This window comes from Solanum lycopersicum, chromosome 9 (genome assembly GCF_036512215.1).
Source record: "Solanum lycopersicum chromosome 9, SLM_r2.1".
NCBI lineage: Eukaryota > Viridiplantae > Streptophyta > Magnoliopsida > Solanales > Solanaceae > Solanum > Solanum lycopersicum.
The window spans coordinates 2,206,420-2,272,779 of record NC_090808.1 but is presented as its reverse complement, the minus strand read 5'-3'; the positions used below and the strand labels follow the sequence as shown (position 1 = coordinate 2,272,779).

Genomic DNA, 66,360 nt, shown 5'->3' with positions numbered 1-66,360 from the left:
AAAATATATTATTTTTAAAAGATTTACTACACATTAATCTTTCGATAAATTAATCTATATAATTATCACTCTATCATAAGCTTTGATAATGCCTTTGTCATGTGGTATATATCCCTAGTGAGTGCTCATTGGTGAATTTTTTTTCAATTTTATTTGGTCACATATTAATTATTTATTTAATTCAGATACAATGAATTTCATTATTTGATGGACAATTTGTGAAAGTGAACCATATATAATATTAAAGATAGTGCTTCTTGATGATAATTATTAAATTGTAAGAATTATTCTATAGTCAAACACAAGCTTTAAATAGAGATTAATAATTTTATTAATTTTGCTAAATTTTATTAAAATCATGAATGATGGGATAAAAATTATATTAAGATATACAAAAAAAATTTATAAAAAAAAAGATTAATATTAAGTGGATTCAACTATTTATATATATTTAAAATATATTATTTTTTATACCATTTGACAAAATGTAAGACTTGATGTCAACAATTCATCACAAAAGAAAGCCTTTTCTATACTAAAAAATAAATAAAATTGCATATATATATATATATATATGTCAGAAAAAATTGTCCAATTCACATCCAAGAAAGCTGTAAAGTTAGAAACTTTAGGGATCCATTGTTGGAGAATAATTTGTTTTTATTTTAATTTAGGATTTAAAAATTAATTTATTATGACAATATAATTTAATAATGATAAATAATAATAATTGGTGGGAGGAGTAAATTAAAAACCTCATAATTCATATTGACTAGTGGTGGAAACTTGACATAAGAAATATTAATAATAGAAAATATCACATAAATTATTTACGAACTATTATTTTAAATTATTTGCTACTCAACGAAAACTTCAAATTTATTAAATTTTTCATTTTTTAAGAAGAGCGGATTCACTTTATCACCTGAATAAATGACATGAACAAAATTATAAAGTAAATAATTAAAATATTAAAGGATTTTCACTTGACATTTGACATTAAAAAAAAAGTTATAAAGTAAATAATTAGAATTTTAATGCAAGCAAATTTTTGTTTTATTTCAAGCGAAGATATTGATCCCTAATCGATTTGCTTGAAATTATCCGCTAATAATAATTAAATCATCATATTATCAAATCGCGCTTCTATTATTACATTTATAAATTATTATTTTTGTAGAAATTATGTACTTACGTAGTATGAAAATGTATAATACATCATTAGCTAGAGAAATTAATTTTTGTTTCGATTTTTAATTACAATTCTAGTTCAAAATCTTTAGTAAATGACTTCAAATTTTATTGACTTCTTTAAATGAATTGATAAAATATTATTTTCCAAAAAAAAAAAAAGACAGTGAGATTAAATGTATGGTGATATATTGTTGGCAATAAATGTTAAAAACCTACCAACTTATGAGCAATAAATCTCCAAGCATGTCACCTCCATATTTTTATTTTATTTTATTTACATTTTTATAAGCCTAAAGATTCTTATAAATTTGTAAAGATATATCGTAAACAAGAATCAAGTCGACATACAATTCAAATTAATTCAGTCTAAATATTTTAAAAGATATTTTATTTGATATAGTGAGTTTTATAAGATACACAAATAAATTATAAAATAAATTGCACTTAAAACTTAGTAAAAATCGATGAGTATGATTATAATTCGATTTTTTGCTCAATTCACTTTAACTCAAAGTAGTAATATCTAAGTGTGTCAATAACTTGTCTTCATTAACTTACTTTATTTCGATTTTTCTAAATTTAGCTTAAATACCCTATTTGACACTCTTAGATAACAAATAATCTGCGTAAACGTCACTCTCCTTTGACCCCGCTCTATAGCACCATACTAATTTTGTTGTTGAATTTTTGAATTGCTAAGTAGAAAAAGTTGACATTTTTTAAAACTATATATATGTGTTAGTACCTAATAGGAAAAATTACATAAATTAATATATTTTAAAAAATAATTACTGATTTTAGCGATACTTTTTGTTTATTACTATTTATAGCAATGCTTTGTTAAATTCGTAATATGTATTAAAAGTGAATCATGTATCCAATATATATGAATTATGATTGTTTTTTGAAATATATCATGTTTGTATTGTATTATAAGTGTATTAAAATGCGTGATAAATATATTATTCATCATTCAAATTTGTATTATATGTGAATAATAAATTGATCTTTATAATATATATTAAACTTGTATTATAAATGAATTAAAAATAATCAAATAAAAAAAATATTATTACTATAATCGATAAATATATTTTTATTTTAGTATATTTACGTAAGTTTTCTACCTAATATATATGTAGAATTGTACTTTGCATCACAATAGCCACTTTCTTAGACCAGATCTTGGACAATTTATTTTTTCACTGTTTTGTCGGCCGTTGAAATAAATTTCACAAAAATAGTCACATTTTACCTTTTGTTTAAAATAGTAATTAAATCGTTTCGATTTTTACAAGTGAAATTCTATGAAATCGATTAGCCATTCTAATTATTGTTATAATAATCACTAACCCTTCAAGGTTAAAAATATATTTATCAACTTGAAATATATAATTTTTCATGTGATAAGTGTATTAATCTGTATAAAAAAATTATATTTTTTTTCAAATTTAGATTATTAATTATGTTTGTCATAGAATTTTAATCATAATCGCTTCATGACTTTACATCGTAATCACTTCATGACTTTACTTGTATGGTTTTTTACACTATCAAGTTATATAAACATCTAATAAAATTTCAGTCATTAACAAAATTCATTTTTTTTAATAAAATTGTTTGGGGTGAAGTGATAGTGGGAGAAATTCAAAAACACGATCCAATGAATTTGAAAAAAAAAAATTGAATGAAGAGTCTTTTGATACCGATATATTTAACTTTTATTGTAAGTCTGATATGATAACCCGAAAAAATAAAATATTGAAAGTTCTTACTTTGGTAATATATACAATTTATTTTATTTTTTTTATCTTAAATATGCTTCAATTGTGTAATTATTGTTATTTTACACAATTAAAAATTATTTTTTGTTAACTGCAATGGAAAGTGGGCCCCATTGCCGACAGATAGAATAGGCCCAAAATAGCTTTTGGGTCATGGGAGTATGGGCCCATTTGAGTTAATACTTTTAAAACTTGGGATTCTTGTGATATAATATAAAATTATAAATAGGGACTTTGGACTATTTTTAAAAAGATGCTTTTTATATCAATGAAAAAAAAATAAAAATCTTTCAAGGCTTTCACATTCAACAACATAACAAATCTTTAATGTAAAATATTGTTCCCTATTTTGTTTTTTTCTTATGATATATTATGTATATTTAATTTTCCATCAATTGGCTACAACTTTAAGTTGGGTAGATTTTGGAAAGTATTGGATGGCCCACACTTTTTAAGTCTTGATGTTTTTGGGGGGGATTTATTTGTCCAAAAATGCAAAAGTGGACATTTTTCTTGAAATTATTTGCATTTTATTTGTAATATAAAGTAAAGTAAACACTCACTTGGATGTATTAGATGTTAGAGAATCTATTTATCTACTTTGGAGTTGCAAACTCAATTTTGGATTTCATAGAAAAAAGGGAATAATTTCACTATAATCACAAAAATATCTATGATTAACTAAATAGAGTATCATTCAATGAATTGTCTTGTGTTACTAAGTTTCAAGACGTTCACTGAATCTTTCACAATGTTTTGGTGGCAGGTATTAGTACATCAAAGCCTTAGAGAGTCGTTGGACTCCAGACAAGCCGTTATGAAGCATCATCAGCTCAGGTCAGACGATTCAAAAGGACCAGACATAAACCACCTGCTAAGAAAATGATAAATAAGACAAGCGATTAATCTAGCAAGTCAGGGAGTCAAGATGAATTTTTTCAGGGTGTGTAAACTTCCTTATATATTCTGCCACATGTGCCGGTGTGAAAGGATTTTATGGTCTCGGTCATTCTTCAATGAAATATTCCAATTTTCACAATAGAAGCGACAAACTATTATAATACTTTCGATCCTCAACAACAATATTCTTAAAGTAATGAGATCTTCTAAACCTTTAAAATGAATGAAAAATATTCAAATTAAGAAACATTGTAGTATTTTAAATCTTTAATTACTATACGCTTAAACACCTGAAAGAGATTAATAAAATCTATATTTCACCAATTTTCATTTGGAACTAGTGTTCCAAATGATCTAAAACTAGTAGTAAATTGAAGGATAAGTGGTGTGGGGGTTGGTGTTAGAAATTTGCATGCATCAATCAATTTTGGTAGGGAGTTAAAACTTAAATTAAAGATAATGGACACATATTAATGTCAATTAGGATATAAAAAATAATGTATTTCTACTCACCCCGAGCGATCTTTATTTTATGCAAAGTTTCACTTCTTTCTTCGATTCTTCTACTAGTTCAATTACGTCGAACATGCAACATCATATCATACAAAAACATCAATTTTTATGTGTCTAAAGATAATTATTAAAGTGAAATGATATTCTTGATAGCAAAGGTGTGATGGTGCCAATTTTAAACCCTTTCTAGTCACTATTTAATTTTTCTCCTATAATTTTTAAAAATTTTACAAAAATATTTTTTTTAAGAAATTACTCTTTTGGACAATATTAAATTTGATTCTAATATTTTTTTCACATAACTTTAACGACAAAACACTATATAAAGGTGGTAATCTAATATTTACAAAAAAAAAAATTACAAAAATTAAAAATCATAAATTAAGATTTTCTTATAATATTTCAGTTTGCTCAAAAAGGTTTTCAGATTTGTATAGTCTAAAGGTCTATAAGTAATTACAACAAAATCTTACTAGAGAATTATTTACTAAAAAATTATTTTAAGAAAAGGAGATAAAAGGCAAAAATTAAATCTTTATCAATTTTTTTAAAAAAAAACATATATCATTAATATGGTGGCCACCTTATTGTGACTCCTCATGAATATATTTGGAGAGATCTATATATGAGATATTGTATCATATATACATAATAAAGTAACCAAATAAGAACAAAATTTCAATTCTCTCTCAAATTGATTTGATAGTGATGTTATGTCTTTTACACTTTCATTTATTCGTATCGAGTGTTTACATCAAGCCAATACATGTTATGTGTTTTAATTTATAGTTTATTTTACTTTATTAAATCACGTAATAATTGCATTTTGCATTGATTTGATGTAAATATCTGATGCGACTAAGTTTTTTTCCCCTGAAGTCACCTCATCTTCAAGCAAAGGTGAAGAAAAAATATATGTAACTCATAATATGCATATGTTTCTCCATTTTCTTTGATTTTTTTGTGTTGAAAATTTTTCTTTTGTTGAGGTTTTTTATAATTCTTATCATATTAGAAAAATAGAGTATGATAAGATTTTATTTTCTTTTATCTATTTGGATAGGGTGACTATAATTGTCATTCAATCATTTTCTATTAAAATTTGGTCATTTAAATTTTCAAAAATATTACGTTTTGTGAATTAGGTTGGGTGGTAATAGTATTAGCTTTATTCATGTAGTATTTTCTTTGGATTTTTATTGTTTATTGTGTTTTGTTACCGCACTATTTTATTTGTTGTTGTTACAGGATAAATATACCTCCGAACTATTGTAAATGGTATGCAAATTCCTCTGTCATACTTTTGAGACATTGGTGCTCATGCCGTTCAAAATTTAAAGCGTATATACCTTTTATACTAACGGACATACACGTGTCATAACTTATCCACCGACCGACATTTATTAATTGTTGGTTTGACGGATACGATTGTGCCGCGTGTCCCTATTTAGTCTTCCGTCGTAGTGAAAGACATATATAATCTAGTTTTTCGATGATAAGGGCACCAATGTGCCAAAAGTATGACGAAGGGTATCTGCTTACCATTTACGATAATTCAAGGGTATATTTGTCTTCCCCCCTTTTTAATGCTTTGTACTGCTTTCCTTATTAGTTGTCATGTTTTATTTATTGTCGTTCTTTCTTTTCATAACTACTTTGTTTTTAATTACACTTCAATCGAGGATCCTTCAGAATCAGTTTCTTTACCTCCACGAGGAAAGAATAAGGTCTGCATACACTCACTCTACTCTCCTCAGACTCAACTTATCACAGTTCATTAGATATATTATTATTGTTATCGTAAATAATATACATTTCGTCTTTATCATATCTCAAAGGAATTTTATTATATATACCAAATTATCACATTCAACTTCAAGATATAATGATTGGATCCTTTTTGGGCCTGATACCTTTACTGTTTTTCTGAATTTAAAGCCCATCTAGCTGCAATAAACGGGGAAAAGTGCAAAAATGGCCAATTTTGGGATAATCCCTTAAATAATAGCCATATGTATTAAAATTTTAGCAAATTTAACAACTTTGAAACAACTTAAGATATTCACATATTAAGTTTGAAAAATTCAACACTTCCAACATTTTTCACTTGAAGTTTAGGCTTGAAAAGTTTGGCTTGTCAAGACGAAAGTTACAAAGGTTAAAAAAAATATCTGAAATTTATTATTATATAAAGCAAGGAAAAATTTAAATATAACATGTTCAATTGATTATATATTATATTAGGATTTGAAATATGTATCTACAATTGAACAAACAAGGATATTCTATCAAATCTTAATAAGTACTATTAAAATCAATTTTTTGGTTATTTGTGCACAAAACATATAATACTGGCTACCACTTAAATGATTGCATCCAAATAGGCTACGCGATGAAGTTTTTACCAAATAGGCCCATTTAAGGTTATACTAGAATATTGCTATTACCACTCCATCAATAAGAAAGAAGGTTTAAGTACGATCATCAAATTAATCCCGCATGAAAATTATGAAAGAACACTCGATTACTGCTAACCTTAGTTTCTATCCTAATTCGCGATCCTTAAACCTTTTATGTCATGTCCTCGATAAACTTAAAATGTGTCTTGTCATATAGTGTCTAATTACTTTCTTTGATATTTTTTTCAGTATGCTTCTACTTCTCTTAATGTCGGTCTTGAACTGAATAAACCCAATAACTAAAAAGTCATACTCTATAATCCACAGTAGAATATAAGTTCTTCAAAAGTTACACATAACATAAGCCTAATCCAGAACAAAATACTGCTTGACGTGAATATGTCTTTAGTTATTCAAAAAAGACCTATTAAGATAACATCAAATATATGATTTGACTTTTACAACCTTCAATATTAGTAATTGAGTTTTTTACGTTAAATTTTATATCAGACTTTTCTGAACTCGTATATTTAAACTTACTTCTATGTTTACAACATTATAGATATTTAACATTTTTCATGACACAAAAAAATATAAGATCATAAGTATTTCGTAAAAATAATTGATATACACATAAATTGATCTGGTTGACCATCGGAATAAAATTAGGTAGATTAATTAGTAACACACTAATCTAAACCATTCACGTAGAACTATCTCTATGGTTGTTATAAAAGTCAAATAAAGTCATCCCATGTCTAATATTCATAGTCCAAAAAATTAATAGAAGAAGAGAAGAAAAAGAAAGCAAAAATAAATAAATAAATTATTCAATATCATATAATAAAATATCAAATTATAGTGGACTACTTAGAAATGTGATCATGATTGACCACATCACGTGGAAACATGGGAAGGAAATTTAAATTGAAAAATGATAACACTTAAACACTACCAAATAAAGATAGACACCTATTTTAATTTTGGAAAAAAAGTTTGAAATATATTTGAATTTTGATCGGAATTGCTATTAACGATATCAAATTTTGAAAAGTATTTTTTATCCATATACTATTTAATAGTGTATTTTAAAGGTATCTATATGCCTACGTGTACGTAAAAAATATTGCATAATTATAAATAATAACGTATTTACGTGGACACATATATACCTTTAAGATACACTATTAAATAGTTCGGAAGGGATAAAAGATCCTAAATAAAGTTTGCTATCGTAATAGAAATTTCGGCGAAAGTCGAAATATTTTTTAGACCCTTTTCCCTTTAAATTATTGATTCTTTTTATGTATCAAGAACAAAAAAACTCAATAATTTGGGCTCTAATTATATTTTATTTCGAAAGTTTTTAAAATTATAATAATTTTGATTTTTTTAAAACTCGCGGATACATTACTCACTCGTTTGATCCATAGCAAACGATACATAAGTTATGTATACGATATATATGGAATAATTGGAATTACGAACACATTATGAATTCAAAAACCTAAGCCGGTGACTTTCCTTAGCCATTCATTACTTTGAAATAATTGAAATCATGTATCAAAAATATCATTTGCACCAAATACATTGTATACAAATAAAGTTATAATGTATCTGATAGTAATAAAGTGATGTATCCAAGTGTTTATAGAGAAGGAGAAAAAGGGAGTTTCTTCAATTAATTCAAACGCGATAGAGATTTTCAGACATTCTGTCATCTTGAATTGTATAATTACATACGTTCCGTTATTTTAAATATCTAATTGGTCCAACTAAATTTTTATCTTCCTATACCAACATTAAAACCCTAATAATCACACGTGTCATGTAAACTTATATTTTACCTAATAAATATTTTTCCTTTTTTTCATTCTAGTAAATCATTCACTTCACTAAAAACATCGTACAAAATATTTCATTTGTATTTTATAAACAGAATTAGTTATACTTAAGCAAATTGCTCGAACACCAGGATTAGATGAAAAATATAATTATTCAATACGATACATTACGAAACTAATAACCAAATAAGCAAAATTCATTTTTGTCTTTGTTTTCTTTGTCTTTTTATTAGTAAAGAAACTTCTGATTCTTTTGGTTTACTTTTCCTTTAGAAAACATATATATATATATATATATATATATATATATATATATAGTCTGTGGAGCTTATTTTTTTATACTGAAAATAAATCTTCAATCTCCAAAATCTCATTTTTGTTTGAGCCATTCAAACCCAGGTAAAATTTCTACTAAACCCATAAGTTTTCTTGATCTAAAAGTTTATTTTTTTTGTCAATCTGAATCTGGGTTTTGATATTTGATTGAAATTTGGGGATTTTGATTTCTGGGTATTGTGTTTTTTGTGTTTTTTTTTCAGCAGAAGGGTTCAAAATTTGATTTTTAACAGTGTAGATGGAGATCGATAAAGCAATTAGGGAATGTGATGATCGAAGATTGAAGACTAAGTATAATAATGCCATTTACGTTATTAGAAGAGCACTGGCTCTTTATCCGTAAGTATCAAAATTTGATCTTTCTTTGTTGTTTACTGCACATTTTGTTATTAGAATTAGAGGTAGACCGAAGAAGTATTTAGGAATTGTAATTAGATAGGACATGACACAATTTTGACTTATTGAGGATATGAACTTAGATTAAGATTATAGGGTGTGGAGGTCACGGATTAGGGTAGAAGTGTAGTAGGTTGCAGTGTGTTGTCTTGATGTCCGTTAATATGTGCAGTATTGCTCCTGTATATTCTCTGTCCTCGTTAATGTTACTATTTGGTGATTTAATGTACCTCGACTATCGTGTTTTGTTGTAGTTATGAAATATTTTTCTTTGGACTGAGGGTCTATCAGGAACCACCTCTCTTCGTCTAAAGTAGGGTAAGGTCTGCGTATACTACCAAGACCCCACTTTGTGAGACTTCACGGGGTATGTTGTTGTACGTGAGTCAGTCTAACTGATTTAGCAGCATTATTATCAGATTGTGATGCTCATGAATATAGAAATAGGAAAGTTCGCGGCAAATGTAGATTCACTTTATCAATGTGAATTATTTTGCTCTGGATGGAAATATAGCGTATAATTCACTTTCAATTTGAAGTTCACAACATCGTGATATTAGAGCATATTATTTTAGTAGAACCTTATATTATGCTGTCTGTGCAATAAATGCCTACTCAAGGTAGGGGGTAAGGATTGCGGATACTCTACCCTCCCCATATCTCATCTGTGAGATTACACTAGGTTGTTGTTGTTGTTGAGCAATAAATGCATATAATCTCACTTTATTTCAAGTAATTGAATTATTAATTAGTTTTACTTCCTTTTTTAATAACTGCGGTGTCCGAGCTAGCTTGTGCACCTGGACTATTCCACTGTGGGCTTACTCCTACTAGTATAGTAACTTTGGTCTCCCATGGTCTTTTGTTCAGCTTCATTAACTGCAAGTCCACACTCTTAGATGAATAAGCTGTACACCCTCTATCCTCGTTGTATTAACCTAGCTGAAAATCCTCAGATATCAAGGGAAGAGATTTTGGATGAGTTATTATATTTAGATTTGGTAGAAACATGTGAACTGATTTCATGATTGAAAAAAGGTATATAGAAGTTTCACATGCAATTCAAATATATATATAATAGTGTTATTTAAGACTTGATTTTTGGATAATGGTATGTTGTCTCTTTGAGAGAGTGGTCCCCTTTTTTTCCCCTTCAAAAGATAGGCTAGAAAGTGGGTTAGCAAAACAGGAAGGAGGGACTTGCGTTTTAGGGAGAGGAGTTGATTTGAGAGCTATCACTATTACTCTTCCCTTTTTAGGTGAAGTTGGCCAAGCATTTTCCAGTTTTCTCTTTTTGATATTGTTTATGTCCTTCACGTAACAGCATACAAGAGGTTGCGTTAAGCTTTAATGGAGGGAAAGATTCTACTGTAAGTTCTTTATGTGTTTCTTGGCGTTGAAGGTTTAAATAGTTTGTTTTTAATCATATTGACCAAATATATGAATTTTCATAATTCAGGTTTTGCTTCACCTGCTGAGGGCAGGTTGTTTTCTACATCAAGCTGAAGAATTTAATTCAGGAGGAGATGCAGTTGATGGTGGAAAGACATTCCCAATAAGAACAATATATTTTGAGAGTCCATCTGCTTTCCCTGAAATCAACTCATTTACTTATGAAGCTGCATCCATGTATGTGAGAAAAACTAGTTTACTTTGACTCCTTCCCCAACAAAATTTCTTAGAGAAACTGGTATAATGGTGTCCTGGTAGATGATGTAATTTCCTTTATTAACAATTTGACCTGATCACCCCTTCTCTTGCAGTTATGACATACAAATGGATATAATTAGACTTGATTTTAAATCAGGTCTAGAGGCTCTGCTAAAAGCTAATCCAATCCGAGCTATTTTTCTTGGTGTCCGAATCGGAGATCCTACTGCAGTAAATATTTAGTTAATTATTCCAACTAGTCAGTGATCCTCTAATCTAGGCCAGTATGATTTGTGGCTAACCACTGCTTATGGAACGTACCTTTCAGGTAGGTCAAGAGCAATTCTCACCTAGCTCACCTGGGTGGCCACCTTTCATGAGGGTGAACCCAATTTTGGACTGGTCATACAGGTATGACGATGCCCTCATAAACACTCCATATACATGCAAGTAAAAGTTAGTAAAATTGATGGTTGATTAAGTTGTAAAATAAATTAAGCAAGAATGTTATTCTTAATTATTAGCATAGCAAACATTATAATGGCAATGGATATTCCATACTAGATGAAAGTAAATAATCTTTAACTTCACCATATGCATATAAAAGAGGAAATAGAAGAAAAAATTAGCTGTTTTCAATGTTACTCTTTTAGGCTTTAAAACATGAATCCAAGTAGGATATTAATTAAGCATATGTCAAAATTTTCATCCGAAAAGAGATAAAGACAAAAAAACTTTAAAGATTAATGTTAATAAATATACTGTAGATATTGACATTCAAGTGAACTCCATGGTTTTTTCATGGAAACACTGTTAGAAGTATATGTAGCCCTAGAATTGGAGGATTTGAAGAGAAAATACTAGATTTTAAGTCCATTGAATGTGGGATTGAGATTAAAGCTTATTTTTTCAAGGAGTATGTTATATATATATATATATATATATATATTTATATATACACACACACACACACACATACAAAACAGCATTATAAATCCAATGGAGTTAGCAAGTAAATGTTTAAAGTAAAAAATGACTTAACTTGAACTATTTTTGTCATTAGTTGGTTGACTCTAACTATAGGAGAACAATTCATGAACTTAAGTGTTAACTAAGTTGCTCGGGTTCTTCCCTTTTGGTGCCGCATCCATGTCGACACGACATGGGTGTGGATCCGTGTTCGATTTGGTCAACTAATTTTCGGTACTTTGACCAAAATTATTGGGGAAAATCTGGACAATTTTTATAATTTCTGTAATCAATACAAAAGCCAAGGTGAAATTGAAGAAAATGGAATACCTTTTAAATAGAAATTTCTATGTCACTCTTTCATTTAACCTCCTTCCAGGATTCTCCTCAAGTTCCCCACATAATATCTCATAATGTAGGTTTTATAGCTCTAATTTTTTTAGATATTTTAATTATTTTTAGCGTATTCCTACACCTGTATCCATACACAGATCCATATCCCGAATCTTAAAAATTAGATCACGAAGGATCTGACTTATAGATCTCCATCCGTTCGGACACCCACACCCGAGTCCGAGCAAGTTAGAGCGTTACGATATCGTTTTGAGGTAATTGATGCACAAAGGAACTGTTTTTCTTATGAAATGCGTGAAGACCTCAGAAGGGCAACATGCCAAGGAGATTAGGAAGGACAAAGAGGATTAGCTTATTTTATCAAGCATATTGCTTCTTATCTAAAAGGGAGCTGAGGGTGGTCATAGATGCTAAGTTGGTTAGCCTTAGCAATACTATAAAGATACTGGACCAGTGTACATAGCTTTTGGAAGGGGTAGTTCTTGGGTTGACTTTAATTTTGATGTAAGGCCTAGAAAATCAGGAGTATAAAACATTTATACTTCGTTGCAAATAATGGCTCGAACTAAAACAACTTAAACAAATTTTGTCTTGAATTTTCTTAAATGCTTTGATTGGCAATGACGTTGCCTCGATTGTTGGTCATGGCAAAGTGTGAATAAGTAATTTCCACTATATTTAATTGATTTAATATGTCAATGCAGGTACACTGTAGATTATAGCACTTTGCTGATCAAATAGTTCTATTGCATGTTCTTTCACTATCATTTTGAAGCATTAAATGTGATTTTGTTTGCAATTATCCTGGCACCAAGAAATAATAAAGAAAAAATTAATCTTGGGAACAACTCAAAAGGTTTGAAATTCACTATAATCCAGCTAAAGATAGGGATGGCCAGACTCTTAGAGCCTGTTTGGATGGACTTATAACTTTTGGCTTATAAGCATAAGCCATAATAAGTTAGAACTCCGAACTTCTGGCATTTGGCTTATTTTTGTTATATTTTAGCTTTAAAGGTAGTGCTTCAAAGCATTTCTTATCTTACCTCTACAAAGTGCTTAAAAGCTATTTTGGCTTATAAGTACCTAAAGATAAGTTGATCCAAATAGACACTTTTATCTCATTCTGAACAAACTATTTGTCATGTGGCTATCATTTTTTCTCAATACTCACCCTTGTTGAATTGGCTACATCACTTATTTCACCTTGTTCAGGGTTTTGTATGCCTTTCCAACGGAAAATGTTCATTTAGCATCTTTTTTTTATTTGATCTGCCATGCTTCTGTGCATTTTTAATGATCTTGATCATCCATTGTACTGGTTGTTTCTCCTTTTGGGTGAATTAATATGACTAACCTGCAAAATTTGTTACGACAGAGATGTATGGGCGTTCCTATTGGTATCCAAGGTTCGGTACTGCAGTCTTTATGATCAGGGGTAATTTTCTATTAGTGTTACTTCAAAATTTATCACTTGGATTCATTATCCCGCATTACACAAAAAAGATGACATTAATGGGATTTATATATTGTTGCTTTAATTTGTGCTACTTAATACTCATAAATTGGACTTTTGAACTCCAATTCTGGAGGCAGCCTCATTGATTTGAGATCTGTTTGTATCATTGCTCTGGTAGGTATACCTCAATCGGGAGCATTCATGATACTGTTCCTAATGCACTTTTGTGCACGAGGAACTCCGACAGTAGTGAAGAGAAGTTTAAGCCTGCCTATTTACTCGCTGATGGAAGATTGGAAAGAGCTGGAAGAGCAAAGAAGAACTCTTCTGCGGCTTCCGGGAAATCATCTTCTATTAGCAATGGACTGAAAATGGACAATTTGAATTCTGGTAGCATGCTTTCTGCCTCGGTTATTACTGTGGGGGATGAAATTTTGTAAGTTATTGTTGCTTGACATTTGTATTTGATGATTCTTGTATCATGCTGACATGCTCTTTTCTAAGTGTCTCTTTCTAGTTATATGTAACTTTTGTTGGATTTATGCTATTTTATCGTTTATATGCTCTTCTAGGCTGTGTTCCATCTTTTAAATTTTCAATTGATCTATCATGATTACATATTCTATTTGCTGGTTCTTTGTGATCAGAATTGTTGAACTTGAGGGTGTTTATTACAAAAGTGAATTGTTGAACCTGAATGTACGATAGTTGTTCTTAAAACAAGATTCAAATTCCTGAATAACAATTCCCTTATCAAAAAAAGAAAACACAGTGGATCTCTTAACGAACTAAATTTCATGCTAGCAAATCAAATTCTACAAGCACATAATTCTTCTTCACCCAGCTATCTGAGCTGATATTTGAACAAATTATCCTCTACAACAGACTACAAAGGAAATTACCCCTCTAAATTGAACCCCTCAGTCCTCAGTCTATAATCCAGAAGGAATACAGCAATCTTATTGTGAAGTGTAAAGGACATGGCATCTCATATTACAAAAAATCATTTTAAATTTTCTAGTCATTTTATGGTTAAGTGGATATGATTTGCCTATAGGCATTAGTCAAGACAGTGACTTGAGGAGCAGAGCTTGGTCTTGGGTTCTACTTGATGTGTGTCATTAACAGTTTTTGACATACTTTTTTGGCAACCAGATGGCCATAAGGAGACTGTCAAATTTTTGTGCATATGTCCAAGCAGATGTTTCTTTGATTAGTAAACTATGTCAATAGAAAAAGTTTACTATGCGCTTACATGTAATGCAAAATATAGTCTTTATTTTTAGTTTGCTCTATGTTAAACTCTCCCATTTGAAGAGAGAGCTAAGATTGGAGTCAAGTGAATGTATATTGACCTGAACCAAAAATCTTATTTTGTTGCTTTCTGCATCTGCTTGCTTATCATATATCTTTCTCATGGTTCCATAGCTCAGGTTTGGCACTGTAGAGGACAAGTTGGGTTCTGTGTTGTGTAAAAAGCTCCATTCTATTGGTTGGGCAGTATCGCGAGTTACTGTCACTCAAAGTGATGTAAGTAATATGTATTTGGAAGCTTTTGTAATGTCTGCTTGAATTGCGTGAACAGTTGAAGAAAGAGTCCAAAGCTAGAAATAAAAATCTCAAAGTATCTCTTATAAGTTGCTAAGGAGAAATCGATAGCCTAATAAAATATCTCCCTTGTAATTGGAAAAGACTCAGTGGACCATTCCATAGCCAACTTTTAGCTAGAACAGTTCATTGTAATTGCTCTCTTGAAGCATCATCTTTTTCCTTTATTTCCCACCTCTGATAGTTCAACATTTGAGCAGCCTTGAACATCTGTAATTTAAATGTTATTTTAGTTCTCATTGGTTATCTCATCCTCTCAATTTCAGATAGATTCTGTAGCCGAGGAAGTAGAGAGACGGAAGTCCATAGATGATATGGTAAGCATTTGTCAATAGGATTATATTGCGGGCCAGTCTGCAAATAATTTTGTATGTCTGTACTCGTTGGTGAGAAAACATTGCCAGCTTCTTTAAGCATAAGGTTTTTCAAATTATTGTCCTACAGGTATTTATATGTGGTGGCATCGGACCACTGCATTCAGATGTTACTGTAGCAGGAGTAGCAAAAGCTTTTGGTGTTCGAATGGTACGTGATAGAGATTTACTCAGCTCTTCTCTTTGCGAGCTTTTGATTCCATGACTTGGCCTGAACAGTAGCTTCTGAATAATTCAGCTACATAACATAGAAATTGATTCCCATGTCCGTCTGACATGGCATATGTTGCAAACTTGATGGCCAAGTGTGCGATATTTCAAAAAAAAAACTTCCTTCATTAGCTTCTGTTGTGTGCCAGAGAGGAATATTTGAAGGTGAAGGTCAAATGAAGGAACAAGTCTTATAAGTTTAGAAGAAAATAATAACAGAAAGATGATTAAACATCTAATTTTAGATTACCATGGTAAAGTCACCTAGATATTTTATTGGTAAATGCATTTGATGCATAGATGTCTATGATTTTGTGTTTTTAACTTGTTATAGCTGCGTATGTGATTTTTTATTGTAGTTTTAATTATGTAAATGTCAAGCCTCAAAACCTGGTGTAGACTGGCACTTGGTGCCTCAACTTTAATACCATAACTTGATCAAACGAACCAACTGAACCTGAACATACATAACTACGCATATATGCATTTGTTATGCATATGGAAGCTGTTAATACAAAATATCAAGTCAGTAGGCCTCATAGGGCAATACTGGAGACTTAACTCAAAATACATGAACATGACTTGTACATAACGTGCAAGACCCCTTAAATCCGAAGCTTGAAAATTGCACCAAAACAAGAGCGTGGGGACCACATGAGGATATTAAAGTCAGTAGTAATTAAATGGACCAGGACAAGTGTGGAAGTATTTTGGGCAAAAGGATGAAGGCCCAAATGATTCTAGTCCTTAGAGTACTGCATCAATGACAAGAAATAATGTTTCCGCGTGCCAAGAGAGGCTACAGACTAGTACCATATCGTATGGTCATGATAAGAAGTATAGTAAGCGTGTTGGAAGTGATTTAAGGTCTGAAGAGAGCTCTAGTACAACGTCGAGTTGGAAGCTACTCTACGGACAATTATTTCATATAAGCTCCCACCAAATCTGACTTCAAACAATGACATCTCTTAGATTATCAAGTGTTATGCGGTTAATTACTTGTCAAATTATAGGTCTTTGAGTCTAGGTTCCAACACGCTAAATCGTTCACCAATCCAAAATTTGTACACAGTTTTGAATATTTTACTAAAAGGTGTTTGTTAAAGCACAAATTGTGTATTGCATAGTGCAAAGCACAATGAAGCAATTGAGTCCGTATATGTCACATGGGTTAGAACCATGTGATGTAAACATGGGGCAACTAATACATAAAGGATTCACATTAGGCAAAGAGACAAATGAAAAGCGAAAGTAAGTCTACCTAGGCAAAGGATTTTTAATACCCAAATTTTTTGAGCTCATTTTCTCATCTCTTGTTTCAACCCAAAGCTCCATAGATTCTATTCTCACTCTCCTCTCCTCCATCTTCTATACAAGTGATTCCTAAGATCAACCATGCTTATTCCTTTGTCGATTACGTGATCCTAATGTCGATTTCTCATCAGATTATAATGAGTCGAAGGATTTTGATGAAAATTCAAGTAAAGAGTTTCTAAGGTTTGATAAAAAAAGGTAAGGATCTTCTTCTAGCCATATGTATGGATTCACGCAAGTAAATTTAGTATGTTCTATGGTTAGGACTCAGGATGGTGATCGGAAGCGCTATGCATTGAGGAAAATTGTGTATTTAGGGGCTGTTTTGGTAGTTGTGGTGATTGGGAAGGTGTTGGTTGGTGCCGTAAGAGATTTGTGTGACGTTGTGATCTAGGAGAAAGGATGGGTGTGGAGAAACACCATTGTTAAAGAACCTTGGAGCTCCATCAAGTGTTCAAAAAATTGCCTAAATGGCATGAACGATGTTTGGTCGCTAACATGGGTCCCTATTATCACTACTAATGTAGATTAAAGTTGTAAAGAGGTATATTGATTGTTTTAGTACCTAAGGATTAAAATCAAGTTATGTAAGGCTAAACCCTCTCGTTATTCCCCTATGGCATGACTTCCTAGTCGAGGTTTCCGTATGTGAGTCTATGAACTTCGTTGATCATGTGTCGTTAAGGAATTCCATGATTATATTTTTTTTTGTTGCTGCCCCATTGCTATATGTTCATCATATCTCCTCACCGAGTTTGTAATTCCTCTATTTGAGATGTGTAGCATCATAAATGTCAAAAATGAGACATTATGTCATGGCCTCTTGGTCAATGTTTCCTCTTAAATACTTTGATTCGCTATAATCCGATGAGAACCAGAATCACGTTATAAGAATACTATGGTTGATCTTAGGAATCATTTACCTCAAAGCTAAAGGACAGGAGAGTGAGAATTGGAGCTATGTAGCTCTGGTTCGAATGAGAGCAATGAGAATTTGCGCTCAAAAAATTCTAATTTGGGGTATTAAAAATCCTTTGCCTAGGTGGACCCCCCTTTTCCTTTTCATTAGTTTCCTTGATCTTAGCCGAGAAGGTCAAGAAAAGTGTTATCGCCTTTGCTGCCTATGTTTACATCACATAGTTTCTAATCCATGTGGCATTTTATATTAATACACACTCAGCTGCTTTATGGTTGTACTTTGCGCTACACAAATTTATACTTCATTAGACACCTTTCAGTAAAATATTCAAAACTGTGTACAAATTTTGGATTGACGAACAGTTCGATGTGTTGGAAACTAGCTCGAAGATTCTTGATTTCTTAGTAATTCACCACATAACATGGGAGATATTCTTGTTTGAAGTTGGACCATGGGCGAGCTCATTTGAAATTTTAGTGTGTGATATAGCTTCCAACTCGTCTTTGTGACGGGGCTATCCTTAGCCCTTAATCACTCTAGTACACCTCCTATACTTATCATCACATCAATGCTATTGTACGTACTAGTTCATAGCTTGGCACACAATGTTATTTCTAATCGCCGTTGTCACATTTTAAAGTTCTAAATCATTTTGGGCGTTCATCCTTTTGCCCGATGTACTTTCCACACTCATCCTAGTCCATTAAATTATTTTTTGACTTTAAAATCCTCAGGTGGTCCCCACACTTCCAATCTCGGTTCTGTCAAGGTTTGAATAATCAGGTTTTTACAGTAAACACAACTATAATCTGTTAAAATACTCTAAATTTCACAACTGTCTAAAATTTTTAATCCTTGTATATTCTGCATGTTTAACAGATACAAAAGTTTCTGCAGCTTCTGATATGTATGAAGTATTTTTCAGACATGTTATTAGATATTCCATTTTTCATTGGTTTTTTGGTGTCAAATCTTTTTTTTAAAGGCTCCTGATGAAGAATTTGAAGAACATCTGAGGCACCTCATAGGAGAAAAATGCTCTGGTGACAAGAACGAGGTTGGAGCCTTTCCTTAAAGTAATAAATATTGTTGACAAGAATGACATAGCATCGTCATACCTGTACTAATAGAGTGAGCTTGGTGCTTCAGTCGTACCTTCTGATGCACTGGTATTAAGAAATTTCTCCTTACATTCTGTTAGGAATTGATTGTTGGAACTTCATTATTTTGGCTAAGGAACAAATAGTCGTTGTATCTAAGGAAGAAATAAAAAGAAATATATTGTTGGAACTTCATTACTTTGGTTAAAACTTTTCTTATTTGGCTTAAAATGATGAAATTCTAGCCAAGCTTTTACAAATTTTGCCGAAGAAGTACACAGTTGGAACAATAATCATTACAACATCTAAAGAAGAACTTAAAAAGGAAAAACACAGTTAGATTTCCCTTAGTTTGTCTAGAACTTTTGTTGTTCGACTATACATAATGAAGGTTCAGCCATTTCTTTTGCAGATTTGGCAACAAGACACAGTTGAAACTTGAAATAAATAGCCATTGCACTAAAGAAGAAACAAAAAAAATATTACATTTTGGGGTAAAATCTGCAATGTATATTAAAAAAGAAGAAATACACAATTAGAACAAATAAACTTTTGTATAAGATCACGTGGCAAGTAATGTTTGGAAAACACCCTACCTGGAATGTTATTTTTTGCTTTTTCGTTACTCATGTCTAAAAGAGGTTATAGCCATACTCTTTGCAATGTCAACTGCTGGGTGGGGATGAGGATTGAAGGTATTAAATTGCCAAGGCCAGGAATAATTTAATATTAACATTATTGATAGTTTTAGTGTGCACAAGTAAATGGATGCAAGTTTAGGGGATCCCAAGGTTAATGAAAGAGCTCCGTGATAGGCTGGTGAGTCCAGTTTACATGATCAGAATTTTATTTTGTTCTCTGGGACTTGGAATTGCATTTCTGTATCTTGATTGGTAGATTACCTGAATAATGTTAAGGCTTTTCGATATAGTTCTCATACAGGTATATTAGACATCTGAGGCACCTGATAACCTGAAATTATGGTTTAATATCTGGTACAAAGTGGAGATGAAATGTTTGGAGATATCACTTTTCTAAGTACTACAGGATGAAGCAGTATTTTCAGATGCATTTAATGTGATGATAGCTTGCACCTGCTAAATCCCGACTCCAAAACTTTCAAGTCCTGATATTTTTCTCCAAGGCTCTTCTGGAATTCTTGCTAAGCCAAAGATTGTTTCAATATTGTAGTTTGAAATTATGCACCATCTTGTGGCCCATGAACTGACTGTTAGGATACAAATGAAATAAGTGCAAGGAAGATAAATACTTGTTTATAAGTTTCTTGTCATTGGATGTATGATTATATTTGTGAAAATTTTTAGCTACACTACCAGAGTACCAGTCAAAGTTAAACTGTTGTTTCTTTTCCTATTCCAGATGGCTCTATTGCCTGAGGGTATTACAGAATTGTTGCATCATGAACACCTTCCTGTGCCTTTGGTATGTTATCGCTTTTCTGAAATTTTATAGTTATATTTTAAGTTCTTTCTCAACGATGCTTTCTTTATCTCAGAGAATTATAATCCTATCCAACTTATGCAGTGAATCAATTCTAATTTGTACTTACTGGAAATTATCCGACAAAAGAGGTCCAAACCGGCTGAAAGTATCAAGCTATAAGATGATTTTTTCTTCTATAAAAAGAGGATTAGTGTTACAGCAGAGCTGTCTAATTGGGTTGACATGGCTGAATTATTTTATTGGTGAAATCGTCTAGGTCTTTGTTTTACAAGTCGAAACATATTAGATGCTTGTTTACTTTTTCCCTCATAACAAAAGAACTATGTTTGAAGTGAAGGAATTCATGTAAATGTTGCAAAGAAAAAACACAGTATTGGATTCATACAAAAGCGATATGAATCCATTACTTAGCCGTGTTTTATTTACCTTAGCTCTGGCATTTGTCAGTAATATTTAGAGATTTATGTTAGTGTAAGAATAAGTGTGACATTAAGAGAACCTTTAGTTTTAGAGAATACCTAATTCATCTTAAAAGTCAAATTGTTGTGTATTTGAATGAAAAAAAGGCTCAAATAGAGCCAAATAGATGTGGATGATTCACATAGACGAAGGCTCAAATAGAGCAGAATGGATGTAGGTGATTCATATAAACTATTTTGGAATTGAGGTATAGTTTTGTTATGTTGCAACCTTTCCATTCTAGATATTTCTAGTGATGCTGCTTGATTGTAATTTTCTCTTCCTAAGCTACTTATTTTCCTTTGAAGTTGTTAGAAACTAGATGGATTTTATTAAAGAAAAAGAAAATAAGAAACCCTAATGATTTAAGAAGTGGAGAAATTGGATCACTGGTTGACAGGTAAATGAATGTTCTTATAGCACTTATAGTTTTGTTGGCTTATTCAAAGTTGTCAATGTGGTTAACAAGTACGAAAAAGCTGATCACTGATGGTGAACCTACCTTGTCTTTGCCTTGATTTCCTCCTCCTTTCTTCTTTTCTCTCTTTAATCTTTTAATTTCATGGGGCTGTTTTATATTTTGTTATATTCCTGCTGATGCCTCTTTACCTGTTGTTTAAGATACTTGTGAAGTAGAAAGTTTCTGACCATGTGCATTACCTTTGTAGATCAAGTGCCATAATGTGATAATTCTCACTGCTACGAATGCTGTAGAGCTGGATCGGCAATGGGATTGTCTGATTGAATTGGCAAAATCTAATGGCATCCTGGAACTGATGGATCCATTTGCATCAAAATGCTTTGCAACAACTCTTTCTGATGTGAGTTCTCAGGAACCCTTTCTTAGATTCTCTTTTTGCTTTTTTTTTTCCTTCCCTTACCGATGTGTGGTATTGTGAACTACAAGAGTCATTTCCTTTGATATACCATTAGTATTCTTGAATCCTTTTCAGCATGCGCTTATAAGTGCCTTCCCAGTTTCGTTTCTTCCACAGTATTCTTGTTAGGCGAAGATGTATGATGGCATCCCAGAGTGATCCAGAAACTTCTAGCCCTTCTTATGGGGACTCTTCTCGTTTTTTTGGAAAATGATGGTTTTTAATGTTTCCTGAAAACTGAGAAGTTAATAATTATTCTCGACAAATTTTAGATTTATCTCTGAGGTCCTAATTCTGAAAAGCTAATTTAAGTTTTCATGAAGAATGTACAAATATCTAGTTATCTGTTACTTTTGATAAAGTAATAAATTTTATAAATTTTTGGTCAAGAAACATGACCATGTACAAGCAGTATAGCAAGAACAAAAAACCTTCAAAAGAGATGATTTTCTACGAATGACATTGGATCTTCTATACACAATGGGACGTTATGGTGCACTAAAAAGAAATTAGAGATAAAACTACTTAACTATTGTTACCATTTTCAAGAAAAAAAACTTGCTCCTCAACCGAACAAAATTCCTCTCTACGCCTCCAAAGTGTTCCTATTTCTTCGACACAAGCTTCCATGCTCTTCGTTTTCTCCTTCTTCCATAATTCCAGCTGAACATTACCAGTCTCACAGTGCTTAGCATCGGTGAAAACATACCAAATCATCCAGTATTTCCGACCCTGTCTTAATGCTGTTGGACAATGAATGAGGAGGTGGTCCGTAGTTGAAATCTTTGCCCGAACCCATGTACTTAAACACCAATTAACATTTCCAACTTTCCCGTCCTGAGATTCTTAGCTGTCGAAATCATGCGTCTTGCTGCTAACTAAGTGTAGAAACATTCCTTTCTTGTAACCTTCGGAATATAAATCTATCAATATGGAAAGGCTACTTCGCCCCAACCTCACCTCCATACATCGTGGCTATCCTTCATTTACTTTGTTTGTGGAGTAAATTAATGAGACTTAGGAAACCTAGCACCTCCCAATATTGTAAGTTCCTTTTGAATCTCCAATCCCAAAATGCTTCTCTATCTTGTAAAGCAAGAAGTGAAGAAAGATTATTAATAAATCAGGTAAATAATCTTCAGTTCCTCACACAGTTGTATTCATTTAGTATTCTCATGCTAAATGAACTAAAGGAATTAGAAGTGACTTCTCACATCAGAAAAAGGCACCACATTGCAGTGAACTTCAGATCCTTCTCCCACATACTTTTAATGTGTGCATACAAGGATAACCTTTTTACCTCTCACATGAACCTGGATAATATCCTCTGATTTAAGATATTTCAAAAGGTTTATTTTGAAAGTTTCATAAGAACTCTCGACAACCAGGGCAGGACAAGAGCTGCAGAAATACTGAGAAAAGTTGTGGAGCTGCAAAATTGTTAGTGTCCAGGACCTGGATGACCTAATGATACATAGATATAAGAGGAATATTTTGTGTTGGGCACCAATATGATACCATCTGTCACATGTACCTATGTAGAACTAATATACCAGAATAGTTGGGCGCAGTTCATTTATTTCGTTGTTTCCTTTTCTTCATTTTGATTGAGTCATTATGATTAATCACTGTATTGGGTTTTTTCTTTTCTCTTCCTCACTTCTTTTAGTTTTAAGTTTCACTTATACTATAGTGTCAATAAAAATGGTTATTAACACTTTTCGTACTTTGACCTATTGCAGGTCGAAGTTGCTCAACCTCTGTCAAAGCTTTGTGCTCAGTTTCCTGATCTTTACATTGGTAAATTAATTGTTTTCCGTGCTGCCCATCCAACCTTATCTCTCCTTCCTGTTATAACAACGTTTCCTGTTTTCTTGGATATGAAGGAGGTTATCGCGAATCAAGAGAAGGCCCTCTTATAATTACATTTGAAGGAAAGGTAAACAACCTCTTGCCGAAGATGTCACATGGTTTTGAAGCATGTTCTTTTATCAAGTTGAATGAATTTGTTGTGTTGCTGTAGGATCTATCAAGAATAGAAGCTGCTTCTCAGTCATTATGCCAAAAATTTCACCCTGGTTCATTCTCCAAAATCGAATGACCATCCTAGTTGCCGCTGGTTGTTGTTCTTGGATTGCATATCCAAGTTATATGAGCCAAAATGGCCTTTGGACTTGCAAATGCCAAAAAGGATATTAAAGGTACACAATGAAGGAGAACGATGCTCGAGAAGAAAACGATCAAAGAAAATGGAGTAGCTTGCAACTCTTGATACAAATATTTACTGTTTCATACAGTTTTAAGACACAATTACTTGAAGCTTATATGCACCTCTGGGATCAAACAGCCTTTCTGTTATCATCTGCAATTTACTTGGTTACATTATGTTACTATGAATTGGTGCATTTCACCTTTCATTTCAACCAAACTGAATCCTGGTGTTTTGTGTATACCTTCAGTTTTCATCTTCTTCCTTACTTTTTCAGCATCAAACCATCTGTTTTCTGCAGCATAAATGTTGGAGAGAAGAATGTAACGCCCCGACTGATACGGGTCCATTTGAGTCACAATCTTGGCTATCCTTTCACCCATTTGAACCTCACCATGCATCCTACAGGCCCCTAGTAAGGCACCCCAGATACCAGCATCAGCCTTTTCAGGCATATCTTGAATAAACATCTCTGCTTCTTCAACCAAACCCGCTCGGCCGAGAAGATCAACCATACAACCATAATGCTCAGATCTTGGTGTAATGCCATGTACTTTACTCATAGCATTGAACAACCATTTGCCTTCTTTAACTAAACCAGCATAGCTACAAGCACATAAAACACCTAAATATGTTATCTCATTAGGATCTGTTCCTTCATCACACATTTGATGGAACAACACAAGAGCTTCATTTGCAAGACCATTCATCGCTAGTCCAACGATCATGTTAGTCCAAGCCAACACTGATTTTCTTCTTCGTATCGTGTAAAATACTGTAAGAGCTTTCTCAGGATCGCCACACTTGCTGTACATATCCAGTAAAGCTACCTCGACTTCTTCCTCCTTTACGTTCTGTTTCTCCATGAACGAGTGGATAGCTTCACCGATATGCAGTACACCTGCATATCCACAAACTGAAAACAACCCAACCAACGTTATACGATCAGGTCTCAATCCAAACCCCAGCATTTCTCTTAACAACTCTAAGGACTTCATATACATCTTGTTCTGAGTATAACCAAGAATCATAGTGTTCCATGAGACTAAATCTCGATCTGGCATTGCTCGAAACATAGTCTCTGCTGAACTCATATCACCTGCCTCAGAATACCCACTGAGCATGACATTCCAAGCAGTAGTATCCTTAGGCATTAGATTGAAAACAACCACAGCTCTTTGTAGTTCACCCTTTTGTATGAAACCATCAAGAAGTGAAGTCCATGAGAAAACCGTCTTCATCTTCATCATATCGAACAACTTCTCAGCTGACTCCATATCTCCAAACTTAGAATACATATCAATCAACCCATTACCAAGATTCTCACTCATATGTATCCCTCTCTTCATAACATACAAATGTATCAACTTACCTAAACCAAAATCTCCCATTTTCAAAGAAAACGAAACAAGTACGAGAAGTGTAACCGCGTTAGGCTCAACCCCGTTCAAACACATCTGGTTAACAGCATCCAAAACCTCATCAAAACAACCATTTTTAACAAAGTTATCAATAACCACATTCCATGAAACTACATCTGGTTCAGGCATTTCATCAAACAGATACATGATCTCGACAAAAAACCCAAACTTTGCATACATATGTAAAAGTGAATTTGCTATATGAAGGTCCAAAACATGCCCAAATTTTATCACAGAACAATGCAATGCTTCACCAAGAATGTAATTTTGAGTCCTACACAATGCTTTAATCACAAAAGGGTACGTATAATGATTAGGGAAAAAACCATTTTGCAACATTTTGATGTAAAAACTCATTACTTCACTCAGATTAGAGCTAGAACCATAACCTCTTATCATAGTATTGAACATGAAAGTATTGGGTGAGTCAATTTGGTTAAAAACCAAGTGGGCATATGCTAAATCTCCAGTAGGAGAAAGTGCTGTAAAATAAAGAATAGCACTCAGGGAAAGGGTGTCATTTGAAAAGCCATTTGTGATGAAATGGCCATGAAATTTCTTGAGATTTTTCATATTTGTACAATTTTGTATAAGAAAAAGGTGTGGATTGGTAGCTAGTTTTAGAAGTTTCCTAATGGTGGAGGAACACATGGCGGGGCGGCGCAAGGTTCATCCGAAATCCCTTCGATAAGTCAAAAAAATTATAATTATGTAAAAAAATGTCATTTATTTGTTATGCATGTACAATAGACTTATTTTGACGAGGAATTTAGCTACTTTAAGACTATGAAAAATAGGGAGAAAGGACATATATACTTCCGAACTATTATAAATAGTATGTAAATATCCATCGTTATATTTTTAAAATATTGGTATCTCTGCCGTCATATTTTGGGGACATTAATGTCTCGATCCTTTCGTTAGAGTGAAGGCATGGAGAGAGGGACACCAATATCTCAAAATAATGACGAAAGGTATCTGTATACCATTTACGATAGTTGAGAATATATTTGTCCTTTTTTCCTTGAAAATAGACCACTCAGTACTTACTTTTAAATATTTATATAATTATAAATTATTTTAATTAAAAATTAAATTTAAATAATTACAGAATATATATACACATAATTTTTTATTTTTTTTGGGTATTTATCTCTGTCTTACTAAAAGCAAATAAATATTAATTTCTCATCTTATCTCCAAATTGGTTCCTGTTTGTGTGGGGATTTGGTGAACTCTGGTTAGTTTTCTCTTTTCTTCCCAGAATGTTCAGGTAAATGTTTGATATACAAATGTATATGTTATATTTTTTTTTTCCTATTTACTCATGTTTTATTGGTGGATTTTTATGATTTTATACATATATGTGTTTTTTTTTGTGAAATTTTTCTTTGGAAGCAACCATTAGGAACAAAATATAGTAATAGTTAAAGAAAAAAAAGGGATATTGTTGATGCAGCAAAAGTGTTTGATAATATGCCTGAAACAATTGGACAAATTTTTTTTGTTAGAGGTGTTTTATAATATAAATATAGTATCATTCAACAACAACCCTAAAGGTACATTACTTCAAGTAGAGTGGATTATTTAACTATATTTTCCGTCTATTAGTGTTGTTATTATTACTCTTGAGTTGAGGGTGTGTCGGAAACAGTCTCTCTACCTATAGATAGAGTGAGTGTTAGATTCTGTGCATATTCTAGGTGGGACTCTACACTCGGTATGTTGTCGTTGTTGTAGTATTGTTATTGGAGTATTACTCTTTAGCTGAGTGTCGATCAGAAACAACATCTCTACCTTACTGGGAAAAGTCTGTGTATATTTTACCCTACTCAGGGTATATTGTTGTTGTTGTAGTATTGTTATTACTACTCTTGATCTAAGGGTCTATCGAAAGCAACCTCTCTACCTGCGTGGTAAGGGAAAGGTCTGCGTATATTCTACCCTGCTTAGACACCACTAGTGGGGCTACTCTGGGTATGTTGTTGTTGTTGTAGTATTGCTCTCCTAGGATTTTTTTATTCGATCTTAGTATGACCTGTTGTTTCCTAATGATCGTATTATTTGTTGTTTGTTGTTGTTATTGTTCTTTTCCTTTATTGTTTCCAGCGTGGCTTCTTGGCTACTTATTTGCTTGATTTTTGATATGCTTTACTTGAGCTAAGAGTTTTTCGAGAACAACCTTTTCACTTTCACATGGTAGGGGTAAGACTGTGTACACATCACCCTCCCTAAATCCCACTTGTGGGATTATATTGAGTATGGTGTTGTTATTCGTAGGTTGTATATCCTTTTGTTGAAGAAATATTTGTTTAAAATGTATTCAATTTGCTTCCAAGTATATAGCTTTTGCAGCATTGCTACTGTTTCTTTCTATAACAAGACGAGTAATGGATAATGATAATTTAGGGAAAAAGAAAAAGTGAAAATGGGAGAAGGGGGCGAGAAAGCAGTGAGTAGAAAACTTCCGGTGAATAAACAGGCGAACATAATGACAGCCACTGGTGATGAAAATCTCGAGGATATTTTCCACACTATCAGAACAACTAAAACTCCGGTTAGCTTGAGTTTCTACAATTTATTTTTATTTTTGAAAGAAACAAGCTTTTCTATTCATAGACAACGGTGAATTGAAGCTTTTTGCTCGTTGTGTTTTGCAGGCTGTAATCAATTATGGAGTTTCTTGGTAAGTCAGTTGTTCACTAAAATCTTCTATATTTGGTCTTTTTCTTATCTGTACTCTTAGATTTCGATGTTGGTTCTGACATCGGGTTTATCTGAACCTTTACGTTTTACGTGGAAGATAAATTAATGTGTAAAAGTCAAATAAAATTGTAACAAATAGTAGATATGAACCCATAACTTTATATATATAACGGGTTCAATGTTAAGAACCTTAAAAGTTGAACCCATAAAAGCTTAAATCCTATATCCAACTGTGATTTTTCGCATATTTCTTGTGTAGTTTATTTTGGTTGGAAGAGCTTGAGCTTTTACTTCTGCGTTCAATCCCTTTTCATCTTTTGTTACCCTAGTTTGATATAAAGTTAAAAATATACCAATCTGAATGACCCGTGGCCCGTGAGTTGCAGAACTAGGAAGATGAGTGCACATGAATTTAGGAACGGCTTTCTGTAGCTGTATTGATATGCAAGCTAAAGTTTTTCTGAAAAACAAATATCGTTGGTCAGTTTAGTCAAACTAGTGCTAGTTAACGAAAGTTACAAGTCTGAAAGGAAACTTTAAGGTTTACCACGTAAGCTTTCCAATCTACCCTTGAGGGGAAAGTCCTCAAGGATCTCGAATGGAAGTCCGACAGATTTCACATAATTTTCTAACCTCCTATATATGATTTTGAAGACTAATTTGACTGCAGTTAAGGTGTAATGTTCTTCAATTTTGTTAGGAGCTTGAAGTACTGCTTTAAATGAGTTTTTTACCACTGTGAATACCTGTTTGTCTCTGTCTACACTGTGTTTCCGAAACCTGTTTAAAAGTATTTCATCTTCTTCTATCAAGATTGTAAATTGCTAGTAGACGTGAGGCTGTGGCTCTAGTTCTTGTTGAATCTCTCCTGGTCTTCATCGTGTCTTGAGTTGAAGTTGGAAAAGGCTAGCGGTTAATTCAAAATGTCTACGTTTAACACCTGTGTTTCGTAGCTGTATATGAAATTAGTTCGTCTTCCTCTGTCAATTTGTTAGTTCCTAGCGCAAGAGACCATGGCTGTTATTCTTCTTGATGTCCTCTTTCTTTCGTTACTAGTTCTACAGTAACGATATCAATAAGATGATTGGTTTTACTGTTGTCACGAGTTGCATTTTGAATTCTGTAAGACATCAAATGATCAAGAAACTACTTGAGAAGTTTTTTGATTATCAATTTACACCATTAATTGTGTTTTCCATTTGCAGGTGCCGCGTCTGCAATCAGATACTTCCTACATTTTGGGAGCTAAGCAAAAAGTTCCCAAAACTCTCTTTCGTATACGCTGATATTGATGAATGCCCAGAGACAACACAGAACCTTCGATACACACCAACTTTTCAATTCTACAGAGATGGTGAGAGAGTTGATGAGATGTTTGGAGGAGGAGACGAGCGTTTGCATGACCGTCTGTGGCTGCATTCGTAGATGTTGAATTTGCTTTCAGTACCAAACTTTTGTATGACAGACGACATAACTTCTGTCATATTTCCAGGTTTACCATGAACATGAATTGTGTTTTGCATACAATATGTTTCTAGCATTTCTCATTATGATAAGATGATCACAATAAACAAATTTCATCAGACTATGATAAAAAGATATATAAATTGGATAAAACAAGGAGAACTTAAATTATAGCTACTCAATAACCATTACAAAATAGAAATAAGGTACTGCAGAAAAGGGTGAAGAAAGAAATAGGAAAATAACAAATGTTCAGTGACTCGGAATAGAAACGCTTGTTGTCTTCTTCCAGCACCAATGCAGCCTTGAAAACAAATATCAATATCGATATCAATGTATGATATGATGAAGCTTGTTTATTGGTCCGCGACAAGAATAATGGCCAGTAGAAACAAACTCAACTGGCCAAAAAATTGTAATGCAAGACCTCACACTCAAGCTTTTGGCTTGAGGACCTTGACAGTTTCCCAGGTGAAATCGGGGTCATCACGGCCAAAGTGACCGTAAGCTGCAGTCTTCTGGTACCTGTAGTTGCCTCCTCTCAACAAATCAAGGTTGATTGACATCATTCCAGGCCTGAAGTCAAAGTTCTCCTTGATCAGAACCAAAATGTCCTTGTCGGGAATTGTTCCTGTCTTGTATGTGTCAACAAACACGGAAAGTGGTTCAGCCACACCGATAGCATAAGAAACCTGCACAATACAGCGGCGAGCAAGTCCTGAGGCGACCACACTCTTTGCTGCCTGCCTAACAATGTAAGCACCACTCCTGTCCACCTTAGTGGGGTCCTTTCCTGAGAAGGCACCTCCACCGTGGGCACCCCAGCCTCCGTAGGTATCAATGATGATTTTCCTGCCAGTAAGACCAGCATCTCCATGTGGACCACCAATGACGAAGCGACCTGATGGGTTGAGGTGGAAGATGGTGTTCTCGTCAAGGTACTTAGCTGGGATCACAGGCTTGATCACATGCTCTTTCAAGTCCTGGGCGATCTGGTCGTTGGTGACAGTTTCGTCATGCTGGGTTGAGATGAGAACAGTGTGAACTCTAATAGGGACCATGGCACCATTGTCGTTCTTGTACTCAACAGTAACTTGGGTCTTGCCATCGGGCCTGAGCCATGGGCAGGTTTTGTTCTTCCTCACTTCAGTAAGCTTGGCACCAAGCTTGGTGGCCAAAACATGGGTGAGGGGCATGAGCTCAGGAGTTTCATCTGTGGCATACCCAAACATATGACCTTGGTCACCAGCTCCAATTTCTTCTGGTTTCTTGGTAAGATGACCGTGAACTCCTTGGGCGATGTCAGGGCTCTGTTGTTCAATGTTAACAAGGACCTTGCAGTTGTCAGCATCAAGACCAACATCTGCTGAGACGAACCCAATGCCTCTGCATGTGTCACGTACGATCTTCTCGTAGTCTACGGTGGCCTTGGTTGTGATCTCTCCAAAGACCATAACCATGTTTGTCTTTGTGCAGGTTTCACATGCAACCTTGCTTTCGGGATCCTGCTCCAGGCAAGCATCAAGAATGGCATCTGAGACCTGGTCACAGAGCTTGTCGGGGTGACCTTCGTTGACTGACTCTGAGGTAAACAAGAAAGTTTCCATGTCTGCTCTGCCCAAATTTAAGAAAACATGTTAAAACCAATCTTAAAATAGTCAATTTACCAATAAATCAAGGAAAAATAGCTAGTACTACACATGAGACAACTATTATCCAACTACAAGTCAGCTACTATCCGCATACTTTTTTTTCGATGACAGGGTAAAACCCCGCTCCTATGGTAGCTCGCTAACCATATAGAAGAGGTAACCCTCCACTAGGCAAGCCTGGTGAGACGAGCTCGACCCAAAAGCTTGCTTTCGCTAGCGAGGGGTTTCGAACTTGAGACCTCCATAACATGGAAGTACCAAGCCCAAAACCATTGGGCCACCCAGAAGGACTCCAACAAGATCATACTATACACCACCACATATTCATATCATACTCCCAATAAACTATCCCGCTTAGAGCCCGTTTGGATTGACTTAAAAACTACTTTTTAAGTCAAAAATAAAAGGTCAATATTTTTATATTTGCCACAACACTGAAATTAGCACTTAAACTACCCAAATTGATGGACACATAAACTTTTTGATCAAATGTACTTCCTCGCAATGAAAAAAAAACTAATTCGTCAATGAGATCTGACTACTAGTTTACCAATGTTAACAAATATCATAACAATCAAAGTTAATGTCCTTAGTATACAAAGAGATCTAAGCACAAACCAAATGAGTAAACACGTAACACTTGCATATGCTTTCGAAACAAATCAACGTGTATGACAATACAAAACAAGAATATTTACAGTAGAAATGCAGAGATCTACATCCTAATTCAACAAAAAAAAATGCATAAAGAGCAATCTCAGATCTAATACAAAACTAGAGCAACAAAAAAAGGAACAAAATCAAAATCTAATAGAAAAAAGGGGAAGAAACATGTTATAGGATATTGGAAAATGTTGCAAGACAACCACTAATTCACATACATTTGAGCTTTTCAAAACTAATAAACATACATAAAATCACAAAATACAAATATTCACAGTAGAAATGCTGAGATCTAAGTCCCAAACCACAAATCACAACAGATCTAATGGATCAAAACAACAACACAATCAAAAAATCTAACACAGAAAAAAGAAAACCAATAAATTCCTCCATGGATTTGAAAACATAATTTTGATAACAACACATAACAATTGCATATAAAAAATGTTGCTAGAACACTCTAATTTACACACATTTGACACTTGTTGAAATGAATTAACATTTATAAACTCACATCCCTAGAATATTCATAGTATATAGATACTGAGATCTAGATCCTATACACATAACACTAGCATATCAAAATTTGCTGCTGGAACACCAAAAATTTACACAAATTTGAAACTTTTCGACACCAATCAACTGACATAAATTTAAAAAAATCAGAAATTTCAGTCTACAAATACTGAGATCTAGCTGCTAATATACGCTCGAACAAAATTAATGACAGATCTAACATAACAAACCAAATACATAAAAAAGAACTGCAGATTACTCCATGAATTTGACATGAAAAACAACATAGAACAATTGCACAATAGAAAATGTTGCTAAAAACACTCTTTCACAGGTCATAACGAGTACATTTACAGCAAAAATGCTAAGATCTAGATGTTAAAATGCTTCAAAAACATATTCAACAGATCAAATCAAAGTGAATTCGGCCATGAATTTGAGAAACATACCTTCGAAAAATTGAAGATTTTTTTTTTCTGATGAGAAGAAATTAGAAGAGATTTGGATCTGTGTGACGAATTCGGAGATGATGTGGTCCAGTATTTATAAGCAGCGAAATTGAAGGAGAAGGCGCGTAGACTTCACTCGCTTTTTTTTTTTTTTAAATCACGTCTTTCATACACCACCAACCACCCTATGGCCCACATATACCTTCTCTGTGGGTCCCAATCTTAACACGCATTTTACCATCTCTATGGGACCCACTCACTATTTATTATTTAACGGTCAAGATCATTTCCTAAATTTTAGTGTAGTTTTATGATTTCGATGAACAAGTAAAAATAAACGGAAAAAAAAAGAAAGAATTTAGTAGTTGAAGGAAGAGAAAGGAGAAATCGAGTAAATTATAATGTGATCCGATCTTTATAATAAGATGCGGTGAAAGTTCAGATAGCTAACTAAATGAGCAACTAAAATTCTGATGTAGGTTATTGTTGGATCGGGGTCGTGATCGTTTAATATTAAAGGAATTATTTAGTAAATATATTTTTATTAGTATATATTTGTTTTATTTGATTAAAATTGAGATATATGATTTTATAATATAAGTATATGTATTTGATTTAAATCAAACTAAGACAAAGTAGTATAGTTTTTTATTTTCAAATTTAAATTTAAATTTCTTTTAAAAACTTTGCTCGACGAGTTTTAATTTTAAATCTCAAAATAAATAATTCTAAAATTATTCGTCCACATGTAGTGTAAATAAAAATAATATCATAATCGAGGTATAAATAACCCCAAAAGTTTCTTTTGTGTTTTATTTGCATAATTTTGGTATTATTATTTACTTATTTCATTTGAAAATTAAGTTTGTGGAATAAGAAAACATTTATAATAAATTATAAATCGAATTTGTTGTTTGTGTGCGTGGGGTGACATGTTCCCACTAAGCTGGTTTTGTAATATTTATATTTGTTGAAGTTGGTGAATAGTTATATATATTTTTTTGTAAAAATAAGTTGGTTGGTAAGAATTTGCATTATGGAGTTGTAAGTTGTGACTAGATGGTTAATTATTATTTTTATTTCAATTCATCTCGTTACGTAGAGTTCATTCGAAAAAGTACTTTCATAAAAAATAATTTTATTTTGTAAAATTTAAAATTGAAATATTTTATTAAAAAAACAATCTTATTTATTACACAATATCTTTTAACATTGAATTTTGTTTGTTTAATAGTGGAATTATTATTTAACATACTTAGTTGCCTTTTTAACTCACCTACAACAAGGTTTGGTAGATGTCACTTTTAACTTTTGATCATAGAAGAGAAGTTACCTACTCTTTGACTTGATTATAATTTGATTAATTTTTAAAAGTTGGTAAGTTTCGTAAGAATCAATGAAGATTATGGTAGATGAATAAAATAATTTTAATATTTTAATATAATTTTTTTTTTATTAAGAAACGTTTTTCCTTAAATAGATCTAACAAAAAATGAATTTATATAACAATATAACATTATAAAATTTCGAGTGACAATATAAGATTTAGTAAAGTAAAATATTTCATTTATAGATAATAATATATAACGATATATGAACAATTGAAATTCATAAACTTTAAATTCTGAATCGTCTCCGATCTGAACAAGAAAAAAGGCATTATTATGCGTTTGCACGTCAAGAGTAACATGGAGTGTATTGCAAATTGCAAACATATGTCAAACGATTAGTTTATAGCTGTATGTTTGACAAATTACTCAAGGATTTGATCTGTCTTTTTATTCCTTCACAAACTACTTTGACCCCTTTTGTTTTTTGGATCTTGATATTTTATTTTTTGCGGTCTTATATTATTTTTTCGATTCACTTTAATTTATTTATTATTGTAATATTAAAAAATTTCAACTATTTTACCATCAACGTCAATAACTTATTTCTAACTTCTTTCTCTTGATATCTAAGACTATAATCAGATATTCACGTTGATTAATATTTCTCAAGAAACGTTTAAACAGACAAATAAAAATGAGCAATAGAGAAGCTTTGGAATAATTTATAAAGTTATTGTCATGTGATTAGGAGATCACGAATTCAAGCATTGAAAGTAACTTCTGGTAAAATTTCCTAAAATTGATCCTGAACCTTGCGTATAACGAAGACTTTTGTATACCGAACTGTTCGTTTTTTTAGAGAGAGAAAGTATTTTAAAACGGAGAAAGTAACGTAAATATAGTGTAGATCCCTAGGGGAGATCCAGCCAACCTAGAAAAGAGAAAAAAGAAGTTAGATCTGTTAGAACCTACTCTATACACAATCAATTTTGTTGTCAAGCGTGAAGTGTACATTTATATTTGTATGTCTATTTTTCTAAGTGTCGGTCATATATATATACATAATAATAATAATAATAATAACTTCACCCAATTATAAATACAAATTATGATATAGATTTTCTAGTATTTTGTATTTATTTACATTACTTTACAATAGTAAAAAAAAGTTGTTAATTTTTACATCATTTATTGGATGGAGACTTAATCTCTTTATAATGTTTTAGATAGATGTATTTTTATATTATTACAAATTAATTTTTGAGGCTAACAAGTTAGATCAAGATTCATTTTCTTATCATGATATTGAAATCAGATTAATCTCGGATTTTTATTTATTCGATAATAAAATTCAACATTTATATTATTTACTCCCTAATTGGTAAGACCCAGACTACGAGAAGTATATATATTTATATATCGAGTACAAATAAATTATTAACATCGAATTATATGTGAATATAAATAGAAAGGAAGAAGTGTCGGTCATAATTTGTTTGTTAAGGTATTAACAATATTATTTGTTTTGCTGGTTATATGATGGGACAGCTAGACAAATGGAGACCCATACAAAATTATATGGTATTTTTGTCCTCTAATTTGCATTGACACTATGGTAAACTAGACAATAGTAGTAGTAATAATAATTTAGGAGTATTATATTAAATAGATGGATCGAATATATTGAATTTTAACAGATTAAAATCGACTATCCAAGTTCAAAGTCTTTAGGTATAATTCTTTATTCTCCACCTTGGCTTGGGACTCAACATACGACTCTAACGTGTGATTTGAAAAAATACTCAGATTTGAAAAAATGCTATTTATTTAGCTGTGTGAATTCATCAATTGTCAAAATTAGCAGTGGTCAATTATTACACACTTCAAGTCCAAAGAAGTTGACAAATTATAATTTTGATAATCAAGAAATTTAACTAACTGCATTATTTCTTTAAATAGTTGGAAAAAATATATTTTTATAATTTCATTCTATGCCCCCCACCCCCCCCCCCCACCCCAAAAAAAACAATTTAACTAATTTTTAACATAAACTTTTAATTAATTATAACATTCACTTAGCAGAAAAAAGTTGGATAGGTTAATGAATTATTATCCAAAAATTGACAGACCAATAAATGCATATTTCTTCAATTGAAATTATGCATAGCAACAAATTGTCCTTTTTAATATCTTGATATATAATTGAGTTGCTAAATGATTTATCATACACTAAAGTGTATTTATTTCTCTCACCTTTTTTTTAAATTATTATTATAGAACTCTATTATAAAAATTATTTGAATTATTAATAATATAATCTAATTAGTTGAACCAACATTTCGGATAGTTGATACTCATACTTACTCGGTCTCAATTTATATAGCACAATTCGAATTTAATAGTTAAAACAAATTTAATTTTGACGTTAAATTCGGACATGAAATTTTTGAGTTTTTTTTTCTTTTGAAAATAAAATTTACATATTTGAAAACTATATCAAAAGTATTATAAGTCACAACAATTGATAATTCAAGAGATTCAGAGGATGTATGAAAAAATTATGATCAAACAAAGTCTTGTTTAGATCTAAAAATTCAAAAATATCACATAAAATAAGATCGGTGAGTATTTGATATGGATCAACTTGTAGACTGCCGCGGTCAGCTAGAGATAGTAAAAAATATAGTCGGTGGTGGAGCTAGAATTTCGACTAAGAAATGTCAAAATATAAAAAAGAAAAATCGAACAGAAGTCAAGAAATGTCAATATCTAATACTCCATATACATAAAAATAAATTTTTACCTAGCTACACAACGTAATTTTCCAAATAAGAGGTATCGGTCTCAAATATATGTGGGGTATAATAGGATGGTTGAAATCCCTTCGGTTTCAAATTTAAGCTCTTGAAAATGAAAATAATTCTATTTGATGCATCGACCTAAAAAAAATCATGCTATGCGTGATTCAATATTTAATCGAACTTCTGTATAAATATCGAACAAATATCGAACGAAGAAATCCAGGATAAACGGATAACACATTTGTGTTTGTGACTTCATAGAAACAATATGATTAATTACTAAAAGTATCTCAATATTTTTTTCCATCACCAATCTAACATACAAATATTTCTGAATTTATAACCTTTATATCAAATTTGAACTATACTTCAATAGCAAATTAATCATAATCGAAATAAAAAAAAAAAGAGTATATCCCAACAGTCTATTCTTCGTCGTTCATCATGAATCGACAAGTTTTAGTAACTTAAACCAAGCTGAAGTCCGAGGAACGCGTGTACGAGGAACAACGTCATTATACCACTTCCCAATATCCCATGAACATTCCTCAATCCGGGATTACCCTAAACAATTCACGATAACTTAACATCAGTATCGATCAATCAACTACATCTCAATCCCCGATTTAGGTATAATTTTAGACAAATTGAACGAATTTACCTCGAATAGTGTAGGCAAAATGGTTTGTATAGTCAAAAGTGTAAGACCAATAAAACCTGTAACAGCATGAGGACTACAACAAAAACAATGTCAGAGCGCGACATACTGTTTATACAACTTGTTTTCCCTCCTCTGACTACAAAAGTCGTTTTTTCTTATTTTTTTAAGCCTACACAAAATGTTATTCCAAAACATTTTGACCAACCAAACATGAAAAAATTTGATTTTTTTTTTCCGAGCACACGTCTAAATAAGGTACCTTTCAAGAATAGGCTTATCTGAAGTAAGTAGGGATGTTATTCCACCAGTAGCTCCAAGAGCAAAGAAGAAGAACATTCCTCCTAGAAGTTTTGGATGCAAATCTTTAGCTTTCGCCTTTTCCTCCTACAAATAAACATCGATTTATCTCGATGGCAATAAGAGTACTACTTAACAATGCAATGCAATAAAACATCGATCTATCCCGATGGCAATAAGAGTACTATTTAACAATACAATGCAATAAAACATCGATCTATCTCGATGGCAATAAGAGTACTACTTAACAATGCAATGCAATAAATCATCGATCTATCCCGATGGCAATAAGTGTACTACTTAACAATACAATGCAATAAAACATCGATTTATCCCGATGGCAATAAGACTACTACTTAACGATACAATGCAATAAAACATCGAGCTATCCCGATGGCAATAAGAGTACTATTTAACAATACAATGCAAATAAACATCGATTTATCTCGATGGCAATAAGAGTACTACTTAACAATACAATGCAATAAAACATTGATTTATCCCGATGGCAATGAGTACTACTTAACAATACAATGCAATAAAACATCGATCTATCCCGATGGCAATAAGAGTACTACTTAACAATACAATGCAAGAAAACATCGATTTATCCCGATGGCAATAAGAGTACTACTTAACAATGCAACGCAATAAAACAACAGGTATAGTAAGCAAAATCATACGACTCATCATAAAGGGGGCGTTATAGACGATGACAACGTTTCTTAGTTCTTACCACGTCATCAGAGAATCGTATCCGAAAACCAAGGTAAGTTCCATAACCACCCATAGCAAAGAGAACAACAGCCTGAAAAAAAAAAGGAAAGTTTTGTTCTGTTTAGTACTCTTTGTTTGTTTCGGGAAATCTATCATCAATTCCGATTCTTTCTTTTTTTCTCTCTCGATTCTTTTCGAATCGAGAGAGATGCAGAAAACATACCATGTTACCAGGATGTCCCCAATGTACTAGCCAGTCAGGTAAGTTCCATGATTTTACAAGCTCAACAAATGGCCCAAACAGAGAACTTATAGTTCCAGCTGAATCAAAATAACAAGTAGTACTATTAGCATTGTTCTCGTAGTTTCTTGTTCGTTGAGTGTTGTGCTAGTGCTTCGATTACCACATTATTTCATTGTTGTTATTGTCCGTTTTTTGTGTGTTATATACCGCTTTTCATAATGCTTTATTTCGTCGTTGATGTTATTGTTTTTATTGTTGTATTCTCTTTTTTCAAATTATTTTAGATGCTTTACTTGATAGATAAAATCTATCAGAAACAATCTCTCTATCTCCACTTATCATTACGAGGTAGGGATTAGACTGTGTACGTACACTCTATCCTCCTCAAACTCTACTTGTGGAATTACACTACCTATATGGTATTGTTGTTCCAACCAATTCAAATTAGAATCACAAGTATAAGACTATTCTTGCATTTCTTCAAGAATTTTTTTTTTAGTCTAGAATTTATCGAAAACAACCTCTTTATTCTACGAATATAATATATATATATATATATATATATATATATAAAACTAGAGTTTGGCTTATTAAGCCAACAAAAATAATTTTTAATTGTAATAAATAAACACATTAACAAAGAGTGTTAAAGTCTTGACCGATACTAGTTAATTGTCATTAAATTCAAAGTCACTAAAGCCTGAACATATATAAAGGTACTAAAAATACATATTTAACGGCAATTACTAATTAATTAGCGCTAAAACTCATATTTGACGTAGTATTTAAGAGTTCAAATTCAAATAACAAGCACTACATTTTTTATTTCTTGAACCCCGTAATAAAAATTCTGAATCCGACACTGTTCTAATATGTTAGTTGTTGTAGGTTTAAGATAAAATCACATGTAGAAAGAGCATTTACCTCCAGGAAGAGCAGCAAGAAACATCAATGGCAAAGGATTGAATGAATACAAAAATGTCTCATTATTAGTAAAAGACATTTCTTCTTTTTCTAATCCAACTATTTTTACATCAACATTAATATCTTCACAATTCAACTTCTTGTAAGCTAAAAAAATCCTTCTTTTTGTTTCATTTTTCAAAGATTTATTGGAAAATTTGGAAGAAATAATTGGTTGATAATTAAGTAATGAAGAAAAAGGGTATTTTGTGAATGCAATTGGTGAAGCATTCACAATATTAGCCATTTGTGCAAAAAATAAATATAAAAATTTTCAAGAAAAAATAAAATTGGTTGTTGGACTATTTATTCAAGTTGTTGGAGATAAGAAAAAAATTGGGAAAGGCAAAGAAAGTGACACGACTATACATATAAATATAAAATGAAATATAATAAGATATTACACGTGGTGACCACAAGCACTAGCTACTTTACAAAAGTTATTTGGTTCTTTTTCATTATAAATGGACCAAGAACCAACCGATCGTAACGTAATGATAAGTATTTTATCAATTTTACTCAAAAGTTTTAAATTTGAATTTTCGTAAATATTTAATTTTCTTTGTTAGGAATACGTTTTAGTTTAATTTCAATATAAATATCAAAATATTTTTGGTTTTTTTTGGAAGGGAGGAGCAGAGGGCATGGGTCACAGACTATCAAATTTTTAAGTCGATAAACTTTAGAAATAGAGATGACATAAGCCCAAGAGATAAATCTATCGAATCCCAAAGAAAACAGCAAGTATCATGAACTTACTTTACAGAACTTTTTGTAAATTTAACCATTTCAAAATCAATTATATCAGATGTTAAAATATCTCGAAAGTTTAGATTTTTCTTTTTTCGAAGTTTGATTTTACGATTGTACATGTAACTTAAATTCTACACAAAGTAACACATGCCACAAATCTGAATTCGTATCCAAATCTGGGTAGCGATGCCGTTTCCTAAATTAAAAAATAAATAAATATTATATATAGAGGCATAAATAAATAAAAAAATAAAAAAAAAAAATCGAAAACTCACATTTAAAATTTCTAATTGAACGAAGATCTATCAGTTTAGTACTGATCCACCATTACAAATCAATGGAATCAAGTCTAATCTTTGAGCACCAACACTGATTTCATCATATTATAATCATAGTGATTCACCAATGTCTCTAAATCTGCCCGGAACTAGAATAACTTCTTAAACATGTATACTGACTTCATAGCTAAGGTCTCAACGGACGTTTGCATAAATTTTTGATAAAAATAACGTTAAGATTTTGAATCACCAAAAGAAATGGTAGACTAACACGTGAAAATTGACAAAATGAGGGGTTTACCAGCTCTAGGGCTCGTTTGACCTTGAAAAGAGATCGTTTAGGTTGTGGTGACCAACAAGCTCCATAGATAAGGTCTTAACGTACGTCTATGTAAATTTTTGGCAAAAAATGACATCGAATTCCGGATCAAAAATAAATAGTGGACTATAACATACAAAAATTGGAAAAATGAGGGATTACTCGCTCTAGCGCTCGTCTGACCTTGAAAATAGACTGTTTTCGCTGTGGTGACAAATTGACTCCATATATAAGGTCTTAACAGACGTCCATGTAAATTTTTGACAAAAATGACATTGGAATTTCGGATCACAAAAATAAATAGTGGACTATAACACACAAAAATTGGTAAAATGAGGGGTTTACCCACTCTAGCACTCGTCTGACCTTGAAAAATGGATTGTTTTGGCTGTGATGACAAATTGACTCCATATCTAAGGTTTTAATGGACAGACATGTAAATTTTCAAGAAAAATGACGTTGGAATTTTGGTTGACCAAGAAAGATGGTGGATTATAGCACATGAAAATTGACAAAAATGGGGGGTTTACGTACTTTGGGGCTTCTTTAACCTTTAAAATGGATCGTTTTGGCCGTGGTGACCAACTGACTTCATATCTATGCTTTTAGCGGACGTTCATGTAAATTTTCTGCAAAAATAACGTCGGAATTTCAGATCACCAAAAAAGATGGTGGACTATAGCACACAAAAACCGACAAAATGGGGGTTTACCTGCTCCAGAGCTCGTTTGACCTTGAAAATGGGTCATTTTGATTATGGTGGCCAACTGGATCCATAGATAAGGTCTTAATGGATGTCTGTGTAAATTTTTAGCAAAAATGATGTCAGAATTCCGGAAAACCATAAAAGATAGTGAACTATAGCACACAAAAATTAGCAAAATAGGGACTTACTTATCTGCGAATTGTTTGACCTTGAAAATGTGTCGTTTTGGCCGTGGTGACCAACTGGTTCTATAGCTAAGGTCTTGATAGACGTTCATCTAAGTTTTCGAGAAAAATGACGTTGGAATTCTGAATCAGTTAAAATGTCATAGACTATCACGAAAATCGATAAAAAAAGGGGTTTATCTGGGGCTTGTCTGACCATGAAAATAAACCATTTCGACCTTGGTGACCAACTGACTTCATACCTAAGGTCTTAATGGGTGTCCATGTAAATTTTCGACAAAAATGACATCGAAATCACCAAAAAAGATGGTTGATTAAAGCACACGAAAATTGGATCTTAAAATTGAGCCGTTTTGGCCATGGTGACCAACTAGACCCATAACTAAGATCTTAATGGACGTCCATGTAAATATTATAATATTTTGTAATACTTTTAACTACAAAAATCAATATAAAAGTAATTAGAAAATATTCAAAGTTAAGATAATATATTTAATCATTCGATAATATATTTGATCGTGTTTTTCTTTCTATTTCACTATTTATATGTAAACAAAAATGTGATTGATGCAGTCAAAGTTTAATAGTTTTTCAAATATAATTTAATAATATTAAGGACAAAAAAATAGGAACATGAATAAGAAGACACAGCTTAGGCGTATCGTTTGGTTTATTAATTTGACTTATTAGTTATTGACGTTAAGAAAAAACTTATATGAATCAAAACCAATAACTCATTATCGATACGGCCATAACTTTTTCAATAACTCTGTTGATTATGTCCCATGTACTATTTTGCCAATGTAGTTAAGAATAAAAACCTGAATATAATACCATATCTAAGAATGTTTATAATTACATAACTAACAAAATGCCTCATTAAAAATCAGCCCAAATAAGAGAATAATGGGATGTATGCTTTGTATATCTTCACCAATGTATTCATTTTTATTCACCTCAACTAACCTACCTGTGTCTGTAGTAGTCATCTATCAACTCGTAGTACATTATTGTGTATCGAACCTCTAGTAACAGACTCTCTTTGAGGATCAGTTGTCCAGCGGTCATCAACAACGAATTTTATCTGTACCAAATATAGTGTCATTGAACAATGTAAGACAGAGTTTATGAATATCATTGTATATGGACTACACAAAATCCAAGTTACTTGATTCAGAATACAACCATTGAGGCGACAAGTGACAACACACAGCAAGCTTTTAAATTCTATATTCTACAGTAGTTTGTAGATAATGTACCTCGTATATTCCTGGATACAGCCATAACACAGTTTTCCAAAGTCGAGGTTCCCTGAAAACCAGTGTATCATGTTATTCATAATAATAGGAGGCTGAGGCCAGTAGATATACAGAATAACTCTGCATTTGCATATAAATGATGACTCAAAAAGATAAGAATAGTTCAAATCTATCAGGGCAAATTATCAATTTGGACAGAGTTCTTGTTTCGGAAAAGGATACGCAACAAACAATGTGTTATTGAAGATTTGACAGAATAATAACCTCATGCCAATGGGATTTACGATAACTGATGATGCTTGGATATCATCGCCAATGGGATCTACGATATCTGATGATGATTGTATATCTTCGCCGATGGGATCTGGTGATTCTTGTGGATCCATTTTTATTTTATGATGCCACCCATTGAAGCTGCCAGCCACCTCAACATTTTCACCTTCTGCCCGATATTGGATTTCAACCTAATAGAAACAAATGTGCTAAATCAAAAACATTTTCCCCATCTGCACGGGTATTAGATAACAAATGTGCTAAATCAACAAGCATAAAAAAATTCACGAGAGATTGATTGAATACCTCCTTTAGTCCTGAGAGGCTATCTTCAGCAGCATTTAGCTCTGCATCTTTTTCTGAAATAAGTCTTTCCGCTTCCCTTATTTCTGTTTCAGCTTTGATTTGCAAAACTGATAGTAAGCGCTGAAAGTAGAAATATAAGAAAATTACACTTCTCCACTTCATGAAGAACCTTTTGTTCGTTTGAGTAATAATATGTTACAAGTATCAAAGAATTATGTTTAAAATTCTCGCAATCAAAATAATACATGACCATAATAGCTGAAGTGAATTATCAAAATATAACATCAATGATCATATCAGGTAGCATGAATAAACTAGTTCAACTCAAATGCTACCGAAGGTTCCCAAGGAAGAACAATCCAGTTTCTCTTATCCACTCGTCTTTTCGTAGTTTGTTGAGTTATGTTATTGTGTATAGGATTGTGTCATCAAAAAGTCAAGTCACACTTTGGTACATTACAAAATATATTGAGAAACTGAACATTGAGAGATCATAAGCCAATAGTTAAGATGATATAGAAGGATGTAAAATAAGTGGAAACGTCGCTGCAGCGCAGCGAAATGTGTCTTTTTCTATCATTTAAAAAAGGAAAATATCCATTACCATAGCAAGACAAATAGGGAGTTAGGTCTTCGTATTATTATCTTCTTTTCTTTTCCTGAAGATTGGGGAAGAGTAAAAAGGAAATTATACCTTTTCCTCTTCAATCTGCTGCTTCAATTGAGTTAACTCCAGCTCCTTCTGATGCTAAGAACAGCAACAAAACCATTTAAGACACTGGTATACTTGTGGGACATGTATATAAGAAATGTCTGAACAAAGAAAAATTGAAGCCAAGTAGGGTAAGCAAAATTTGAACTGTAAATTGTCCAAAGAGCAGTACCAGCACGAACTTGAGATGATTAATTTCAGCTTGAATCTCCATATTGTGGGGCTAACAGATAAAATATGAAGGCAAAGGAAATTCCAAGTCAAAAATGGAATCAAATAAAAAGCAAACAATCAGAACAAAGAATTTTGTCACCTCAGTATCAGCACTACTTATCCCTTCAGTCATGGTTAAGTATTCAGCTGACAGGCTATCATTCCTACAAAATTCAAGGTGCATTCAGATAACAGTAAGATGGAAAAAACCGAACAAAAAGCAACTTTAGATTTAATCTAATCTTAAATCTCAGAGCTAGTAAGATAATACAGTTCATAGACAAGAAGAGGACGGGAAATCTAAACTCTTCAAAGAAGAAAAGGTCATCAGCTTGTTGAGAGTACGTGGAAAAACATCAAGTTGGATTTGTTCGAGTTTTTAGCCAAAAACTTCTAAACATACCTAATACATCAAATCTAAACGACATCTTAACTATCAGATTTCATCCTGCTGCTAGTTTGTTTCGAAACCAACGGTCGTGACTCCTCCCATAGAGCTTCCCCCAACTTATGTGGAGTTGTAGCATAAAGGAGAAGCAAATACCTAGGAAAGCAGCTCTTGAGCTTTCAACTCTTTCTCTCTCCTCGGTGCTCATTCTTCCAAAATGATATAACTGTGAACATGCCTCATCGACCGGCGAAGGTGGTCATCAAAGAGGTGAATGATTCTGCAAAATTCTGGGACAAAGAACTTCACTGGGTTTTTGGTGAACACAGAAGGGGACTATAGAAGTATACTGAAGGTATTTATTTGATTCCTTGTTACTTTTACAGTTCATTTTTTCCTTCTGTCTTACACCAATTATCCTCTTTTAAATTATAACATTTCTTGGTGCCCTGAATTAGTTCTTGGTGTAAACCAACGAAACTACTTATTTCTGTATGAAGCAAAACTTGTGCACCATCCCTGTGCTCGCGTAAACCCGCAGTTTAGTTCTTCAATTTTTTATGGGAAAATGCACAAGTTCCCCCTCAAACTATGTCCGAAATCCCAGAGACACACTTATACTATACTAAGGTCCTATTACCCCCCTGAACTTATTTTATAAGTAATTTTCTACCCCTTTTCAACCTACGTGGCACTAGCTTGAAAAATAAGTCAATCAGCATTGGGCCCACAAGATGTGCCACGTAGGCCGAAAAGGGGTAGAAAATTATTAATCGAATAAGTTCAGGGGATAATAGGACCTTAGTATAGTTTAAGTGTGTCTCTGAGATTTCGGGTATAGGTTGAGGAGGTATACTTGTGCATTGTCCCATTTTTTATTGAAAAAGAAGAAATAAGATGATCACCAACCTATCATGTGCAGATCATGTTTCCCTCACAAAGACTCCAATTATTCCTTAAACCATAGTCCTTTTTTCCTTTCCCTCTTACTTCTACTTCCTAGTCAAACATTTTGCATTTGTATAACCGCAATATATTCTCAACCAAACTATCTTTATTGTTGCCAGAAAAAAATGTTCCAGAATTAGCATAGCTTTGAGGAAGTCAGGTGCTCTGCACCTTTTTCTGTTAGAGCCATTAACTTTTCAAAAGAAACTAACAGCAAGATGAAGCTGCAAAGTTCTGGATACTCCAAGGATGTCTTTTTGTTCACAAGAATAATTCAAGGATATAAGTTTAGGTTCAAGACATAGTTGAGGGATGTTTTTGGCCAAAGATTGATTTATTGAATCAACAAGAATAAGACGTAAAAGAAAGATTTATTAAATCAACAAGAATGAAACACAAAAAGAATTTTGACTTCACATTCATCCTGCATCAAATTTAAAAAAGTATGATACCGTATGCGGTCATCAAAAAAAAAGACCAGTATATTGATAAACACAATTGCAAAAAAACGAAGCAGGGTCAATGAAGAACCAAAGATGGTTTACTGAAGGCCCAGTGGAAAATGAAGAACTTAGTCAGATGGAAGCTTAAATATTGCAAGAAATGTATACCTCATCAGAGAACTCTGCATACTAGGATGTTCATCATGCTGGATTGATTGTGCAATGGGACTTCCACTCAATATCTTAGCACCATTCTGTCCTTCAATAGATCCCTCTCTTTGAAAGATTTCAAAGCCACTACCTGAAAAATGAAGCAAAAACAGAACAATTAGATTTACTCAAACACTTAGGATCTAATTCTAAAATCCAATATATTTACTCAAGCTGCTCACAGCACCAGAACTTGAAAGTTTGCTCAAGGCCTTAGCGAGTGGCATATATTAGTCACTGGAAACTAGCTTTTGAGGCAGAATGAAAAGCAGAAACAATATTGTTTTTGAAAAGTATGAACAACAGATCCAATATGCATCACAACTAATGTTGTTTTTCTTTTTTGAGAAGATCATCACAAATAATGTTAGTAGAGATATAATTATTACTCCATTATTTTTTAGAAAGGCAACCCGCAAATTAGTAGAGATATAGTTATTAGTTCAATGTTTTCACATTTGGCAAGGGGAAGATGCAAGTCTCAATGCCTCCAGTGTAGCTTTTTGCAGAAAATGAAATAAGGACGCGTGGATTTCCTACTATCTGTAACCTCTTGTGTGCTGAGATTTTGCCCATATAATAAAAAAAATGAAAAAAGAACATAGCTTAGATTGAGTTGCTAGATAATTTTGAATACAGGAGACTTGAAATGGTTAACACGGTATAAGCACTTACGAAAGTGCATGAAATATATGGGGCCAAATGGTAAGTGTGTAACATGGATGAATGGAGTGCTAAGTATTGTCACCATAAAGTACCTAAATTGGTGCAAGTAAACCCAGATAAGCAAGAGGAGAAGAGGATTACTTACCCTCTACGCCATCCAGGCTCCATTGTGAAAAACAATGACCAATTCAGGTACTTTAGTGCCAAGTATTGTCACCTAGATAAACAATTCATGTCATTTAACATAAGCACCCTGAAGTAGCATCACTTACCCTCTATGCTATCCAGTTCTCCATTCTGAATAAAATTGACCACCTTTTCCTCCAAGAAAGAATACCCCAAGAATTCTTGATCACCAGAATTTTGCTCATCCGAATTCAGAATCAAATCATTGCTTGCATCATTCGTGTAGGAATCCACTGCAGAAGCTTCACTTGGTAAAGAAACATCATGAGCCATGTCTGCTATTTTCCCATCTGACCTTTTAAATTAGCAGGTTGTCAACGGGAAAAATCCAAAATTAGCCTTGTTGTTACAACCTAGAATACACAGGGACAAGAACTGCTGACCTAACGATCCATCTTCACTTTTTTCAACAAGTCCATCCTCTCCAATGCACTCATAGGCTGGTTGTTTGGAAGTTAAAAGAAGCTCCTTGACAAATTTGTATCCTCTTCTTCTAACGATGTTTGCAAGGTCTTGCCTGCGGAATGTATGAGACAATCACATAGCTTGCAAAATGTTTCTAAAGATCTGGTTCTTAAAGACTCAAAATCCAAATTTCTTTGAAGAAATTTACATTTGAGCAGAAACTTTTGGAGTAACATTGATGTAAGAAATATGGTTGTTTCGCATGACTGTGTAACAGTTCATATAAGTAGAATCAAGCATCAAAAAGACATGAATTAATAAAGCACAAGTTCAAGAAACTTTCCATGCTTTTGTCCTAGCACCTTTTACATGCCCAGCACATGGCGAAAGAATAAGCTATTACCTTCATGTTATAAGATTCACTGATATTAGGTCATCAAAAAGAATTGAGTTCCATAAAATCCATTTATCTCCAAAAAAGGATAACCGGCACCTCTCAACAATTTGTCTTATTTCACTTGACCTCTCAGTAAGAGAAATTCTTTTTCATTGCTAATATTAGTTGGAGTTTGACATGAATTGGGTGCATTAGTCTATACATATAGCTTTTAAATAACTTCAGATCATTTTAGCTGTACCAATCTTAGCTGCAAAATAGTGCGGGGGGATGGAAAATGAAAACCAAGAACATAAATGGCATTCAAGTTCACCTTCCGTTCTGTGACAGCTCTTTCATGGTGGGTACGTGATCCTCCGGAAGTCCAACAGAAGATAAAAATTCTCTGATGTCGTTGCAGAGATCATCATTGCTTTTCACCTTCCGGCTTGCCCTAGACCCACCCAAAACAAGAAAAAGAACGTCAAACACCCATCTCAGTGAGATCAAGAATCAATATTTCAAGAAAAATACTCACATTAGTGCTACCAAGATTCTCTTAGCTAATAAGTCAGTATTGAGAATCCAACAGTAAACACGGTACAAATGAGACAGCTAGATAAAACTAAAATACAGTCAAATGGGTGATGTAAAAGAATCTGAATTATTATTGAAGCACTCACATCAGTGCATTCAATGATTTTCATAGCTAAAATTTCACTCTCAAAGACAAGCCACAACCAAAGCACAAACAAGAAAAAGAGAAAAAACTAAAATACACTTAGATGAGTGATTAAAATTAACCTGAACTTTGCAACTATCATAGTTAAACAGACTACAGGTGTTGCTATTAACCCCAACTCTAATGTTACTATTTAAAGTCACTCACAGTAGTGCATTCAAAGATTCTTGTAGCTAAAAAGTTAGTATTAGTAACTAAACTACAAACATAGTATCAATATCAAGAACCACAAATATTGTATTGTAGCTCAAGGGTATTAGCAACACTCCATAAGTTAATTACAAAGTTGCAAACTTGAAAGTTCAGTAGGCACTGCTATGTATTCTCTCTTCCTTTTATTGAATGAAAAAAAACAAACTTTGAAGAAAAATCACTTACATTAGTGCATTCAAAGACTCTTATAGCCAGTGGCGGAACAGTTCAAAATATGAAGTGAACACACAAAGAAGCCGAAGGGACATCTACTTTATACATATATGTAAAGTTTCTAACCATATATAAACAGTGTAACTTTCCGTCAAAGGGTATCACTATCAAGAATGAAACTACAAACACAATATCAGTATCAACAATCACAAACATTGTCCTGTAGCTCAGGGTAATCACAACACTCCACATTTTAAACACAAAGCTTCAAAACATGGATATCAGGGAGACCTCAATGCATTTTTCTATTGAAGCAAACAAAAAAAATAAACTTCATAGAAAATACACTCACATTAGTTCATTCATAGACTCTTACAGCTAAAAAGTCAGTATCAAGAACCAAAATATAAACACAGTATCAAGAACCACAAACATTGTATTGTAGCTTAATGCTAATAGCAACACTCAATAATTTAAGTACAAAGTTGCAAAATTGGAAGTCCAGAGGGACTATTATGTATTCTCTCTTTCTTTATTAAAGCAAAAATAGCCAAAATTTGAAGAAAAAAAATCATTCAGATCAGTGCATTCATAGACTCTTACAGCTAAAAATCCAGCATCAAGAACCAAACTACAAACATAGTATCATTATCAACAAACACAAACATTGTATTGTAGCTCAAAGGTAATAGCAACACTCCACAATTTAAGCAAAAAGCTAAAAAACATGGATAGCTCAGTGGGGATTTCAATGCATTCTCTATATCCCTAATAAAGCCCAAAAAAAACAAACTTTGAAGAAAAACACTAACATTAGCACATAAAAAAAACTCTTACAGCCAAAAATCCAGCATCAAGAACCAAACTACAAACATAGTATCATTATCAAAAAACACAAACATTGTATTGTTGCTCAAAGGTAATAGCAACACTCCACAATTTAAGCAAAAAGCTAAAAAACATGGATAGCTCAGTGGGGATTTCAATGCATTCTCTATATCCCTAATAAAGCCCAAAAAAAACAAACTTTGAAGAAAAACACTAACATTAGCACATAAAAAAAACTCTTACAGCCAAAAATCCAGCATCAAGAACCAAACTACAAACATAGTATCATTATCAAAAAACACAAACATTGTATTGTTGCTCAAAGGGAATAGCAACACTCCACAATTTAAGCACAAAGCTACAAAACATGGATAGCTCAGGGGGGATTTCAATGCATTCTCTAATTCCCTAATAAAGCCGGAAAAAAAAAACTTTGAAGAAAAAACACTCACATTAGCACATTCAAAAACTCTTACAGGTAAAAATCCAGCATGAAGAACCAAACTACAAACACAGTATCATTATCAATAAACACAAACATTGTATTGTAGCTCAAAGGGATAGCAACACTCCACAATTTAAGCACAAAGCCACAAAACATGGATAGCTCAGGGGGGATTTCAATGCAATCTCTATTTCCCTAATAAAGTCCCAAAAAAACCAAACTTTGAAGAAAAAAACTAACATTAGCACATACAAAAACTCTTACAGCTAAAAATCCAGCATCAAGAACCAAACTACAAACACAGTGTCATTATCAACAAACACAAACATTGTATTGTAGCTCAAAGGTAATAGCAACACTCCACAATTTAAGCACAAAGCTACAAAACATGGATAGCTCAGGGGGGGATTTCAATGTATTCTCTATTTCCCTAATAAATCCCCAAAAAAAACCAAACTTTGAAGAAAAACACTCGCATTAGCTCATTCAAAAACTCTTACAGCTAAAAACAATCAGTATCAAGAACCACAAACATTGTACAGAAACATAGATAAACCCATAATAAACCCAAAAGGGTAACTCAAACGAACCTGGATTTCTTAATTGAAGCATAAATTTTTGATTTTGAACGACAAATTAGAAAAAAATGATGATTGTGGCGTATACAGATAGAAGGGCTAAGAGTCTGAGAAGGCAAAAAGAGCTTATGGGAAGTGGGAAAATGGAAAAGAGACGCCATTAGAGAACAGAGAAAGCAATTCTCGAGATGGGTTTTGCAGCATTTGAGAATTTGGGGGATTTTTTTGAAGCAAAATTGAAGAAGAAGCTATTCAAGAAGAACAAAATTATGAGAAGATGACAAGTTCTTTTTCCTCTTTGGAATACTGCATTTTTTTTTCTATTTTAGCAAAGAATGTGGTTGTCAATTATGGTTTGTTATCCTTTTAGGTTCGATATTCGATACTCGTATTTAAAACGTGAGAAAATTATTTATATCTTTTTATATTATAGTTATTGTAACGTTTTTGTAAGTTGTTTTTGTGATTCAATCGTCATATTATTTGTTATTATATAATGTTCTAATATTAATTGTTGTTTAATAATCATACTTATTTTACTTCTTTTTTATAAGATGATTTTGATTGTTGAGAATCTATCGAAAAAATAAATATGATTGTTATTGAAGTTCGATTAATGCATAAATAACGGACTTCAACCATATATTGCTAAAATTGAGGCAAAAATGTTTAGCTGAACTTTAATTATATGCATTTAAATTGAATTGTCACATTTAACCACGTATGAAAAAGTCAAGCGAAAATAGTTAAATTTTATCTTTATACGCTTAGAAATTTTAAGGAGAAATGGTTGGATCATATACATTGTCTAAATTTCAATCATATAAAAGTTTAAACATCGTATATCGTATATCCGAAGTGAATAAACTTACAAATTTTAAGCACTAAAACCATATGACTTGATAGCATATTTTTTGTCTTTACATATATTGGCCACAAGTTAGATAATTTCAGAATAAATTGGTTATATCTTAAATAGTAGGGACAAAAAGTGGCTAATAACTCAATATATCGTAGTGTAAACAAGCTGGTAATAGCCCAGGCCCATATATAGGTCATATATATTGGGCCGATATGCAATTGGGCCAATTTGTACATAACGCTTCATCATTTATCGTTTTTTAAGATCAATTTAACTAATTTTCGAAGTTAAATTGGTTAGATTAATTTTATTTTTTCAAAACTAAAATTTAAATATTTAAAAATTACATGAAAAATAATTTAAAGAGTAAAATTTTTTCTCATATCGGTATAATTCTAAAATATTGAATAAAGTCTATGTAATTTAAATATTGAAAAAGAGAAATGACACGTAATTCGATTTTTGTTTCTTTAAAGATAAGATATTGGTTTGAAAAATTATGTTCATTCTTTAGCTCCTATTTTTACCTAAAAGTTGTTAATCTAATAAACATTTATTAAACAAAAAAATCATAAAAAAATGTTCTAGAAACTAAATATAAAGTCAATGTCCGTTGAATTTTGGATGAAGCCAAAAGTAATAAATAATATTGAAAGGTTAACCTAATTATCTAGAGAGGAGACTTTTGTTTCAGTAATTATGTTTCGATTAATTTGTACTTATATTGCGTAAAATTTACTATATAACGAACACTTTTTATTATAATTCAAGTTTCTTACCTTTAATGATAGTTTTCATATATATAATAAATCTTAAACACTATCAAATAATTTTAACGAAATTTTCGATTTCATCGCGAAAATATTCTCTCCTATGTGTGTATTTGTGCAAGTTTACTCTTTTTCTTCTTCTAAGGACACAATTTTCAAGCATAAGTAGCTAGGGTTCACACACTTATTTCAATTTGTTAAAATCATTTATTTAATTCACATATGATTTTTCTCCTACATCTAAATGTCAACTACCTTCTACCAAAATTTGTCCTACACAATTTTCTAGTTAAAAATTATATATTTAGTTAATACCTATGAACACAACCATAAATACTATAATTAAACACATTAAAATAAAATAATTATTAAAGTAAAAGAACCAAAGTCAAATTTGATATACTTTAAACATTATATTATAGTTATATATATATATGTATATGTTAAAATCTTAACGTACCTCCACACGTAACATGTAGTTTGTTATTTTTTGTTTCATTCATCATTTTTCAATTCAAGATTCCATAGCAAAGAAGAGAGCCCCCCACCCCCACCCCCCACCAAAAGATAATAAGAAAAAGAAAGAGTCACATTCATGAAAATCAAACTTGTCTAACTTCACTAATAAGAATTTTTTACATGATTTTAATTTTTAATGACATAAATTATTGATTCAGAGATAGTATGATCTGAATCGAAAATAATAAGTCAGACAGAAATTCAAAATTTGTAGTTATTCTTGTGGTTGAATTTTGAGTGGCAAATAGAGACAAATTCAAGTTTTAAGTATTTAGAGTTCAGTAAGGTTCTAATCATTAATTCATTGTTCTATTTACTAAATTATTGATTTGCGATCGATTATTCATTGAAATTTCAATGTATTTTGCATATAATTATATGTTTACTTTAAAATTGTTGAATTCAGTTGAACTCATTAATTCATTGTTCTATTTACTAAAATATTGGTTTGGGATCAATTATTTGTTCAAATTTAATGTTTTTTGCATATAATTATATGTTTACTTTAAAATTATTGAATTTAGTTGAACTCATTAATTCATTGTTCTACTTGCTAAAATATTGATTTGGGATCAATTTTTTATTGAAATTTTAATGTATTTTGCATATAATTATATGTTCACTTTAAAATTATTAAATTCAGTTGAACTCATTAATTCATTGTTCTATTTACTAAAATATTGATTTGGGATCAATTATTCATTGAAATTTTAATGTATTTTGCATATAATTATATGTTTACTTTAAAATTATTGAATTCAGTTGAACTTAAAAATGTCGTAACGCTACGTTCACTTTTGATTTCCGTGTATTATGCGTGTGTGATAACATTATGATTTTGCATTCATCACCAAGATTTGTATGAGCTAATTAGCTTCATTTGTTTATACATTTTTAATTTTGACCAATGTCTCTTCAACTTGAAATATTTTTAACCTTCATTTTCTAATTTAGTATTATTATACTACTTTTTTACTTTGAAAAAAACACAAATATGTCAAAAGAAGAGAGAAAATATTCCCATAAATCAAACCCCAATTATAACCTAAACATTTGCTAATATATTGCACAATTATTTTTCTAATAAAACGGTACCTTGTCATCTAACGTTTGCAATAATTTTAGACAATAATTAAGTGTATCTCATAAAAAAAGTATTTACTAAAAAAAAATTAAATCGTAATTTAAAAAAACTCATAAGTTACAAAGAAAAGAATCACAAAAAAAATATAGTACGTAAAATTCGTTATGAATGGACGTACATAAAAAGTTTGGTATAAGTTTGTTTAAGAATACAAAACAATAATCAGATTAAAAAATATATATTTATAAATATTTTTGTTAGGTAATATAACTTTAACTAACATGCTCAAAGGTCCAATAATAATTAAGTAATATATTTATAAATATTTTATAATCTTTTTGCCCTTTTTAATTAATTGTTATTATTAGCAGCAATTATAGGTGGTTTTGGATATATAGCTTACAACCAACCTATGTATAAAGTTATTAATTATTACCATAAAGTGGGAATAATATGAAATATTGTATGAACATAAAGAAATTCCATTTATTTAGTAAAATTTTCATGCATTCTCATTAGATTTATTACATATCATTGACATTTTTTTAAATAGATTTCTAAATGTATATCGACATTAATTCGCCAAATTAGGTCGCTATTTGATTAACTTCGAATTTTAGGTATTGAGTCATATTTGAGTGTTGTAAAAATTTTCATCGCGAATTTGAATTTAACAGACTCCTAATGTGGCACCAAATATCATATGGAAAATACAAAAAATTATTTAAAACTGTATAATATGATATACTGCTTATGTAATAGAATTTTAGATCATGATTTTAACATTTTCTCATAAAAATTTGATTTGAATAATTCTTAAACCAAATATATAATATATCATAGTAGATAACGTAACTATAACCATATATATAAATATAAATCTACTAGAAATAACATCATTTCTAAGTAAATTTATCCATTCTTAATGTAAAAACCAAATATATTTATTGAAATTTTACACAAAATATTAAAAAAATTTATATTTGAAATAAAAAGACAAAACTTATCAAGAGATTTTGACCTCCTCCACCGATTAATAATTGACTAATTTATATTATTAATCGATCTTTATCACATGAAAGGTTTGATTAATTAAAATAATTAAATTAAACAATCAGTGTTTATGAAGCTTTTCATAATTGTCCAATAATAGTAGCAACAGCTAATAAAAAATATTAGCAGTACAAATTGAGGTCAAAATTAAGCTCCTAGCTATAAATGTCAATATTTTTATTAATTATATTATAACCTATAGATGGGACCCTAAAATAATAAAATAAAATAATAATAATAATCCCCCCCCCCCCCCCCTTAAATTTTATTATAGTTGGCCACACTATAATATAGAAAAAGTTATTACTCTTGAAACAATTTTAAATTTTTATTAGGGATAACTATAGCTTTTGTCCCTTGATTATTGATGAATTTTGGTATTAATCTCTTTAAACAGTAAATATATATATATAACTATATACGATTTTGATTTAAAATAAATAGTATTATATTTATAAAATACGTGAGAGATGGTATATAAGTAAGCAGATCTTACATATTAATGACACATTTAAAAGTCGTACAGATTTAAATACTAAATAAACAATATCAATAACGGATTGAATCGTTACACTATATCACCCTAAATATAAGTAACAGTATAAATTTTACATAACACGACGATAACATTAAATGATTATTAAAAATTAAATGTGCTTAATCAAAAATTAAAATTAGAATTTGTCGATATTTGAGAACTAAAGTGATAATATCCTCCTCCCTTTTTTTTTTAATATGTCGAGTATGCATATTTTATTGGTTTTTCACATTCATAATAATATCATTGACATTATTTTATTTTAATCTAATCTTAATTGGTGTCTAATTCAAATCTAATGGTCCCACAATGACAATTATATCCTTAATATAGTCTCCTCCAAGTCAATTAATATCTTTTATCTAATGTAAATTTAGGCATACCTCAAAACAAAATTACCAATCAATATAATATGAAATATGGTTTAATATATCAAATTAATAAATACATAATATACTTTACCTTTTTCCTCTTAGTAATTTAATCACATAATAATGTCATTAACTTAAATATATGGTTTTAAATTTTAATATATGATTCGAATCCAATATATACAACTTATTCTAATATGAATCATATATTGTAATTATAATATAGTGAACGTATTATAGAACCTTGGAGTTTATAATATTATATGACATATTATAAATTGATTGATGGCTACATGATAACACATTTTAATAAAATATTTAAATTAGACTAATCAAATTAATTTTTTAAACTTTCACTTGTATTTGTTTTACTTTTTATTTGAAGTCTTTGACTATAGGGAAGAAAAGTCATCAACGTTTGTATAATTACACACTATAGTGGAGAAGGTTGAAAAATGAGACATTGATTCAAATCTTAAATGGTTAATTTCATATTTAGCGTCGATATGACTTTTATCTAAATAATCAACTGTTTAAATTTACGAAATAATTATCATATCTTTATCATGTCAATTGTGCTATGTAATGTATAGTATATATAATTTTTTGAAAAATATTTTTTTTATATTGTTTTTTTGTTGACATTTGAATTTGATCCGTTCTTTTACTATTGTACATTTGATAGTAGCTAGCACTCTTGATCAAAAGTGTATATTTTTTTAATTAATTAAATATTAAAATATTTGATTAAGATAAAAACTTATCATTAATTGAGGGACCAAAAATGATAATAATCTGTACTACAAAGTCCATAGATTTCATATTTAATCTAAACGACGATTTTTCAGATTCACAAAAATTATATTTTTTTAAAAAAATTATACGTTATTTTTCTTTTATTGACGTTTAATTAATTCTTTTCTACCGTACATTAATTATACATGAAAGAAAAAAGAGATCATTATTTTTGTACTATATCCTACTACTATATATTCACATGATTTGTGGTACAAAATTAAACTTCTAATGTGGACCATTGTGACTTTTTCTTGGTTCAATTTTGACTGATTCTTGTGACATTAATTAACAATAATTGCACCAATTTCCCCTTTTTATATATATATATATATATATATATATATATATATATATTAATATGTTTCATACTTTATTATTAATTATTTTAACAATATTTATTTATTTCTTTTCTCACCATATATAAATTACTAAAAAAAAAAGAGATACACAAGATGATTAATAATTGTTGTTATAATATTTCTAAGCTACTAGATTTTTGTACTATGCTACTACTATATATTCACATGATTTAGCATACACAATAAAACTCTAATTAGTGTGGAACATTATGACTTTTTATTTGGTTCAATTTTTGACATTCTTAGATCATCAATAAAATATAAAAAACTGTTTCTGATAAATCCATCATTCACTAATTAACAATAATTACATATTTTTTAAAAATAGTTTTGGTAATTGAATTTTTTTTTTGGGGGGGGGGGGGGGTGGGGGGTTAACCTATTGGATATAAATTCAACATCATCATAAATGACATTTTGAGATAAAGAGGAAAAATTAATTAGCACATGGCTGCCTATATTTGTACATCACTATCTCTACAAGAAAATTTAGCCAATAATATATGTAGTACTTGACTTATTTTTAAATAATTTCTGCAATATTAGCATATACTTTTGACTATCTTAATTTTACTAATTTTATGCAAACCATGGACTAATCACACAATTATTTTTTATCACGTTAAAATAATTAACTTTTTTTCTCTCACTATAACAAAAAAAAATCATTATAATTTATTCACTATAATATAATAAAGCCACACAATTAATTACTTTCTCATATTTTTTTATGAACTTTTTCACATTATAACAACAAAAGTTGTCCATCAAGGCTACTTTTTATAGTTATAATTGATAAAGTTTTGTAATGTTAATATTATTGTATAGAATTAAAAGTCCAATGATCATACATAAATATTTAATTGTAATATTTATAGGATTTTATTCACTATAACAATAAAATGAGTAAAATTCAACTACTTTTTATCTTCAATGCTGTGTTATTATTATTTGTACAGTCAATATAATAGTCAGTCAAATATGAAATAACCTAATTAGATAGGATCAAAGTACTAATTAATTAGTTGTAATGATTAATATGTTGTAATAAATATACAATTTGCTAGGGTCTTTGTTTCATGATTTTGAGGAAGATCTATAATTAAAAAACAATAATTATTACTATTATTTAAATAAGATGGTAATTTAATAAAATTTCTTTATTATTTAAATAGTCTGTCTAATCTTATTATCAAGTTCTGCCATAAATCTTGGATTAACAAGTTCGCCCACATGTATTACAGCTATTAATTAATCAAATTTTCAATTAAATCAAATTTTCTCTTACGTTCCATTTTATGCGATATAATTTATTAAGTTATATTTTTTATTTTTAATAAAATTTTAAATTCAAACTCATAAAGTTAAAATCGTAAATCGTACTTTTATGTTTTGAAAATTTGTTGTACTTTGTTTGGTGGTTCAAAATTTTAATAATTAGTCTATATAAGGCTATGACCAATCATATTCAATTGATGAATTGTACGCCATTATTTAGGCAGACTTTGGATCCTTTTACTGTAATTGAAAAGAATAATTAAAAAAATACCTAAGTAAATAAAGTTTCTATTATTATTTTCTACGGAAGTTCGACTAAATTTAAAATCATGTTATATGTAAAATTTATTATGAAGGTGATGATTTTAACATTATTTTTTCTATTAGAGAGAAGTTAAACTTAAAAATCGATTAAAAGTAGAGTAAACACAATCGTCACACTAAACATTGCTTCTTTCATTTCAATTATTTATTTTTCTATTAGTTCATTTAAAAAAGAATGTCGTTTGTTTGATAATTTTTTTAATTGTAATGCATATCACAAGGCTAAGACATATCTTTGATTGAAGATCACAAAATTTAAAAATTTTCTTTTTTGTTTTAAACTCCGTATCAAATCAAAATCGTAAACGACCAGAGAAGTATCGCTCCCTTTGTCCATCTTTATTTATCATATATACTATTTTGGATTGTTCAATAATATTTATCCATTTCATAAAAATCAAGGGAATAAATAATTTATCATTTTGTATCTGTTTTGCGCTTGTATTTAATATCATATCTGTTATTATTTTTAATATCTGCGTCAGATGAATAGTGAATAACTATGATTGGACACGATTATATTAAAAATATTTTATGGTGGAAACTTGTGTCTCCTTGTAGATAATAATAAATTTAGTCTATCTAATCACTCAACTAGTGTAGGACAACTTTAATAAAAATTGAAAATTAATGTGTGTTCTTTGACTTGTGTAAGATATATATCTCTCAATAAATATACATATATATTGGTGTCCAAATTCATTTTTTTTCCTAAGCCAATCCTTTTAGTCCATTTTTTTTTTTCAAAAATCTCTTCTCAAGAAAAAAAAATTATAATAATAATAATAATTATGGGAAGAGCTCCATGTTGTGATAAAGCAAATGTGAAGAAAGGGCCATGGTCACCAGAAGAAGATGCAAAATTAAAAGAATATATTGACAAATTTGGCACTGGTGGAAATTGGATTGCTCTTCCACAAAAAGCTGGTATGTTTGATTTAATTGAGTATCTTGATAAGTTAAAAAGTCGGGATTTTGAGTTTACGATCTTCTGAATTTTATATAAAAAAAATATAATTGTTTGAATTGAAAGTATTGAGTTTTATCGAATTCGTAAGTAGAATTGAATTGATCTTTTTCTAGTTATGTTTCATTTTTGTTCTCTCTTCTCTTTTGAGTTGGAGTTAAGGTCGAGATTATGTTTAAATTGAAAGTACTGAATTTTATTGAATCTATAAGTAGAACTATAACTACTCACACATACTTGATTTGTTTCTTTTAATTAATTTTTTTTTGAATTATTTGTTTGTGATTAGGGCTAAGAAGATGTGGAAAAAGCTGTCGATTAAGATGGTTAAATTATCTTAGGCCAAATATTAAACACGGAGAGTTTTCAGACGAAGAAGACAGAATCATTTGCAGCCTTTATGCTAACATTGGAAGCAGGTATATACATATTTTTTTCTACTAAAATTTCAATCACTATTAAATTATAAATCACATAATTTCGAAAATACGATGAGTTGATTGTTAAGAATCTTAAAAATTCAAACACATTAACTTTGAATCGTGAATCAATTTCTAAGTAGCGGGAATTTTGAGAACAAGTTATAAATAATTCGAGTGAACCGCTTTAATTTCCTCCTTTTAACTTCGTACCTAAATAGGATGTGATATAATTTCAAATTAAACTCGAAATGATAAATTTAAATTAGCATTATCCTAGAAATATACTTTGCATGCATGAGTATTACTTTTCAAGAATTAAAGTCTAGTTATTTAGTACTCGAATATTTAGTCATGAAAAATAATTAAGCTAATCTCGATATAAAAAAAAATATATGCAGGTGGTCAATCATAGCAGCTCAATTACCAGGCAGGACAGATAATGATATCAAAAACTATTGGAACACGAAGCTGAAGAAGAAATTAATGGGATTTGTCTCTTCATCTCACAAGATTAGGCCTCTTAATCACCATGATTATCACCACCAAATTCCCACTAATTGTTACAATAATTATTCCTCACTTGTTCAAGCTTCATCTTTATTAATCTCATCAAATTATCCCAACAACACAACTTTCCCATGCTATGAAACAAATATTCCTAGTACAACCCCATCAAGTACAAGTTTCTTAAGCGCGGGTGCATCTACTAGTTGTACCTCAGGCATTACTGCTAGTACTTTCGCTGGTCGTACTACCTCTTCTGATGAGAGTTATGACATTTCGAATTTTAATTTTCATAGCTATATGTATAATAACAATGGTGTTATTAGTGAAGGAGAAAAGTTGATTAGTGGAAATAATGCTAGTGGTTGTTATGTTGATGAGCAACAAAATCCATTAGATTATAGTAGCTTGGAGGAGATTAAGGATCTAATTAGCACTAATCATGGTACTTGTAATAGCACTAGCTTTTTGCTTGATCATGAGATCAAGACAGAAGAAAAAGTCATCATGTACTATTGATGGACAAATATAAGAACATTTTTCAATTTGGAAAAAGTAATGTGTTAGTACTTCCCTTTTATTTGAATCAGTTTATCGCAAATCGACTATTTCATCGATTACTTTTCATCAGGATAGATATCAGATATGTCTATGCATTAAGATTTATATCTCTCTTAAAACTTAAATCGCAGTTATAGTATAATTCTTATTCGTTCTGTTAAAACTCATCGCCCTGTGTTAGTATTCATATTTTACCGTAATTATTCACGTTTTATATCGATGATGTAAAAAGATTTATACAATTAGGTCACTCAAAGATTATTGCAAATAATTAGTTCTATTTAGTGGTATATATTACTTACTAACCTAAAATAAAATGTTATATAGATTAAACTAAATTGAATACAAAAATTTCATAATATTATTATTGTAGATATATAAATTATATTTTTCTCTAAAAAATATATATATCTTATTAGTCTCTTGGAAACTAGAGGAGCCATTGTGTTTTCAAACTTCAATGATGAAATATGCACAGTTTAATTTATTTCATATCCTATTTGTTTTTTCTCATTTATTTTTTTAATAATATATAAAAATGTAATTAACTTTGTTGTGTTGTCATGTTTTGTAGCTTTCTCCCTTTTTTTTTTTAATAAGAAAAATCTGAATTTTGGTCAAGTATATATAATCTTGGATTTTTATGGTCTAAAGTTTTTTTTTAAAAAAAAATTGTCTTGATCAATGAATTGAAAGGCTGCTAAATTGGAAAAAAAAAATAATTTAAGCAATAAATGCAGATATATATTTTTTTCTTTATTAGAGGATTTTAAAATAAAAGTTATTTAAGGAAAAGTTGTGATTTAAATCACGAGTTTTTTCTCCCACAAATTAAATTAGTCAGACCCTACTGATTAAGACATTTGATTTGAAAATAAGCACAATTTGCATCAATCAATTTTAAAATATAACTTATAACAACAAATTCAATATAATCGCACCAGTAGAATTTGAAGAAAAAAAATATGTACGTAAAATCCTACAAGCCTCATCGAAATAAAAAGTATTTTAGCTAAACTTTAAGATTATCAATCCGCAAGCGAATTTAAAATATAACGAAAATTTTTCTTTAACTTTTATTTAAAATATATATATATTTGACTGTAAAATTTACATATTACTTTAAATTTTAAATCCGCCTCTGATCTATGTCATATTTCTATCACTGATTGCTCCTATTGATAAGGACAAATTTAAATATATTAACTAATTAGTGATGAATGATGAATAATTTATATGTGATTTAATAAATAATCCACTAGTGGGGAACAAAAGACATAATTAAAATAAAAAGTAGAAATCAAGTCATGTTTTGAAGGCAAAATGTAAAGAGAATCCTCATAGGGAAACATCCAAGAAAATCCAATAAAGTTGAAATGTCTTTGTTGTATATGTTTTAGAAAAAACAAAGTTGAATAATTTAGGTTCATTAATTAATTAAAATTAAATTTTGAGTCTTGACTATTTAATTTATTTTATATTATTTAATCACTAGATAATTAGTTGATAATCATAAATATTATTTAAAACTACTGATCTATCGCTAAAGTCACGTATATTCAAAAAGAATCAATCGATAATCATTCATTAGAAAATCATACTATTTTCTTGATTTTTTTAAGGATTACTTCTTTATATTTTGATATTTCTTGGTTAGAAGCTTGGGAAAATCTTTTTATATATAGGATACAATAATATAATTCAAATCTTAATTAAAATAAGGATAATTATTTTTTGAAAGATCTTGATTTTTGAGAGGTGAATGCATTGACTTCTTCACCAATTTTTGTTTTCTTTTGTGGATGATAATATTAAAATGAGAATAATTTATTGGAACTTGCCAGCTATAAGAAAAGTTAAATTATTTTTAATAAAGAAATATTATGTGATTTAATTAATCTTTATGGGAAAAGTTTTCTTTTTTCTTTCTAAGAATGTTTTTTTTAGTGAAGTTAAAAAGGTCAAAAGGTGCTCACTGTAAATCAAATTAAAAAATTGTATTTATAGGTTTTTTTTTTTAAGTGCTACTTTAATTAAGTTGAATCAGTAACATACAAAAATATAATTTTTCGATTTTTAATCTGTGTCAAATTTAAACTCTAGAAATGAAAATCCTTCATAAATCGTATTTTTTAAAAAAATAAATTTTACGAGATACAGATACAATCAATCGGATCAATAAATATCCAATGCGAGAATAATAAAACCCAAAAGTGGAATTTTACTTTTGACAAGTAAAACTATGAAATTATTATGTTGAAGTTTCAATTTTGATACCTTATGAAAAATGACAAATGGATGAAAATTTTGCAAAATATTAAGTTAAAATAATCTATCATTACATAGACATAATAATTTGAGACATTAAATTCCACATATTATTTTTTTTTTCTTTTCCCAACAGCATGGGTTGAAAGTTTAGGCCTTTGTGGGAAGGTACATTAACCTCCCCTTTCTTCTTTTTATTTATTTTTTATTTCGTGATATTTATTCTGATGAACTCAAAATCTACGATTAAGATTGAATATTTAAATATTTATTATAGACTCTAGAGGCGAATTTAGCTTTAAAGCATTAGATTTACATTAGTTCGTTAACTTTTGCTCAATTATATATTAATATTGTAATAAATTTGTTGAATATTTATAAATACTTAACCACAAATTACGTTCTTATTTATATATTCACTTCATATATCCGCTTATGTCAAGTACAACACAAAATTTATTAAATAAGAAAGCGATCTCTAATCAAAGATCTTTTCGTATTCATAAGGTTCAAAAACAATTTTTTTTAATTAAAAATAAAAAGATCTTATCTGTTTCACCATAACTTCGAACGATAACCAAATCACAAGTTACAATTTACAAAAACAAAGGGCGGAATATCCTCTTTTTTGCTAGCTGCTTGTTTAAGACTTTTCCCTTAATTAGGTTTTAGGGTCAATGCAACAAAACTCTTAGTATAATTAATTCATGTTAGAATTGTTGATGATACATTAATACGGGTTGTTCTACGATAGTTTGAGATTTCTTCACTTTTAATTAAAAGTTTCGGGTTTAAGAATCTGTGCATGATTTTTTTTTTTTGTTGAGAGCATCATCTTAAGAAATGTGCAACAGAATACGTGAATTCAAATTTAGTCAAATATATTTAAAAAAAGTCTTTTTTTATACGACAAGAATTAATTTATTCGTTTACGAATAATTTTCATAATGATAAAGTCTTTGTTATCTTGAAAATATTGACGTATTAATTATGAGCTGTCTTGTTATAGAATACAGATATACTATGTATGTTAAAAGTTAGGTCTAAATTTGAACTTATAATACGACTTCTATAGTGTAGTCCTAATACTTTTTGCCTTAAGGTACATGTATGTCATTTTCTTTCAAGGCACATAGTCAATGTAAATGTTCAATTGAATTGACTAGATAGCAACCTATGTAAAAGTTTAGATCGTATGCGATATTGTCTGTTTTGGATCGGATCGAAGACTTTTGATTTTGCATGATGTAAGATTTGTTTAAACTCAGTTGAGGTTTGGCCCACCATCATGTTTGCCATGGGGCAAGGGTTTAGCTAGGTGCTCCCGTGAGGCCGTGACTACAATCAAACGAGGGAAACAAGACAAAGATGATATTGATATGTATGTGAAGAAAAGGTGTGAGCGGTTGGTTATAATACGAGTTAGGAGAGGTAGATGTTGGGGCCGAAAAAAAATTTATCGAGAAAGGTGATTAGATATAACATGACCTAGTAGATAATTGAGCCTTCTAGCCTATAATGTAATTTGTTAGAAGGTGGAACTTGCTTTTACTTACAAATTCTAGGGTTTCCCTATTAGATAGAACTTGACATATCGTGGTCAATGCCTATAAGGTAGAATTCGTAGTTGATTGAGCATGTTTACTGGCTTAAAATATCTCGAACTTTTTTTTCGTAGGAAAAACTAAGTTCTTTCAACAATTTATGCCCGACGTGTTAGCTATTTTCTCAAAAAAAATTATTAATCGAAGTCAATAAAATCAAGACCACGCATTATGAAGGTCATTTGTGAAATTAATTCTTGGATCAAATGTTGTTAATTTGGGCTTAAATATTGGGCCAATTAATAAAATGATGATACAATTTATTCCATATTTCG

General features: G+C 31.0%; 7 protein-coding genes and 1 long non-coding RNA gene across 15 annotated transcripts; 3 read left to right on the top strand and 5 right to left on the bottom strand.

Moving 5' to 3' along the window:
• Positions 1–8,889: 8,889 nt before the first annotated feature.
• Positions 8,890–24,574, top strand: LOC101259476 (uncharacterized). 4 transcript variants are annotated; one of them, XM_010327663.4, is made up of 17 exons: positions 8,890–9,033; positions 9,174–9,309; positions 10,691–10,736; positions 10,826–10,995; positions 11,130–11,247; positions 11,345–11,427; positions 13,718–13,777; positions 13,977–14,234; positions 15,232–15,328; positions 15,673–15,723; positions 15,851–15,931; positions 19,209–19,280; positions 20,704–20,766; positions 21,915–22,067; positions 23,867–23,924; positions 24,011–24,063; positions 24,148–24,574. In XM_010327663.4, the coding sequence occupies exons 2-17, from the start codon at positions 9,209–9,211 to the stop codon at positions 24,223–24,225; spliced, it is 1,542 nt and encodes a 513-aa protein (XP_010325965.1). In that variant the 5' UTR covers positions 8,890–9,033; positions 9,174–9,208; the 3' UTR covers positions 24,226–24,574. The 4 variants fall into 4 exon arrangements, with proteins under 4 accessions (XP_010325965.1, XP_004246616.1, XP_069145104.1 ...); XM_004246568.5 differs by having other exon boundaries at positions 8,905–9,033; positions 9,177–9,309; XM_069289003.1 differs by lacking the exon at positions 19,209–19,280 and having other exon boundaries at positions 8,905–9,033; positions 9,177–9,309.
• On the bottom strand, positions 24,507–26,327 carry LOC104649078 (pentatricopeptide repeat-containing protein At2g29760, chloroplastic-like). The gene has a single exon (XM_010327662.3). The coding sequence runs from the start codon at positions 26,325–26,327 to the stop codon at positions 24,507–24,509; it is 1,821 nt and encodes a 606-aa protein (XP_010325964.2).
• A 464-nt stretch (positions 26,328–26,791) lies between these two features.
• Positions 26,792–30,035, top strand: LOC101259971 (thioredoxin-like 3-3). 2 transcript variants are annotated; one of them, XM_004246571.5, is made up of 4 exons: positions 26,792–27,027; positions 28,164–28,311; positions 28,415–28,440; positions 29,666–30,035. In XM_004246571.5, the coding sequence occupies exons 1-4, from the start codon at positions 27,020–27,022 to the stop codon at positions 29,883–29,885; spliced, it is 402 nt and encodes a 133-aa protein (XP_004246619.1). In that variant the 5' UTR covers positions 26,792–27,019; the 3' UTR covers positions 29,886–30,035. The 2 variants fall into 2 exon arrangements, with proteins under 2 accessions (XP_004246619.1, XP_019071182.1); XM_019215637.3 differs by having other exon boundaries at positions 26,896–26,994.
• On the bottom strand, positions 29,976–33,271 carry SAM3 (S-adenosyl-L-methionine synthetase). Of its 2 annotated transcripts, none has more exon segments than NM_001317076.1 (2): positions 29,976–31,533; positions 33,205–33,271. In NM_001317076.1, a coding segment is annotated over 1 exon segment (1,173 nt). In that variant the 5' UTR covers positions 31,532–31,533; positions 33,205–33,271; the 3' UTR covers positions 29,976–30,358.
• A 4,311-nt stretch (positions 33,272–37,582) lies between these two features.
• On the bottom strand, positions 37,583–40,560 carry LOC101260668 (uncharacterized). Its single transcript, XM_004246573.5, has 6 exons — positions 40,180–40,560; positions 39,235–39,332; positions 39,031–39,102; positions 38,257–38,381; positions 37,998–38,070; positions 37,583–37,900 (listed from the first exon to the last, which is right to left on the bottom strand). The coding sequence occupies exons 1-6, from the start codon at positions 40,463–40,465 to the stop codon at positions 37,796–37,798; spliced, it is 759 nt and encodes a 252-aa protein (XP_004246621.1). The 5' UTR covers positions 40,466–40,560; the 3' UTR covers positions 37,583–37,795.
• Positions 40,561–42,086: 1,526 nt separating this feature from the next.
• On the bottom strand, positions 42,087–42,585 carry LOC138338227 (uncharacterized). The gene is made up of 3 exons (XR_011211666.1): positions 42,463–42,585; positions 42,281–42,366; positions 42,087–42,197 (listed from the first exon to the last, which is right to left on the bottom strand). It is a non-coding gene; the product is annotated as an uncharacterized lncRNA (long non-coding RNA).
• Positions 42,586–43,266: 681 nt separating this feature from the next.
• On the bottom strand, positions 43,267–53,791 carry LOC101260965 (protein PTST homolog 3, chloroplastic). 3 transcript variants are annotated; one of them, XM_004246574.5, is made up of 12 exons: positions 51,816–53,791; positions 49,179–49,298; positions 48,447–48,580; positions 48,150–48,353; positions 47,170–47,302; positions 45,323–45,386; positions 45,182–45,232; positions 44,992–45,045; positions 44,298–44,417; positions 43,983–44,182; positions 43,719–43,770; positions 43,267–43,543 (listed from the first exon to the last, which is right to left on the bottom strand). In XM_004246574.5, exons 1-12 carry the CDS (start codon positions 51,962–51,964, stop codon positions 43,445–43,447), a joined length of 1,380 nt encoding a protein of 459 aa, XP_004246622.1. In that variant the 5' UTR covers positions 51,965–53,791; the 3' UTR covers positions 43,267–43,444. The 3 variants fall into 3 exon arrangements, with proteins under 3 accessions (XP_004246622.1, XP_010325966.1, XP_010325967.1); XM_010327664.4 differs by having other exon boundaries at positions 48,150–48,305; XM_010327665.4 differs by lacking the exon at positions 45,182–45,232 and having other exon boundaries at positions 44,992–45,039.
• A 6,683-nt stretch (positions 53,792–60,474) lies between these two features.
• Positions 60,475–62,205, top strand: LOC101261262 (protein blind-like1). Its single transcript, NM_001329053.1, is given in 3 exon segments — positions 60,475–60,686; positions 61,016–61,145; positions 61,547–62,205. Coding segments are annotated over 3 exon segments (891 nt in total). The 5' UTR covers positions 60,475–60,550; the 3' UTR covers positions 62,172–62,205.
• Positions 62,206–66,360: the final 4,155 nt, after the last annotated feature.

Coding starts and splice junctions, on each gene's coding strand:
- LOC101259476 (XM_010327663.4), top strand. CDS start 9,209: ATGGAGATCGATAAAGCAATTAGGGAATGTGATGATCGAAGATTGAAG. Junction 11,428..13,717: donor ATTTTGGACTGGTCATACAG/GTATGACGATGC, acceptor TTGTTACGACAG/AGATGTATGGGCGTTCCTAT. Junction 22,068..23,866: donor TTGCAACAACTCTTTCTGAT/GTGAGTTCTCAG, acceptor GACCTATTGCAG/GTCGAAGTTGCTCAACCTCT.
- LOC104649078 (XM_010327662.3), bottom strand. CDS start 26,327: ATGAAAAATCTCAAGAAATTTCATGGCCATTTCATCACAAATGGCTTT.
- LOC101259971 (XM_004246571.5), top strand. Junction 28,312..28,414: donor TCAGAACAACTAAAACTCCG/GTTAGCTTGAGT, acceptor TGTGTTTTGCAG/GCTGTAATCAATTATGGAGT. Junction 28,441..29,665: donor ATCAATTATGGAGTTTCTTG/GTAAGTCAGTTG, acceptor TTCCATTTGCAG/GTGCCGCGTCTGCAATCAGA.
- LOC101260668 (XM_004246573.5), bottom strand. CDS start 40,465: ATGGCTAATATTGTGAATGCTTCACCAATTGCATTCACAAAATACCCT. Junction 39,103..39,234: donor GGGGACATCCTGGTAACATG/GTATGTTTTCTG, acceptor TTTTTTTTTCAG/GCTGTTGTTCTCTTTGCTAT. Junction 38,382..39,030: donor TACGATTCTCTGATGACGTG/GTAAGAACTAAG, acceptor GTTTATTTGTAG/GAGGAAAAGGCGAAAGCTAA.
- LOC101260965 (XM_004246574.5), bottom strand. CDS start 51,964: ATGGCGTCTCTTTTCCATTTTCCCACTTCCCATAAGCTCTTTTTGCCT. Junction 47,303..48,149: donor AGAACTGGATAGCATAGAGG/GTAAGTGATGCT, acceptor TTCATTTTTCAG/GTAGTGGCTTTGAAATCTTT. Junction 43,544..43,718: donor TGTATCCAGGAATATACGAG/GTACATTATCTA, acceptor TATTTGGTACAG/ATAAAATTCGTTGTTGATGA.